The 62,106-nt window shown below is 34.9% G+C and overlaps 1 protein-coding gene across 8 annotated transcripts; it reads left to right on the top strand.

Annotated features, from left to right (window-relative positions):
* Positions 1-2,542: 2,542 nt before the first annotated feature.
* On the top strand, positions 2,543-45,787 carry LOC123535620 (recombining binding protein suppressor of hairless-like). 8 transcript variants are annotated; one of them, XM_045318342.2, is made up of 13 exons: positions 2,543-2,587; positions 20,362-20,740; positions 24,555-24,768; positions 28,770-28,796; positions 29,485-29,580; positions 30,635-30,800; positions 31,415-31,589; positions 32,332-32,469; positions 32,752-32,864; positions 33,373-33,513; positions 34,438-34,593; positions 39,869-40,054; positions 41,045-45,787. In XM_045318342.2, exons 2-13 carry the CDS (start codon positions 20,503-20,505, stop codon positions 41,246-41,248), a joined length of 1,854 nt encoding a protein of 617 aa, XP_045174277.1. In that variant the 5' UTR covers positions 2,543-2,587; positions 20,362-20,502; the 3' UTR covers positions 41,249-45,787. The 8 variants fall into 8 exon arrangements, with proteins under 8 accessions (XP_045174277.1, XP_045174276.1, XP_045174274.1 ...); XM_045318341.2 differs by lacking the exon at positions 2,543-2,587 and adding an exon at positions 2,764-2,919; XM_045318339.2 differs by lacking the exon at positions 2,543-2,587 and adding an exon at positions 13,175-13,431.
* The last annotated feature ends 16,319 nt before the right edge of the window (positions 45,788-62,106 follow it).

The raw sequence follows: 62,106 nt of genomic DNA on the forward strand, positions 1-62,106 counted from the left end.
GTCAGTACATAAACTAAATGTATTTTAGTTATATGTTTTAACTCCGTGTAAATTGCACATTGATGAGATGATAATAAATACAGATCTCCCTTAAATATTTATAAAACATGTATTTATTGGAAGTTTAATAATAACAAATATTCTTGCAATATACTTTTAAAGTTTATTGCTCATCGTTCTGTTAAAAGTACCTTATAATTGTTATTAACGAACGGACAGGTTATTCATATGTCACCTATCAATCAACAAGTTGAGTAAACACTGATTGCTACGTGTCAATCAAAATATTTAAAGAAGGTTAGATGTTTTTACGGCTTTTCGTTGACAAAATAATTTGCCATTGAGTAAATGATGCTTTATTCAATAATATAATATATAAACCATAGACTGATTTCAGAAACGCAACATTCGAATAATAATGCTATATTTGGTGACAGTTACGTTACACGCCTAGAAAAGCATACCAGTGGCAATATGCATTTCAAATGTGCCTTCTATGGTGTATCTGGAATGTCAACACGTAAAACATTCAGGCCAATGTATGATAGATTATTAAAGGACAAACCAAGGTAAGAAGTAAATTTCTATTTTTGCTAAATATTTATAATATTTTCTTTCGGTGAAAGAACAAGACATTATAAACTTTTGCTAATCTAAGTAATGGAAATAGTTACAATTTGTAAACCAAGTACTATCATAATCATATGTTAAGTGTAAACAAACATGTGCATGTTGGTGCACATGCCATGCACGTGCATAATATGCAACACTGTTACGCCTTATGTGTTACTACCGCGAGTTGCCAAAAACACATTATAATAATTAGCTTCAGTACCTATTCAAATGTTGGTATGTGAAATGACGTGTAGTGAATACATACATTATTAACAAAATAGTAATACAATATAAAATAAAAGCATCAATACGACGTTTAGAAATAACATTACAGATTGGATATACCAATTATTTTTTTTTATATCTACGAATACGTATTATTTTTATAAACGTATACGATAATGATTTTTAAATACATATGTTTTATATTTCAGGTATGTCTTCTTAAACATCGGAGGAAACAACATTGTCAACTACTGTTCGCCGGCTGATATATTTACGGCTTTATAAGCATTTCTTGTGCAAAAATAAAAATACTACCGAATGTACTTGTTTTTTTTTTTTCTTCAATTCTTCAATTTGCAGGAATAACGACAAGTATTAACATTAGATAAAAGCTTATCATATTAACTGCACTTACCTCACAGAATATACAGTTCGTCTTACACTGTTCCGTGCAAACGGTACACCCATGCATGCTAAGAATCAGGTGACTTTTTACCCAAAACATTTAGCGGCATTGTTTGAAGAAGCAATTAAAGTCAATAAAGGCTATTATCTGTCCAAAAGGCAAAGTGTATAAAAATATTGTTATAATATAAAGACATTATTTGTCACATGGCACTTGTGTGTGCTTACAAATATACTGATTAATTGATATAATCAATAGGTGTGATAATCCAATCAAACTCTATCAGGACTAATCAGAGGCACGTGTTTGTTACGCCGCATATATTCAAAGGCCGGTCCTTTCCGATCAGCGCGGTTTATGCACTGACATGTGTTTTGTGTATAGTTCATTTAAAAATCGATAATGATCTTTTTTCTTAATTAATTTTCTTTTGTTAAACGAAATACGAAATATGAAGAAACAATTAAATAATTTCAAATAATAAACATGTGACAGACCCTTTCCGATCATGTTAGGCCTTCTCGATCAGCGTAGTTTATGTCATAACCCATATTTTGTCTATAATTCATTTAAAATCATAAATAGCTATTTCATAATTCATAATTTATTTTCTTTTCTATTTCATAAATGAAATATGAATAAATAAATAAATAAGTTCCAATAATAAACAAACAGCAGGCCCTTTCCGATCATGTTAAGCCCTTTCCGATCAGCGCGGTTTATGTCATGACCCGTATTTTATCTATAATTCATTTAAAATTCGAGTATTACTAATTGTTTTATTTTAAATTATTTTCTTTTTCATTTGTTAAATGAAATATGAAGTAATAATTAAATAATTTCCAATAATAAACATGTGACAGGCCCTTTCCGATCATGTTAAGCCATTTCAAATCAGCGCGGTTTATGTCATGACTCGTATTTTGTCTATAATTCTTAAAAAAAAAATTGATAACTTTTTTTCGTAATTTATTTTCTTTTATTATGTAATAATGAAATATGAAGAAATAATTAAATAATTTCCAAGAATAAACATGTGACAGGCCCTTTTCGCAACATGTTAAGCCCTTTCCGATCAGCGCGGTTTATGTCATGACTCGTATTTTGTCTATAATTCATTTAAAAATAACAAATTGATAACTTTCTTTTTGTAATTTATTTTCTTTTATTATGTCATAATGAAATATGAAGAAATAATTAACTAAATTCCAGTAATAAACATATGGCAGGCCCTTTCCGATCATGTTAAGTCCTTTTTGCGGAAAGGGCCCTTTCCGGTATCTAGTCATAGCGAGGCTCCAGTAGGGAAATTCCCACAAATGACAGCTGACAGTTGCGAAGGTGAACACCTTAGAAATATGAATAAACAGCCTGTCATGATGTGACATCTAATGACAGCAAATGTGTTTAATTTATTATAACAAAACCTCACTATTCTATGAGTTCTTATCAAAGGTGTTTTCTTAAATAAATTAAAATATTCGTTTTAGTCTTTGGGTGCCCTTACCCAGGACATGCTCAATGAACCAGTTTTCACGGCCATCTTGGGCAACCTTTGAAAATAAAATATTAAAACCAAATGTCATAGATGTCAGTCCGTGTTTTCAGCATGTAAAAGCTTCTTTCAATTGATTGTTGATACTTCACAAATAGTAGAGTCAGGCGTCTTATTGGTAAGTGATCAATTATGCTGGAGTCTAGATCCAGTATAGGAGCTAGTAAAAACTTTGTAAGTTATTATTAGTGCTAAACCTCTATGTTTGATAGTCTTATGACAGGGTCAGTGGAATACTGTGCATTCTTTATCTGTTACTTCATTTTGATCTAGTAAGAAAATTGGCAAGATATAGAAAGCAATGTATAATTTTGATTACTGATAGCAGCGCTGATATGGCTTTATTTGATCTAGGTCACTAGTCTTCCAGCTAGGGCACACTCCTAGGCACTGGCATACATGCATACATACATACATACATTAATATATGTACAAGGAAACAGAGAGTTGCAAAAAAGATGAATAGATAGAATAACAAAAACTTTGTACGTTTTGTGGTATTGTGCCACCCTAGTCCAAATAATTTGTACTCAAGAGTTGAATATTGTTATATTTTTATGACTGGTCGATATCCCCCTTCTCTTTAGGACAAGACAACGTTAAATATATCAGAATGTAAAATTGGTCTTCCTGAGGTCTCATTATTTAGACTATGTGCCACCCCAAAGCCGTAGTCCAACTAATTGTACGCAAGTCGTGATATTGTGAAATTTTTGCACAGGTCAGTATCTCTTCTCCAGAGGGATTCTGCCCTATCATGAAAATATCTCCGAATCAGTTCTGACGTCAGATTATTTGGACTACTCAGACCTCTTGAATGTCACCATAACAAGATGTTCTGGTACGTACTGTTTCCATTCCACACTAGGTATCTGACGACATGACAGCTGGTCACTCCAGTGGTAAGCCTAAAAAAAAAAATTCTTTGTTTCCGGTAACATGCTGAAAAAAATTAGGGTAGGTAGGTCGGAATTTTTTTTTTTTTTTGGAAATTTTTTTTATTAAGGGGGACTTTTCAGAAATTATTTTTTTGTCAAAAAATGATTACAAATAAGGGGGTTATGCCTTTAGAGCATCAGTAAGTTGATTTCTAACATCACTGGCTATGTTTAAAGCATAAAAAGTGCAGTTTTGCATCTTTTTGTTAAAAAGTTGAAAAAAATATTCGCCAAGGCCATAAAAACATTTAGGGTCGGGCCAAAAATTTAAGGTAGGTCGGGATACCGGAAACAAACAATTTTTTTTTTTACGCCTAATATAAAGATATGGTGTCACAGGAAAATCAGTATTGCTGTATAGGATTCTGTAAATAAGGTCAGCTAAGCCAGCTTCTATCTATGTCTTGGAGTGTGACGACTGTGTCTGTCATCATGTTGAAAGTACTACTGGTTAAAGGATAGTGTCACGTTACAAAGGAAGAGGCCCTTCTTTGGACTACCACTAGTTACTGTATGTAAGCTGGTCTATATGAATCCCATACTGTAGAGACACACTTGGGCATTAATTTTGGCCTTGGCTTCCTGTGTTGACAGGTTCCTTCTAATGTAATGAATGCCAAGCTGTGGTTGGTTTTCTTGCCATTGAAGGTAAGAGCCACTTGCAGCCAGATTGCTAAAGGTTGTAAATTAACCTTTAGCTAGCTGGCGGTGAGTTATTTTGCCTTTGCGACCAATGCAGACCAAGATTAGCCTGCACATCCGTGCAGGCTAATCATGGTCTGCACTGTTCGCTATTCAGTCAATAAATTTTCAGTGAACACCCCTTCGAATAATAAATGGTATTGCCCAAATTGAATGATGGGCCAGCCCATTTTAGAAATTTAGCAGGCTAAGGGTTAATGTTCACTCTGAGCTCTGTTTTGAAGTACAGTGTCACACTTATATAATAAGGTTAGTAAATTGTCAGTGGAGGACAGGTACCTGTTTTCATAGCTACAGCCCTAACAGAAACATTTATCCTTTGTTACATGCATTGTGACTCGACTGAAATTATAATTTCTAAGGTCTTTTTCTTGTAAATCTTATACCAGCGGATGTAGCAGCTTAATCAGAAGAAGCAGAACCTACCCTTCAAACAAATTGACTAAAAAACCAGTATAAATGCACACAAGCTATTAGAGGACAGCAGCGATCAACTACTCAAAAGCATGAAACAAGTTAAAATAATGAAAAAATAGACATAAACAAGTATAAACGTGGCAACAGTTTTGAATTATGGAACTTTCTTCTCTTATGATGCCAAATGAGATGAAAGATTACACCAAAATAAATACTAAGTCGAAAAAGGGGCATAACTTTGTGAAAGAGCAATCAGAGTTGTGATACCAGTGTGCAGTGTATGTCTTATTATAATGTACAATGGTTTAAATCCTTTCCCAAAATTGGTACTAGCGTACATAGGAAAACATTGTGAAGTCTATAAAAGGGGGCATAACTTTGTAAAAAAGCAAAACAGAGTTATGGAACCTTCCCATTGCACAACAGATGATCACGGGAAAACAAGTGTATGAATCCATTCCCACATATGGCTACTGAGATACCATTACTTACATACAAAAACTTAACCAAAAATTGCTAAGTTGAAAAAGTGACATAACTTGGTTTAAAATATCCTTGAACAGACCTCTCTCAAATTTTATCCACCCCTTTTAGTGACTGCCAGATCTGAAAATAAAATAGAACAACCTTGAAAAAAAAAATTCTCATGAACCTATTGATGAATTTTCTCTAAACTTGGTCTGTAGCATCCTTGGATGGTCCCCAGTATCAAGTATGTTCAAATGGCTCTAAAATTGTTGACAGCTTGATGCAATGTCTTCTATGATGAAGCAACCGATGGATCTTCACCAAACTTGCTTTGTAGCATACTTGTATAGACCTGTGTGAGAGTTTGTTCAGCAAGTTCTGCTTGGCCCCATTTAGGGGCAGCCAAAGTGAAAAATAGAGAAAAAAAGGCTTTGCAGGTGATCAAACACGTTTCAGCAACATTTTATGATATTTTGCAGTTTAAAAATATTCTGTTTAATAGGTTTGTTTAAGGAACAAAAAGACTGCATCCCTGTTAGAAAAGTATGTTTTATTACTTTTGATAAAACTTTGTAATTGCCCCCTTTAATAAAGTGTTTAAAAAATGGAGACTATATTTCTTTTGATTAAAAATACATTATCTAGTTTTACACTTGCATTTGATAGATATTTGAATGTTTCAACAGTCTAAACTGAAACGCAAGTTTTATGTAGCTTCCTTAATTCATTTATTTCCAATCAACCAATGAAGGCAAAGGGAGGTAATAATAATTGTACAAAATGCAAATCCTTGATAAACATAATACAGTAGTTCTTGTATTTATATCATTCCACAGATAAGTATGTTTATTAGATTTATACTTACACAAAAATAATTCTGCCTTGGTTGGGCAACCACATTGCAGAAATATTGCAAGTAAAAATCAGGACTGGTGTTTTTTTAGCACTCAGTGAACATAAAAATATGTGAGTGCTCAGTTGCTGAAGTTACAAACAAATCCATTACTTTACCTAAATCAAAATTATCCACCTTTAAACAACTTCTCATGAACCAGTAGATGGATCTTCACCCAACTTGGTCTTTAGTTTCCTTGCTTCAGCCTTTCTCGAGTTTGATCAAAAGTTCTGCTTGACCCTTTTAAATGACTTCTCATGAACCAATTGATTTATCATTACCAAACTTGTAGCATCCTCAATTTTTTTTCAAGTGGTTCTGCTTGACTGCACTTAGTCACTTAGGGCCTATAATAGCCGTTTTACAACTTCTTGTCTTGAGCAGCTTCATGGATATTCAACAAACTTTTTTTGATAAAAGACATTGTGTCTGAAATCATTCGTCCTCCACCTCTGATAATTCATGTGGGGAAGTTGGCAGTTATTTGTGGAGAACAAGTATGTACTGGTACAGAATCCAGGAACACTGGTTAGGTTAACTGCCCGCCATTACATGACTGAAATACTGTTGAAAAACAGCGTTAAGCCCAAAACAAACAAAACAAACTTTTTTCAAAAGCATCCTCTAAGGTTTGTGCAAATGGTTTCGCATGACTTCCTTCTTCTTTTCAGGGTTCTTTGTCATATTTCAGAATAAATAATGTTTTTCACAAAAAAATGTTGCATTTAACGATACAGACTGTGTCATGGCACTTCTTAAACAAGCACTGTTTGTACAGGGGTCATCTACTTCACTAGCCCAATCATGCTATCAAGTTTGAAGATACTGGGTCAAGTGATTCTCAAGCAATTATGCGGAAACATTTTTAGCTCGACTATTCATAGAATGGTAGAGCTATTTGACTCACCCATGGGTCGGCGTCCGCGTCCGCGTCCTGATTTGGTTAAGTTTTTGTTACATGATGTAAGCTGGTATCTCAGCAACCACTTATGGGAATGGATTGAAACTTCACACACTTATTCACTGTGATAAACTGACTTACATTGCACAGGTTGCATAACTCTGTTTTGCTTTTTTACAAAATTATGCCCCTTTTTAACTCATCTGATTTTTTGAAAAAAAATGATGAGTTATTGTCATCACTTGAGCGGTTGTCGGCGTCGGCGTCTGCGTTGCCTGGTTAAGTTTTATGTTTAGGTCAACTTTTCTCCTAAACTATCAAAGCTATTGCTTTGAAACTTGGAATACTTGTTCACCATCATAAGCTGACCCTGAATAGCAAGAAACATAACTCCATCCTGCTTTTTGCAAGATTTATGGCCCCTTTTGGACTTAGAAAATATCAGATTTCTTGGTTAATTTTTATGTTTAGGTCAACTTTTCTCCTAAACTATCAAAGCTATTGCTTTGAAACTTGGAATACTTGTTCACCATCATAAGCAGACCCTGTACATCAAGAAACATAACTCCATCCTGCTTTTTGCAAGAATTATTGCCCCTTTTGGACTTAGAAAATCAGTTTTCTTGGTTAAGTTTTATGTTTAGGTCAGCTTTTCTCCTAAACTATCAAAGCTATTGCTTTAAAACTTGCAACAGTTTTTCACCATCATAAGCTGACCCTGTACAGCAAGAAACATAACTCCATCCTGCTTTTTGCAAGATTTATGGCCCCTTTTGGACTTAGAAAATATCAGATTTCTTGGTTAAGTTTTATGTTTAGGTCAATTTTTTCTCTTAAACTATCAAAGCTATTGCTTTGAAACTTGCAACACTTGTTCACCAACATAAGCTGACCCTGTACAGCAAGCAACATAACTCCATCCTGCTTTTTGCAATAATTATTGCCCTTTTTGGACTTAGAAAATCATTTTCTTGGTTGAGTATTATGTTTAAGTCAACTTTTCTCATAAACTATCAAAGCTATTGCTTTAAAACTTGCAACAGCTTTTCACCATCATAAGCTGACACTATAAATCAAGAAACATAACTCCATCCTGCTTTTTGCAAGAATGATGGACCTTTTTAGACTTAGAAAATCATGGGTAGGACAATATTTCTATTATACAAAAAAAATCAGATGAGCGTCAGCACCCGCAAGGCGGTGCTCTTGTTTGACTTAGAAATTTTTGGTTAAGGTTTTGTATGTAAGCTGGTATCTCAGTAACCACTTGTGGGAATGGATTGAAACTTCACACACTTATTTACTGTGATAAACTGACTTACAATGCACAGGTTGCATAACTCTATTTTGCTTTTTTACAAAATTATGCCCCTTTTTCGACTTAGAATTTTTTGGTTAAGGTTTTGTATGTAAGCTGGTATCTCAGTGCTCACTAATGGGAATGGATTGAAACTTCACACACTTGTTCACTGTCATGATCTGACATGCACAAAGCAGGTCCCATAACTTTATTTTGCTTTTTTACAAAATTATGCCCCTTTTTCAACATAGAAATTTTTGGTTAAGTTTTTGTATGTAAGCTGGTATCTCAGTATCCACGAATGGGAAAGGATTGAAACTTCACACACTTGTCCACTGTCATGATATGACATGCAGTGCAAAGGGTCAATAACTCAACTTCGCATTTTACAAAATTATGCCCCTTTTTCAGCTTAGGAGTTTTGGGTTAAATTCTTATATGTAAGCTGGTATCTCGACAGTACCCACTAATGGGAATGAATTGAAACTTCATACACTTATCCACTGTCATGAGCTGATAAGCACTATGTGGGTTCCATAACCCTATTTTACTTTTTTACTAAATTATGCCCCTTTTTCAACTTACGTATTCATTCAAGCGACAAGGCTGTTGAATAGTCGAGCGTTGCTGTCCTCTGACAGCTCTTGTTCAAAGTTCAGGCCCATGTGGCCTTGACTTTTTACCTATTTTTAAGGTTCAGGCCTGTATGACCTTAACCTTAAATTTACTAACCCCAAAAACAATTTGGGCCGTGTACTTCATAAGCCCAATCATGTTTGAAGTTTGAAGGTCCTGGGTCAAGGGGTTCTCAAGTTATTAGGCAGAAACTGTTTTCGAGGTTCAGGCCTTTGTGACCTTGACCTTTGACCTACTGACTCCAAAATCAAAAGGGTTCATTAATTTCATAAGGCGAATCATGTTACCAAGCTGGAAGGCTGTGGGTCAATCGGTTCTCAAGAAACTCTTTGCTCACATGGTAGATACTAGATGGGGACACCCAATGTGTAGCCTTGTTAAATAAAGTTGTTACTTACTGACTTACTACTTACTTACTGCTCTACCAATAGGCGGACTGATGACCAATGCCACTTACATGTGCAAAGCAGTATAACCCCGAAGCTTCAAAGGTGGGCTTAAAAAAGAAAAGATAAAGGTTAGGCAAGTGTTGGCCCTTTTGTTAAACTTAACAATATCACTAGTTGGCAGTTAATTCTATACATCAACAAGCTTATCTATGGCATGGCCAAATGTGCCCAACTTTTGAAAAATTCACTTTTGGGAGTAAGTCTAGTGGTTAAGGTTTCTGACCTCAGATCACCTGCCTCTCATCACTGCAGGTTCGAAACCTGGCTTGGGGTGTAGCATTCTTACATGTGAGGAAGGCATCCAGCTGGCTTTTTAGAATATGGGTAGCTCTACATAGGTGCCCAGACATGCCTGAAATAATGCCTGGAAGAATTTCTAGGGTCTTCCTCCACCACCAAAGCCTGGAAAGTCACCATATGACCTATAATTGTGTTGGTGTGTCAACTAAAGTTTGCTGATGAATGTTTTTGACTGAAACCATAATATGAGACGCGCCATGAGAAAACTAACATAGTGGGTTTGCGACCAGCATGGATCCAGACCAGCCTGCGCATCCGCGCAGTCTGGTCAGGATCCATGCTGTTCGCTTTTAAAGCCTATTGGAATTGGAGAAACTGTCAGCGAACAGCATGGATCCTGACCAGACTGCGCGGATGCGCAGGCTGGTCTGGATCCATGCTGGTCGCAAACCCACTATGTTGGTTTTCTCATGGCACGGCTCATATTTATAAATACTGAACACTGTTGGTTGAAATATTTTGTGAAGTAGACATAAGCATTGTCGTACTCTGTCACCAGGTTCTGACAAGTACATTGTCTTACTCTGTCACCAGGTTCATGAACATCATCGTACTCTGTCACCAGGTTCTGACAAGTACATTGTCTTACTCTGTCACCAGTTCATGAACATCATCGTACTCTGTCACCAGGTTCTGACATGTACATAGTCTTACTCTGTCACCAGGTTCATGTACATTGTTCTGACATGTACATTGTCTTACTCTGTCACCCAGTTCATGTCTGTCACCTGGTTCATGTACATTGTCTTACTCTGTCACCAGGTTCATGTACAAAATTACTTTGTATTAATTAAGGTTTAGTAGTGTATATATAATTATTAAAACCATAGAAATATTTTGTAAAAGCATAACATCATTAACCAATAATAGACCTGGCAAATACATGCTGTACAGTTATTGTCCCATGTGTCTTGATCCTTAAATTACTCTCCAAAAGTTGTCCCCCTTTAAAAAGAAAACCATTTGTAAAGAAAAAAAACCTAAGGATAGAAAGCTTTTAAGATAGCAAGTTTTTAAAGGTGTTGAACTGTCCAAAAGTGTGGCCCCTTTATAAGATGCCCTTTTCAATTTGTCGCAAATTATCAGTAAAATTACACACATTTTACAGATTAATACACTCATATGTTTTATATGCTGTTCAGTTTTGATGTAAAGTAACTATTTTTATGATTTGGTGTTGTTTGATTTTTTTCAGAACATGGACCTAAATGTTAATTTATATGATAGCAGCACATTACAAGCAACTATCAGATTTTTTTTAATAAAGTCATTGAGCAAGTGTTCATAAATCATAAAATTATTGTAAATGAAAACTGCCCTGAAATATCAAACTAAAGTTTACTGTTCATGCTATTTATGATATTATAGACAAAAAGTGTTCAACAATGATATTTCATTTAATTACATCTTTTGCCATTGGAACCATATTCACTTATGTTAACATTTTAGCCTGCTGGCAGCAAGTGATATTTTGCCTTTGTGACCAGTGCAGACCAAGATCAGCCTGCACATCCATGCAGGCTGATCACGATCTGCACTGTTTGCTATTCAGTTAGTAAATTTGCTGTGAACAACTCTTTGAATAATAAGTGGTCCTGCCCAAATAGAATGATGGACCAGTCCATTTTAGAAATTAAGCAGGGTAAATTTAAGGTAAAAGAATGTTCATATAATCAGTTATTCTTGAACTTCTGAGACAATTTGGTGGCCATAGGCCATGAATAGCCAGATCAGTTTACCTACACCTACTTTCAAAAGCAAACAAAACTATAATGTTTGATGCAGTTGTACTTTAATGTCATTTATAGATCTGTAATTAAGTTTTTTGCGGGATTAAAATACTAAGCAATACTTTTGCAAGTGGAATAATGTCTGGCCTGCACTCATCATAGAATTATGGCCCCTTTTGGACTTTTTGCAAGAATTGTGGCCCCTTTTGGACTTAGAAAATATCAGATTTCTTAGTTAAGTTTTGCGTTTTGGTCAAAATGTCTCCTTAACGGTCAAAGCTATTGCTTTAAAACTTGGAGCAGTTATTTGCCATTAAATGCTGACTGCACAGCAAGTACCATAACTCTACATTGTTTTTTGCAAGAATTATGGCCCCTTTTCAGTTTTGGACTTAGAAAATCATGGGTAGGACAATATTTCTATTGTACAGAGACAAAAAAATCAGATGAGCATCTGCACCCGCAAAGCGGTGCTCTTGTTTTAGATATAAAACTAGCAAATTCACTGGAGTTTTGGTTGGATGTGGGTTGATTATGCGCTCAGGCCCCCATCCACTTCACTTGATCTGTCGTTGATGAAACATTATCTAAATGTTTTCATATGGTTATGCCCTTTATATCCATTTGTTAACTATTTCAAATATTAAATATTATTTGAGTAGCATATTAGATCGAGCTAGATCCTTAGAACTTCTCATCATCAGCCTGGCTACCTACCAGGTAATCTTTTTTAATTTTTTTTTATCATTTCTCTTATATATTTTGACCAGTCTTTCTTGGCTGTTTGAGAAGAAAAGGGACATAATTAAAAAAAATTTGATAACCTGAGGAGTTATCTCCTGTGAACAAAACACAGGGTCTGAACACAGACTAGAGGTTGACAATGTGCATTCTTTTCACTTCATTGAAAAACCCTGCTTCACAGTTCTGTTTGATAAGCATTTGGTTTCATGATCTTGAGCTTTGTATAAAATTTCTTTTCTGCATCCAGTATAGACAAAAGGGGGATATTTATAAACTATGAATTTTTATTATAAATGCACATCTTTGTCTTTGATAAAATTATACATGTATACCTATTTATTCTGTTTTAATTTTTCTCAAGTTTTTATTTTGTTGGGCATGCAACCAGGTAATATACCCCCAATTAATTTCAATCAAGGACTCAGTGGATATTAATTCTTACAAAAAGTCATTCTTCTGAATAGAAGGATGTAGAAAAATATATATTTATTTGTAAAATTTCACTGTACAATAGTACTCGGTTATTTTAAGGGTGTTGACATAGATTTTTTAGCTCCTCGCTAGACGTCTGCACTTTGACCTAGTTATCCTCAGTGAATCCTGGTACCGTGGGAACACCTGCCAGCCAAATATGGAAATCACCAATCGTCTGTGTACATTATTGAGGGAGCACGTGTGCACAGCTCTTACATTTTCCTCCACAACAAATTAAATAATGAAGTCTGATTTGCACAACTGCTTAATGCTTTTACAGAAAGTATAAACAAATATAGTTTTAAAACCCTTTTCAATTAGTTTTCAAATGGGAAATCAATACACAGCTCGTCAGTAGATGCAATTCAGTAGCTAAAAAACGATCATGTAATTACCGTGGGAGTGTAACGGAATAGCCTTTGACCATTGTTCTCACGATGGGAGCCGCAACTGGATTTTTCCCACGGCGTAGCTTTACAAACAATGCGAGTTGAAATCGAAGTTTGGTGACATTTTGGAAAGTGATAGATTGTATTCTAAATGGATATGATTAAACTGTGTATCCCGGAGGATTAAGACGTAGTTTCGATATCGTTCAACTTTTATAACACCCTATTTTTAGAACCGACAAGTTTGTAGAACTTGCAAAATGAATGAACAAGTTTTCGTTACGCAGGTAAAGAACGTCTTTGTAACATCGCTACAGTATTTTCACATTGATTTCAAGTAATCTTCCAGACTCCTGTTATCTCGTAGAAATGGCAAATATTTACACGGAAGTTTTCCCGAGATATACTTTGTACATGTAGCTATCTTTCGCCGTCCTGGGAAACTAGGTTACCGTCAGTAATTCAGGGATTAACCGAGCGTGAAATATTTTCCCACGGAAGAATGTTTCAAAGGCGGCCTTGTTTCAAAGGTCAAAAGAGTGAGAAAATTGCTTATTTAGTTACAGCATGCCCGTCACTTTTCTCATGAAATGTTTAGATCCTGTCTTAGTACGAGATAATAAACTTAAAGTTTCAGAATTTTGATTTGCATTCCAACCTTTGGTTTATAAATAAAATTTAATTGGATGTTCGGATGCAGGATATGACCGTGTAGTTGCTTAATTGATTCATCACTTTAATTACAAGAAATCTGTGCAATTATCATTTTGGAGAAAATCATGCCTACTGTAGGAAAATGTTTTATTGTGACAGTAAGATATTTTGATTATTATCTTAATTGTTTAAGAAATAATATATCTCGTCCAGTGATTTGTTGTTTAATAAAATCATTGTTTGCAGTTCAGATGCGAAGGAATTATATCACAAGGGCGCAGCCCGAGTGATATAACAATACGCATCTAAAGACAAACAATGATTTTATTCAAGGGCAAATCACTAAAATGAGATATATTCTTTCGATTCTAACACATTACAAAAATGTACCAAGGATTTTTAAGTATATCCTTGACGATGTCCATCAAATATTTGCCTGTTTTTTGTTGGTTTCTTTTTCAACGCGCCGCTCTGCTGTTTGACGTAATAATTGTTACATCAGAACAGTGAGTTGTTGTAAAATAACCCACAACTTTCAGCCTTCTTTGTTTAATAGTAAAATAAAAGTCGTGTAAGAATAAATTATAATTTTGATTGGTTAAGTTTTTATAATTATATATGTATACAAAAGTGTTCTTTTATTTTTTGTGTAGATGGCACAGTCTTGAGACCTAGGAGTTTAATAATAGCAACAACAAAAAAATGCAGTTTGAAAGCCTGAAATGAGTGAAGGATCATAAAGTTTCAGATCCCTATATTCTCAAGACTATTATTCCATTAACATGTTTCTTGTTGGAAAATTATTCTTTCAATCATTTTCTGTAGGTACTATTTTTCTTCTTTTTTTCTGTGTTAAATTTTTTGTATACTGTAGAACTTTGAATTCATTTTATGTTTCTACTGCTGAAAACCAGCTTGTTTCGCTTGTAAAGATGGCATTATTTTATGGTAAATCAAAGGTATAAACCATATAGAAAGCTACCATGTTGGCAACCGAGTCTTGACTATAATAGACTGACTATGTATGTACATTGTTCAAGGGTCACACAAATTCAGGAAATCAGGAAAAAACGGTCACACTTTAAACCGGAATACACCGGAATACACTTTCTATAACCGGAATACACCTTAAAGGTATTTTTGAAGGGTTTTTGATATAATTCAATCATATATATCATGAATAATTAACATACGAAAGGAAAATAAAATACGTTTACGCAAAATGATTTTATAAGAGAATGAAGTTCGACGACCGCGCGGGAAATTTCCATAACCGAAATACACCCGTATTTTATTAATAAATGGTATTTTTATAGGGTTTATTGCAGAACTCATTCGAGTATAATATAAATAATAAGTTTACAAAAGGAAAATAAAATACTTTAACGCAAAACGATTTTATACGAGATTTGGATTTGGCGAGCGCACGGAAATTTCCATAACATAAATGCACTCGTCCTTTTTTAAAAAATAAATAGTACTCTCTTAAACACTTTTTATCATTTTTTGTAAGTTGTAGAACCATGTTCAATCAGATTAAATATGAATGAATATTTGAGAGAAGTTTATTAAAAGTTAATTCTGTATACGAGATTATAACTTTTTTAAATATAAAAACGTTACTGCGCTTATTTCCAAAGCACAATTAAGATCCTTTGAATATATGAAGCGTAACAAACACGTGCCTCTGATTAGTCCTGAGTTTGATTGGATTATCACACCTATTGATTATATCAATTAATCAGTATATTTGTAAGCACACATAATGCGACATGTGACAAATAATGTCTGACAAGGTAAGTGCAATTAAATATGATAAGCTGTTTAATTTCGTACTTGTCGTTATAATTGCGAATTGAAAAATTGAAGAAAATTAGGTACATTCAGTATAATTTTTTATTTTTCATGTACTTTAACGTATCAATACTAATTCAATGTTTTGCTAAAACAGCGATATATTGTAGATTTAAACATTTTGATTCCTCCTTCCTAAGTCTCGATCATAATGTCTCGGGTATCGTAGTCGTTTTCCTGTATCAACATAGTCTTCATTTAAATACTTTTTCAGTGTTTCATTTACAGAATTCCTTATTTTGTTAAAATCAGTTTTATTAATTCCAGTCCACTCCGGAAATTTAGGAAAAGTGTTTTTACGTCGTAACTTTACCAAAATTCAGAAATTACATCGTGAAAAACGTCAACAAACTTATTATTCGGATTGACTGGAATTTACCCGAGATCGTAAAGATACAAAACATCATGCCGGTAATTTTCTATTCCACGAGCACGTGCGACCTATCGTAATATCTAATTTACATCGCTCGACGTTACTTTTGTTAATCAACACATACAAAAAAAACGCGCGTAGTGTATTCATTTTTTAATATTATCGCTTCAAGTTTTCAACACCGCTTAAGAAGTAATACAGTTTGAATTTTATAACGATTTTAATAAGATATCGACAGTAATGTAGGGAAAATTCTATAAAAACGGTCGAATGTTCACATAATTATTTGTAAAACTTCAAACAGCGCGATCTTAATTACTTATTTCTTTCTAAAAGTAGGCCATAAAATTCAGACTTTTGACCAGGAAGTACAAAGAACAGAATAAAAAAAACTTAAATAATAAAAAAGCGACAGCAATTTAAATAAATGGAGTAAAACGATTTTTGGCAAACAGATTTCTGTTAGTGTACGTGACCTCGTGAACGTAAATAGAAATGTGGTTTTAAATAAAGCAATACGATGTCGTTGCGGATTTAAATGCATCTTTGTACATGTATATTTCTGTAAATTAATTATTTATTTTAGATATGATTGATTTCTATCATAAACCCTAAAAATACGATTTATTTAAGAAATACGGGTGTACATTAGAGAATTTTAGGGCATGGAAATTCATTTACGAATACGCAAATTTCCAGTGCCTTCGCCGATTTTCAATCATGTACAAAACGTAATGCGCAAAAGTATTTTAATTTCATTTTGAAAATTAATTATTTATGATATATATTTTTGAATTCAGTCATAAACCACTTCAAAAATAGCATTTGTTGAAGAAATACGCGTGTATTTCGGTCATGGTAATTTCCCGCACGGTCGCCGAATTTCAATCTCTTATAAAATCGTTTTGCGTGAATGTATTGTATTCTCCTTTGGTATGTTGATTATTTATGATATATATGATTGAATTATATCAAAAAACCTTTAAAAATACCTTTAATTAGAAAAATACAGGTGTATTCCGGTTATAGAAAGTGCATTCCGGTTTTTAGGTGGATTCCGGTTTAATGTGTGACCCTGAAAAACCTAGTAATTTGTTGTAAATTCTGTTCCTGGTTGTGAAAATTCTTTGTATTTAGTGAAAACAGAAGGAAATTGGACAGCAAAAATAAAAAAAAGGAAAAGTTTGAAGTGGTCTTGGTAAAAGTATTATTTTGGGAAAAAAAATAACAACTGAATCAGGTATGTGATTAATTCCTCATTTCAGCTGATTTCCTCTTTTTGAACAGAAAAATTTGAGAAAAAAGTTGTCAGATTTGGCAAGATATTAGTACAAAAATTGTAATATTGTTGAAAGGTGAAGGCCCGGGTATCCACTTATTGCCTCGTTTTTGGTCAATGGGCTATCACATCCCTGTGAATACTGTTTATTTTGCATATGCATCAACAGTTGTGACATCTTCATAAAAGTTTTTTAAGTTTTTAGTCAAATATTAATAACTGTTTTTCTCCCTAGGCAAGACCATATTTATTATTTTCTTTAATATTTTTGGTTGTTGTTTTTGTTGTTGTTGTTATTTTTCAGAGAAAAGGAGCAAGCAAACAAAACAATTTTTTTTGTGTGTGTGTTTTTTGGCAGTCACACGTATAACTGGAATACATCTGTATTTCTTTAATTAATGGTATTTTTGTAGGGTTTATGACTGTCAGAATTTAGTTATTATAACATATTAAATAATTAATTTACAAAAGGAAAATAATTTAAATAAAGTATGTTTGCGCAAAACAGTTTTAAATTTTGCGAGCGAGCGGAAAATTTCCATAACCAAAATGCACCCCATAGTATGGTGTATTCCGGTTTTTAGGTGGATTCCAGTAAAACATGTGACCCGTTTTTTGAGCTAGCAAAAACAATATAATTAGAAAATGTTCTATTCTGTTTAAATAAACAACAGCTGGAAAACACTGATTGTCATGGCATCAATAAGCTTGACTAGAGCCGATATCCCAGTATTAGAATGTACCTTCCTTTTATTCAAAATGTCAAAATTTTTCAAGTAAAATATTATAATAATTAATGCATACCAATAAGCTTCTAAACAAATGATTTATCCCAGTAAAATTATGTTACTATTAATTGTCATTAACTGAAAACTAAATAACACCAATTCATGTATCAGGGAATTAAAGTTTTTTTTTATTTTTAATATACATTTATAGCAATATCCATGTTTCAGAGAAAAAAGTTTGAACATCACCAAATCATACTATTCATAGAAAGAAAGTTCTAATTGTTTTACATGAAAATTAAACAGCATAAAATAAGACATTTATATTATTCTACAAAACCATTGTCAATTTACTCATATATATTATATATTAAAAAAATTATTGAATTAAAAAAGCTGTTACAATGTCTTCGCTTGATGCATTTGCAACAATGTACCAGTGTTTAAACTTTACATAACTAGGTTAGACATTGTATTTGAGAATTGTTTGCTTTTATTTCTTTACAAATATCTTTCTTTTTTAAAGGGGGGTAACTCCTTTAGAATATTTGAAGTATCCAATTCTATCATGGGACAGAACGTTAAACATGATAAAAAGTGTAGAAACTAGGGTCTTCTAAACCAAAGACACCGGTGGAAAAAATCATGATAATGTGTATTAATTCTTAAGGGAGAAAACAGAAAAGAAACTAATTCGGCCTGCTGATGCAACTTGGAACCCAGAATTTTCTGAATAGAGTGTTTTCTCAAATGCTTAAAGCAACTCTTAATAATTAGAATATATATTCTCATAAAATAATGATCTATCTGAATGATACAAACCAGGGGCTTTTTTCGGCCGTTTTTATAGCCGTTATTCGGCTATATTCCCAATGTCAAAAAGTTTTTTTTTCCCAAAATGAGTGCAAAAATTCCCAATCTACATTCTGAAAAAAAAATTCATCAAAATTGCACAAAATGGACAATTTTGTAATGGCAGTATGTTAAAGAGGTTGTACAATGTGAAGTAAGTGTATGAGAAAGTGCTTAAACGCATCCTCACTATATCCTATGGGACTAAATATTTCCCAGTTCGGAACATTTACGCATCAAAATTCCCAATACTGGGGGTATAGGCTATGTTCCCAAATCGGAAAGAAAAAACCCTGCAAACACTTGCTGAAAGTATGTTGAAAAGCATTTGAAAATATGTAAAATTAATACTGATATGTAAGTAACCATTAAAGCTAGAAAGTCGCCATATGACCTATCATGTGTCGGTGCGACGTTAAATCCAACCCCCCCAAAAAAAACGTGACTAGTTTATGATAATGTCGCTTTTAGAAATTATTAGCTTTAAGATATTAGAAAGACTGGCAAACTTTTATGCAAGCACCTCTTTTTTTCAAGTTGGGCATTGAAATGAACTTTTTTGTTTCCTGTCTGGAAGTTATTTCGGTAAGGAAATTCATTTATGTTTCTTTAGGAGTTGTCATTATTTTGTTTTGAAAGTAGTCTTATTTATAGAACTCCTTCAAAATGTCTCGCTGTTATTTTATCTAGGTGTACAGTGATTATAGGGACCTTGGTGATAAGCGAGTCTGATTTATGAAAAACCAGAAAAATGTTTAAATTCTCAAAAAAAAATATTTTTAAATGACTAGATGTAAAATTAAATTTTGGTTGTTTTCAAAAATTCCCAGTTCAGGTGGTAGACAGCATAGTTCCCAGTTGGCTTGGACCTGATAACTTTCCAAAAATTATGGGGGGAAATTGCTCTACAAGTTACTGGTTTTCTACTGATATGCCATTCCTGTGATGGCAAAAATCACTGTTTGCTAGTTGTTGTTTTTTTAACCCACTCCCCTGCCAAATTTCTATGATGAACTTGTCCATCTTTGATTTGGACAGTACCATTAACTGTTAGGACCTAACTGTTATAAGGGGTGCTTACCTAAAAGATACTGACTGAATGGCAAACAGTGCAGATCATGATCAGACTGTATGAATTCGCAGGCTGATCATGATCTACACTGGCTGCACAGGCAGAACTAGTCGTGTCCGGCATTATAAGGTTTAAGAAGTACAGGTTTTAGTTCAAAAAGTTAATTTCTTCCCAAGAATTACTCATTCCTAAAAAGTGACCATGTATGTTCTTGTCCATGGATCTGACCAGGCAATTAAGCAAGGATAAAATTTTACAAATTTTTCTTTTCAGGCAAACTGTGATTGTATTTTAATTTGTCTGATCAGACGAGCTTACTAATATCTCTCTTCAGGCAAGTGACTATTATATTCTAATCTGTCTGATCGAGCAAGCGAGAAATAATTTTACTAATTTCTCTTTCAGGCAAGTGGTTATGGTTACACAGTTGGAGCGAATCTTGACCGAAGCAATGAGCAACTTATTTACTCGCTTAGCAACAATCATGTAAACCAGTCCCATCCTTACGCAACAGACGATCAGTCACAGAATGTCGGCCATTACTTCATGTCAGGAAGTCAGCATGGGTCATATGAGCCTCAGCCTCGTACAGAACAGCTGATTGCCACCAGTTCACATCATACGATAAATGGGCACATGGCTCAGTCGAGTTACGATGATCCGGTTGACTTATCGAGCAGTAAGTTGGTGAATGGAATGATAAAAGAAGAAAGACAGCTGGAGCATCAGCAGCACATGTTTACTGGTCATAATGGAATCAGAGTCGGGATTCCTCAAGATCAAGGTGTGTACTTTCATGTTCTGAAGCTAGTAATATTTATTACAGAGACTCGTTTAAAAATTCGGTTAAGTTACAGTGGAAACAGAAACATCAATATATTTCTATATTCGATTCTCAGACCTCGTATCGTGTGTGATGTCATATGACATCAGAGCCATGTGTGTTGTCATGTTAAAAATTACAACAATTATTTTTAGTTTCACTTGTGCTGAAGAACACATAGCATAGTTAATAACATTATTAACCTAGATGCATATGTAATAAGGAGATCATTAGATTTACGTCCAGAATCGTCGAGAATTACTTTCTCGTTCTTTTGTGGAATAACTTCTGTTGCAAAACTTTAGCATTTATCTCGATACAAATTTAAAAACCTGCAAATATGTTTTTTAACCCTCTCTAGCTTATGTCATGGGTATGTTTCTTTTGCGTGTCTGGAGTCAAAGACTTTAGTGGGACACATTTGAACTCGTGTCACACTTTATATTTAACCCTTACTCTGCTAAATTTCTTGTCCCTCTTTCAATTTGGACAGTACCATTAACAGTTAAGAGGGGTGCTTACCAAACAGCTAGCGACTGAATGGCGAACAGTGCAGATCATGATCAGACTGCATGGATGTGCAGGCTGATCACAATCTACACTGGTCGCAAAGGCAGAATCAGTTGTGTCCAGCATGGTAAGGGTAGCAGTTTTAGCAGATTTTTCACATGACACATTTCCTTAGAAAGCATGCTTAAATCAAGCTTACCCTTCATTCAGATAGTGTAAAAAGACAATGTAAATAAAATAAATCCCAGAATTTAGCATATGCGCCATAATACGCTTTGAAAATTGCAATATATCAATATGTGAAGATTGAGATTTTGAACCTTTCCTGTAGAAGTGTTCTCAGTTTAGGTACAAACATAATACAATGACCATCAATAATGTCGGTTTAGCAAATAATATCATGGGAAAATGAGCTCCTTGTGACATATGGTCCTACTCATATCAATATTTCCTTTTACAATTGTAGTTTTCCGCTTGCAAGACAACTGTAAGGGGGGGACTAGAATGACTTTCAAAAAACACTTGTACCAATGGTGATGTTGGAAAATAACATAAGAGGCATTTGTTTGTATTTTATCACATTTGCACATAGTTTAGACTTCAGTTAACGGATAGTGAGTTTTTTTTCTTTGTGTGTTTTATAAAGACATTTTATATGGCACGTTCTGAAGGAGTTTTATTGTGGAAATTGATTTTCAACCTGAAACCTTTGTCTTAAGAATTGAGACCAAAAATAGCTTAGAACACGTTGAAAAGCTTTTAAATTCAAGAGCAAATGGTTTGAAACAAAGGAATTATTTTCTTATCAAGTGTTGTTCAATTTTGAAAGGATTACAATGAATTATCTTTTATCTGAAATTTAAGTGGATTTTCGTCACAGAATTTTCATTGTTACATAGCCAGAAGGTGTTGGTATCTATGGTAAAACCGTCTTTTGATAAGATAATCAAAAGTCTTTGTGGTTTCCGTAAAGTCCATAAATCTAAATGAAAATGTATTTTAATATAATCAATTATATCTGATCAATCGAACCTTGTGAATACAGCTGCACTAAAGAGATTGTGCACAACAGTTTGTTTAAGTAATTCGCTACTAAAACATGGATTTAGGAAGTAACTACCGAGTGGAGATGCTGTCATCTCAAGTGGATTTCCTTTTCGACGATTATTCCGGCTATATCATAGAAGGTATATGAAAAACTTCATATATTTAGTGCGGAAAAAAAGTCACAACACAATCTTATATTGTTATGAGTCATCACATTAATGCTTAGGTTTTGTTTTTAAGAATAGTGTTAAGTTTGATTTTTAAGAACTGAAAATTCAGAGAAGTTGTTGCGCAACATTTTATTTTTATAATAAAAGTTTTATGAATGTTGGTCTTATTAAACTCCATGAAGAAAGTTTAGGAGTGTGTATACTGGAGTCAACTTAGTCTGTCTGTCTGTCCATCCGTCTGTCCCTGCATTCACACACCTATGGTAAGGGAACTCTTGAAAGGCTGAGCAGATTGAGTTTATTTTTGGTAGACAGATATATAAATTACAAGATGCAGGTTGAGAGTGATTTTGGTTACTATTCACTAGATTTTGGGCTTTTGGCAGAGTTATGGCCCCTTGTAACTTAAAATTATGGTTGTCCATTCAGAGTTTTGCTGAGGCTGCGTTTTTGCGCCATTGGCGCGAAAAAAAATATGAATGGCGCACCAAATTTCATGTCGGTGGGCCTTTGGCGCGCCAGAAAATCTGAAACTCAAACCCGATAATGTTCGCTAGTTTGCCGGTCTTGCACGGTAGATAGACATACCTCCAGGGGAGATCACTGCGACAGATTTGAAAAGTAATGTGTCGTGATAATTGCACCCTGATTGTATCGAAATGGCGACCGCACCGAAAGGAAAAGCGATTATGCACGAATTTTTCAGTCCTCCTGCCCCTAGGAAAATGAACCAGACTTTATTTACATAGGGGAAAGATACAAATAAAAATGATACATTGAACAAAAACGACGATTCAAATATAGATAACGCTGAACATTAAACAAGAACCTCAGAATCACAGATTGATCCGACCCCCACCCAGTCAAGTAATTTGAGTAAAGCGAAAAGTAAGAGTAAAACGTCTGACAAACAGAGCTTTCAGAAGAACTTATTGGTTGAACATACATGGTTAAGATATAAGGAAAAGAGAATTAATGACATTGACATGTACTTTGTGTATAATTTTACATTTATTATTTAAAAAACTTTACACTTCTTAAAGCATAAGAAATGTAAAGTTTTTAAAATGTAAAATTTGATTCTTTTTGAACGGCCCAAAAAGTTTCAGAATGGCCCCATGTTTTCAAGGTAGATGGGCCATGGGCCCATCATGCTGAAATCCTCGGCAGAACTCTGTCCATTTAATAACTCTTTCACAGGTAAATAAATGGGATTCATTTTAAGTAAGTAGGTTTATGATAATAAAATAAAAAATCAAGTTCAATTTGAGTAACAGTCTACAATTATGAAAAAGTTGTTATCTGATAAATTTTGAAAAGATGAATGGGTTGAATTCATTTTTGGTACACAGTAATGTAATTATAATTATAAAAAAAAAAGAGCCTTAATCTGTATCAATTACAATTCATCAGTTTTTGGCGTGGGCCTTTTCCGACTTGAAATTTGGGGGAAAAGAGCTGTTTTCTGTTGATAATATTTGCAGTTATTTATATTTGATAATGGTAACTTTTGAAAGGATATATGGGTCAAATTCATTTTTTGTACACTGTTATATTGTATATCGGTTACAATCCACAAAGTTTTTGGCAGAGCTCTGGCCCCTTTTGGATGTAAAATTTGGTGGTCAGTTTCTCTAAATGAAGGAAGGAATTGATTGATTTTTGATACTCCATAATTTGATTGATTTTTAATACCCCACAATCATTTTACGCAGTCCTGTTGCTCTAAAACCAGCTTCTTTACATCAGTTTATAGACTATTATGGACAGGAAGGCTGTGTTATGGGATACTATGTAGCCTGCCAAAGGCATACAGTTCTAGTATTATGCCTGTATGTAAGGTAAATTTATGATAACTTATGATAGCTTATTAGGCTGTTTGCCACCTAAGAATGATGGTCACTTGAATGTATGATCGGTGTAATTATGTTGGCCAAGTAGTATGAACCATTGTAGTAAAACTAATTTAATCTATTACCTTTCGTCTGCAACGTGGAAAAACTTTGTTCCGTTTCTTTTTCTTCAAACCATTAATTTATATATTTTAGGTTTATTTACAGATGGAAGTGGTCAGCCTCTTATACCAGGGTCTTTAACTCCGCCGGACAAGATGAATGACAGCATGGTAACCATGACAGCACCAAACCATCTTGAACTCGGCTCCTTACCATCAACGATACAGACCCCACCAAGTCCGCTCCCAACTCCCTCGCCACCTATCATGAGAACACATACAGATATAAATGGTTACGAGTATAAAAGGTAAGGAGTTTTGTAAGGGTAAAAAAATGTGAATGATCTTGAAAACTTTTCTATGTTGAGCAACATTTTACTTGAATGAACTAGTCTTGAAGCTAGCAGAGTTATTTCTTTGTCAGAAAAGTACAAGACTACCCATGTATAGGTCCCAACACTATCCTCTGTTGAATCTAATTAATCTTAGGCTCTGAGAACAGAATCTATCTTTGTTTTACTGAAATAATAGTATCACAGTTTATCACCAATATCTGAAAAACAAAAACATTTTAGTTAGTTTTCTGTAAAAGATACATGCACTACAAAGTTTGTACAAATTCCGTTATCCTCAATTTTGACCCCTCAGGGGCTTGTTGAAATAAAAGTCAAACACAAACTACCAAAGTATGAAGCCCTAAACTCTCTGTCATCCACCAAGATATTTACCTGTGGTAATAACAATAGTCGACACATTGGGTGGGCACGATTTTACATGTTGTTTCACTCATTCATTTATAACAGTGAAATTTTTATTGATCAGAAAGATCAAAAGATTTTCTGCCGAATTAAGTCAAATTTTCTGCTCATCTGATTGAACAAGGTACAGTAATATAAAAATTTGCATTTAAAGGAATCTTGGTGAGTGCAGGGTTAATGTGTCGTAATTTGAACAAAAAACATCGTTTAATGAATACAGTACTAAGAGGTGCATAAGGAGGACTAGCGAAGAAGTTTTTTGTTAAAAGTACAAAATCATGGTTTTGCACTTCGCAACTTAGTAAAGAAAGGTGTCTTTGTAAATACCTGATAGATGCTCAAAGCTATGTAGTTTTATGTACTATTTTATAGCTGTAAAAGAATGAATTCAGCTAATGTTGTTGAAAAAAAAATTCAGATTGAAGATTTTATTTTATCTGTACAGTATTTTTTAAACTAAAAGTAACGGGAACAGAAACAGTTTGAGTTTAGAAAAATATTTACAATTTCTACATTGATCAGAGATTGCGAAACCTTTGCAAATATTGCATAACCTCTGTTTAACCCTGCTAAATTTCTATAATGGACTGGTCCATCATTCAATTTGGACAATACCATTTATTATTCGAAGGGGTGTTTACTGAAAATTTACTGACTGAATAGCGAACATTGCAGACCATGATCAAACACCGCTACAAAATTAGATTCTTACCTATTCATACTTTCTTACCCATTCAGACTCAAATTTTTAGATTTTTTAACATCTCCGGAGCATCACAAATCAACATTTTGCACAACTAACTCAATTTAGTCTTTTCGTTGGTGTTTTTATGCGCTTTTGGGGGCTCAACTGTAATGTCTTCCGTTATAAAGTTTGTTTAGTTTGTTGTTGAATCATCCAACATAACTCCTTATGAAAATTTTCAAAGAAACAATATCATTGTTAATTCCGTTATTATTAATTGAAGTGAACATTTAATTTCCTGCGTTTCGGTTGTTCAGGTTATGGACAGAGAACATATTTGCATAATTGGTGAGGAAATTAAAAAAACGACGTAGGGTATAAATGGCAACTCGTAGTTTTGAATTTGTAGTGTTATGGAATAACAAACCTCATATAAGATGTATCATAAGTAATACTTGGAATAAAATAAAGTGAAATTGGAGTTTTAGAAGACATGTTACGAATAATAGTGTCATGGCATGATCTGTCAAGAGATTTGAATAATTTTGTAGCAGCATTGAAATGGTGACACAAATGCAGGGCACTTCTTAATTTGAGGAACTTTCTTTTAGGTTAATAGTCATACATTTGATGGGAACTTGTTAGGATCAGGAAATTGTGGGCGTTATTTTAGGCTGTTATACAGTTGAGTGGAAGCTATTTTTCATATTTGAATTATAATTATTGAAAAAGAAAAGAAAACAGAAAACATTTATTGCTCTTAGTTCATTAACATTTGGTTTTAAATGACAAACTTTATAATGGAGGGGTGTGCAAGTTTAGATCAGGTCTCATACTATCAAGAATTCATTTCTGACTTTGAAATCGATATGTTCTCTGATTGTAACAACTATGAAACATGTGTTAGAAGAAATGAAAGTGGTTATGAAATGACAGGAGAAAACCACTTTCCTGTTATGGCGGAAAATAAAACTTTCAGCAGCTGCCGATACGCTGCATCAAATTTTCCTGGGTATGTTACACTGAAGTTTTTTGGATAAGAATATTTGAGCCGCACCATGAGAAAACCAATATAGTGCATTTGCGACCACCATGGATCCAGACCAGCCTGCACATCCACGCAGCCTGGTCAAGATCCATGCTGTTGCTAACAGTTTCTCTTATTGCAAAAGTCTTTGAAAGCGAACAGCATGGACCCAGACTGCGCAAATGTGCAGGCTGGTCTGGATCCATGCTGGTCGCAAATGCATTATGTTGGTTTTCTCATGATGCGGCTCATTTAGTTTTCTTGGTATATGTCACAGTAAGGATGACCAGGTCAACTTTACAGCTTCCGCTTTACATGTGCATTCACTGCCATTCAGTGAGAATATTTAACACTTACCATGCTGGACAAGATTTGTTTTGCCTTTGCAACCAGTGTAGATCATGATCAGCCTGCACATTCACGCAATCTGATCATGATCTGCACTGTTTGCTATTCAGCCAGTAGCCAGTATGTTTTTGATAAGCACCTCTTCTTATAATGAATGTTACTGTCCAAACTGAAAGATGGACAAGTTCATTGCAGAAATTTAGCAGGGTAAGGGTTAAAATAAAGGACTAAAATTAAAGGTAATTAATATCTTGGTGTTTTTAATTCTATAAACAGTTCTTTGAATGCATCGATCAGTAAAATCCTTACAAACATTGTCTGTGTTATTTTGGTCAAAACATGTTATTCTCAGATTTTACATTTGAAAAGGTGAACAGTTACTTCACATTATCTTCATTTATGTAAACACGAAATAAATCTTTTTGTGGATAAGCAATATTTTGTGTTGTGTATAAGGTTATACACTTATTAAATGTTTAACTATCTGCTCACAGTATGAATTTATACTACAACAAAACAAGTGGCAGTTATTTTGATATTAAAGTGACTGTATCTACAGTACCCTGCTAAATTTCTATAATGAACTTGTCCATCTTTCAATTTGGACAGTACCATTAACTGTTAAAAGGGGTGCATACCAAACATATACTGACTGAATGGCAAACAGTGCGGGTCATGATCAGACTGCACATTGTGCTTGTTGCAGAGCTAGAATCAATCATGTCCAGCATGATACCGGTTAATTTTTAATTCAGCCAGCTTTTATTTTCAGCCAAGTTAAGGTCATTTGATGGAGATTTTCTAAAAGTTAATATCTACTGATTAGATAACTTAGTGAAAGATGAGCTCAGTACATCTTTAAAACATTCAGAATAATAAAATATGTTATTACTTATTTGGACTACCTTTAATAATGAGTAACCAGAAAACTGGAGAAATATTTGCCCAAAAAAATCCTTGCTTGTTCATTTAGAAGTTTCAAATCAGTTTTAAATATTATGTTTACATTCACAACTCAAGTGCTATAAATCATTCATTTCATGGGCATAAAAGTTCTTTCTTTTTTTTTTGCCAAAAAGGCAGTTTCACAGTAATATAATTTCATAGATTATATCTTTTAAAGATAAAATAAATGAGATTTTAATTCCTTTTTAGGATTACATAAAATTGTGAATTGAATTAACTAGGAAATATATGGAAATTAATCCCTCAGAAATAGAAATTAAAACTCGCTGTTTGATATATCCATAACAAGGTTTATCCTTAAGTTCTGATGACACACAACACAATACCCTTCATGTTATACATGATTTTGGGCAGTGTTACATTCAAAACACCTTTGCTCATTAAGATGTTTTGCTGTTGTATTTTTGTATTATAATTTGTTGAAGACAAAAATTTATTAAGTAATAAGCCTGAAGGATTAAAAGATGTCTTAGACTTTGAATTATTTTATACTGAAAGCCTAATTTGTTTTTGTTTTATTTTCAGTCAGTACCATGACCAAAGGCTGACAAGGTAGGGTATTTAATGGTTTAATGATATGAGCTGCACCATGAGAAAACCAACATAGTGCATTTGCGGCCAGTATGGTTCTAGACCAGCCTTCACATCCGCGCAGTCTGGTCAGGATCCACCAGATTCACTTTCAAAGCCTATTGCAATTAGAGAAACCATTAGCGAACAGCATGGATCCTGACCAGACTGCACAGATGCGCAGCTGGTCTGGATATATGTTGGTGGCAAATGCACTTTGTTGGTTTTCTCATGGTGCGTCTCAATTATGTTGTTGGAGTGATTTTATAACTTTTCATTCATAGACAAAGTAAAAATAGTCTGTATTTTCAAATTTTTTATTTTCGACACTAACATGTTGAAAAAAGAAAACTTGTTATCTCATACAGGGTGCAGTAAAATACAGTTTGCTAGAAATCCGGAGGTCATAAGCAAAAAGACTTCGAGTATCAAGCAAATTGGCCAGAGACCACATGTATTGCTGAAGGCACTGCCCTGGAACTAGAGGGAGTGTTTTCACTGTATTTATACAAACCCTTTTAAAAACTTCAGTTTTCAGTCATATTTGAACTCAAAAATGTTGCAACACTTCAAAGTTTTCAAGAACAGATCATATGTCAGTAACAGTTTAGTTACGCAGTCTTTCATTTTGATTTACGTTGATAACAAATAAATCTAAATTACTTTTCAGAGAGGCAATGAGGAAATATCTAAAAGACCGAGGGGATCAAGTGCTTGTTATTTTACACGCTAAGGTTGCTCAGAAGTCATATGGTAATGAAAAAAGGTAAGTTCTGGATTCAATTCACAGTGTGAATGTGTTGGTGGCGAGTTACAAAAATTGGAAAAAAAAACAAAAAAAAAAACTTCAGGTTAAGAAACAGGTGTCCATTAAGTTTTTGCAAAATTTGCTTGAGTTTTGTGTTACTGACTCTTAAATTCCTAGCGCTCCAGGTTATTGCTTGACCTGGGGGTAGTTACCATTGATTTGGAAAGCATGGGGGTAAAATTGGAATTTCTGGAAAAGATATTTTAATAATCATGTGCTGATCAAGGGTAGACTTATTGTGCCTGTTGAGGGCAGGGTTTCATTTTAGTAACAGCATTTTCTTTGGACCATTCTGTTGTATCATTTGTTTGTCTTGTTTACATTTGAAATTTGAGAACAGAAGACATCCAACTTTTTTTGAACTGTTGTTTTTCATATCAAATGAGTCATTTTATTTCATAAAACATATCTATTTATATCCTGAAGTAAATTTTTACAGAAAAGTTTTCAGTCCTTCGTAGTTATTGAATTGAAGCAGTAATTATATGTACAGAAAATCATGTACAAAGGAAACAACACATCGGCTCTCACAAATGGCGCTTAAATATATCTCAGCGTCTGCGGTTGAGACTGTATCCGATGCTGGCTTATATTTTGTACACTTTTTACAAAAGTAACTGCATTGTTTTAAGTAGTATTTTAAGAGTTTCTGAAAGTGAAAATCACTTTCGTTCTTCATGTTTTGCATTGATTCTGAAGTACAGGAAAGAAAAATTTGCAAAGACACAACATAACATGAGCCCTGTATTACCCAGTTTTTCACAGATCGAAATGAAAAATTTTATTTAAGTTGGAAAACATATTTTTTTTCGTTTTACATTTCAAAATCAGAGATTGTTATTGAATATTCACAGTTTGACTGTTTAACCTTAGGAAAGAATACATTTTGAGGGTCCTAATTATGTCTCACAATATATGATATTGAGTTATGTAAAAAGAAATTTTGCTTCATGCTAGTGAAATAGAAAATACACATTGAATTTCAGACATTTGAACAATGATTACATTTCAGATTTTTTTGTCCTCCACCATGTATTTATTTATTTGGGAATGGCTGGAAACGGAAAAAAGAGGAAATGGAGAAGGGCGGGGCTACGGAACAGGAATCAACTGTTTGTGCTTTTATGGGGATTGGTAATTCAGACCAGGAAATGGTGCAACTAAATATGGAGGGAAGGGTAGGTGCATTGTTAATGAGTAAAGTTAGAAACTTGGAACGCCAGCTTTCTACAGGTTTTTGTTGAGCTTTATATACATTTCAGTACTTCATAATTATGTTCTTTGGAGCCAGATTTTATCCCCTTTCCTAAAAGTATGTTTTCTCAAATTTTTGACAAAATTCCCATTGAAATTTTTTTGGCATATTCCAACCGAAACTCAGTAGAGCTATATACTGTTTTACATCAAAAGAAAATGTACTTCCAAGTCTTTCTTGTCAAGGGAAATGTACTTCCATTCCAACACAATTTTTCCTCTATAAAACATATTCTGTCCTAATGAACCCTGCCACCATTCTACCAATAACAAAAACCACAGTTTCTGATGATATTTTTTGTCTACCTGTAATTTATGTGGGAATGTTGCCGGTAGCCTTTAGAAAACAACCAAGTTCTGTTCCAAAATTAAAGAACACTCTTCTTATTTACTAAAATGTACCATAAACAATTACGTAAGTGAAACACTGTTGAAACAGTGTTGTATGAAACTTTGTTGTAAAGTTTTGAAAAAATTAATTCTTGTACAAATTGTCGCATTGCGAAATGTTGACCTACATTTTATTGTTCTTTTTCAGAATTACTGTGCTGCAAAGACACTATATATATCAGATTCTGATAAAAGAAAACATTTTATGTTAAGTGTAAAAATGTTCTATGGAAGTGGGCAAGACATTGGTGTATTTCATAGTAAAAGGATTAAAGTAATTTCTAAACCGTCTAAGAAAAAACAGTCTTTGAAGAATGCTGATTGTAAGTATTCATTTTGTTACTGTAAAATCGTTCTTATTTGTAGGGCTATCATTAAAAAAAAACATAGTTTGCTGTAACACAACCTACCTGTGAAAACTGCTGCAACCCAGCCTTTTTTTTTCTGGCCAGTTAGATGGGGAAAAAAAAATTTTTCCCAGTATTATATGCAGAAAAAAATCCCTACCTACTTATCTACCCGCACAAAAAGCGTTGGGTCACGTTACTGCAAACAATTTTTTAATTTTACGGCCTAGATTTTTGTTGATTTCTTGGTTGAAACAATTAAATTTAGGGTAATTTTGAACACTCTAAAATATTAAGGTCTAAATCAGTTGAAGGCTGACACAAAATTTACAGATACACATGTATATATTTTTTGAAAGGTGCTGAATGGTACAAATGACAATAAAACACGATTTAAACTCAAAAGACATGGAAAAGGCCAAAAATGTTCAGAACGATAGCGTTAAAATCAGTTTATTGATTTAATGCCTTTCAACACGTAATCAACATACATGTACATACAGTTAAAACTCAATATCTCGAACCCACTTATCTCAAAATTCTGGTTATCTCGAAGACATTTTCAAGTCCCGACTCGAAAACACATGCGCATAATATCAATTTTTTAAGTCGAATTTTGGTTATCTCAAAGTAAAAGGCTCCATCTTTTTGCAGTGCGAGATACCGAGTTTCAGCTGTAATACAGTTCCAGGAAATTGAATTTGTTTTTTTATTTCAGTATGTATAGCATCGGGGACCAAAGTAGCTTTATTTAACAGATTACGGTCACAGACTGTGAGTACAAGATATCTACATGTGGAGGACGGCAACTTTCACGCTAGTTCTATACAATGGGGGGCTTTCACAATACACTTACGTAAGTTTGTTAATAAATATGTAAGGTAATGCATGACTAAGTAAAAGTTTAGTATTTGAAATTACTATAAGTTGTGTTGTACACTTTTATTATGCCCCCCTTGGAAGAAGTGGGGGTATATCGTTTTGCTTTGTGACAAGGGTCAGTTCAATTCATAAGATTTGTTTTACAATCAATGCTTATAGTTGTATCGAAGGAGATGCATCTAGACTGTATTTCTCAGATATGTACAAAGTTGTTCGTTGCAGTATATATAATACACTGTGTATTCTGTGTTTACAGTTGATGATAACGAATCAGAAAGTGAAGAGTTTACGGTTAGGGATGGTTATATACATTACGGGTCTACTGTGAAACTGGTGTGTTCTGTTACTGGCATGGCTCTACCTCGACTTGTAAGTTTTCTTTTCTGCGTTGTTTTACATTGTTATCTTCAGTTAGTAAAGACATGAAAGATTGAAAAATATAAGTAAGAAAAAAAGTATTTGTATTATTAGAATTTGATATGTAATTGGTTACTGTTGTGAAAATTGTCCAATTGCTTTATCATTTTGGCTAAAGCTATTTAGCACTTTCATGGTTATGTCAAGATTCTATTTATTGGAATATTGTTTTGCTAACATGCTAAAAAGTATTTGCATATGAAATATTGACCTTGAGAGTGTTGAAGAATGATCGGTTATTAGATTTGTATCGAGAAATATGCATGAGTTCTGCAGTGGAAATATTGCGCGAATTTAGGAGCGCAATATTATTCCGTGAAAGAACAAGTGCATAGTGCTCGGTGCAAATCTGATTGTATCTCCTAACAAGATTTAATAAATGTTATTGAATATTGAAAGAGAGACGATGGTATTGTGTAAATATCCTTGCCTTTAAATTAAAATGTTTCTATGATAACAGGTGATACGTAAAGTAGACAAGCAGACTGCAGTGCTTGATGCAGACGACCCAGTTTCTCAGCTCCATAAATGTGCCTTCTACCTGAAAGATACTGAAAGAATGTACCTCTGCCTTTCACAGGAAAGAATTATACAATTCCAGGTAGGATTTAGCGAAAGATACAACATTTTGTTAGCATTTGTAAATGGTGTCTGCATAATGAAAGTTATGCATGTATTGCAGATTTCTGTAAAACTATTTGACCAGATGCTTTCAAACTTATACATAGATTTAGTTTTTATTTTTAAAAAATCATGTCCCTTTTCAATTTAGAAATTTTGGTTAAAAGTTTTGCATGTTTTAACAATAACTACATGCTGTGAAATAAAATTGAAAGTAAACTACCAGGATATTGTATTTTCCTTCTGCATTTCAAAAATATCGAGCTTTCTTGCACATTAAGGGGAATAGACAAGAATTGTACAGTTTGTTTGTTGTACAGAGGCTGTTGCTCTGCAGAGGTTAAATATTGGAAAGTGGTCTGGTTGGTATGAATATAGCCATGTTGTTCTTCAAAAGGCATGATTTCAGCGTAAACTGTATAATATATAGCTATATATAATTCTAAGAAATGAAGGTGTACCGATTGTGAGCAGAAGACTTACATTAGTTGTTTTTGAAAAGCTTGTTCGTTATTCTTTGTGGTTGCGACAAAAATGAGGCTGTGAATTATCATTTTGCAAGAAAGTAGATAAGCTTTTACTGTGAAGTCATTAATATTCATGGGGGACTAATTTTTGTGGATTTTGTGGTTGAGTCAATCCACAAAATTTAATCCCAACAAACAAGTAAAGTTCCCATTCATTTTATGTTCTAAAGTTGAAATCCATGATGGGTCTTCCCAGTCAGAGAAGTGGGGTACCGGTTCCCCTCCAGGAGGCACCCGACCGTGGTTCCCGAGGCGACGGACAACGGGACAGGCGATTCCAGTTTAAAATTTCCCTTTTGACCAAAACCACGAAAATTTTATACCCATGAAATTAAATGATTTTACAGTATATTAGTATAAAATCCTCTCATTTACAGGCAACACCATGTCCAAAGGAGGCAAACAAAGAGATGATCAACGATGGTGCATCATGGACTATAATTAGCACAGATAAAGCAGAATATACATTTTTTGAAGGCATGGGGCCAGTCAAAGAACCTGTGACTCCAGTCCCTGTGGTAAATAGTTTACAGGTAAGTGGTTCACAGTCTTGAAGGCATGGGTCCAGTCAAAGAACCTGTGACTCCAGTCCCTGTGGTGTAAATAGTTTACAGGTAAGTGGTCAAAGAACCCTGTGACCCTAGTCCCTGTGGTAAATAGTTTACAGGTAAGTGGTCCAAGAACCTGTGACCCCACTCCCCGTGGTAAATAGTTTACAAGTAGTGGTTCACACTCTTGAAAGCATGGGTCCAGTCAAAGAACCCTGTGACCCCAGTCCCTGTGGTAAATAGTTTACAGGTAAGTGGTCCAAGAACCTGTGACCCCAGTCCCTGTGGTAAATAGTTTACAGGTAAGTGGTTCACACTCTTGAAAGCATGGGTCCAGTCAAAGAACCTGTGACCCCAGTCCGTGTGGTAAGTAGTTTACAGGTAAGTAGTTCACAGTCTTGGTGTATACATGATTTGGCTATAGTACACCAAAAGTTTAGTTAGATTTGCTGTTGCAAGAGAAATATCATCGAGTTGATTTTAACCTTTACCCTGCTAAATTTCTAAAATGGACTGGTCCATCATTCAGTTTGGGCAGTTCCACTTACTATTCAAAGGGGTTTTCACTGACAATTTAATGACTAAATAGTAAACAGTGCAGACACCGTGATCGGGATGTGTAGGCTGATCTTGGTCTGCTCTGTTTGCAAAGGCAGAATCACTTGCTACCAGAAGGTTAAAGGTTAAGCTCGTCCTTTTACCTGATGTGCTGCACACAAAGTGATGAGGACAGAAAACAATAACAGAGAGTAGTGATGTTAATTTTCTGAAGTGTGTCTTTAAATTTTGATTTCTTGCATCTTTTATTAGCTCACCTGTCACAAAGTGACAAGGTGAGCTTTTGTGATCGCGCGGCGTCCGTCGTCCGTCCGTCCGTGCGTCCGTAAACTTTTGCTTGTGACCACTCTAGAGGTCACATTTTTCATGGGATCTTTCTGAAAGTTGGTCAGAATGTTCACCTTGATGATATCTAGGTCAAGTTCGAAACTGGGTCACGTGCCATCAAAAACTAGGTCAGTAGGTCTAAAAATAGAAAAACCTTGTGACCTCTCTAGAGGCCATATATTTCACAAGATCTTCATGAAAATTGGTCAGAATGTTCATCTTGATGATATCTAGGTCAAGTTCGAAACTGGGTCACGTGGGGTCAAAAACTAGGTCAGTAGGTCTAAAAATAGAAAAACCTTGTGACCTCTCTAGAGGCCATATTTTTTTATGAATCTTCATGAATATTGGTCAGAATGTTCACCTTGATGATATCTAGGTCAAGTTCGAAACTGGGTCACGTGCCGTCAAAAACTAGGTCATTAGGTCTAAAAATAGAAAAACCTTGTGACCTCTCTAGAGGCCATATTTCTCAATGGATCTTCATGAAAATTGGTCAGAATGTTCAGCTTGATGATATCTAGGTCAAGTTCGAAACTGGGTCACGTGCGGTCAAAAACTAGGTCAGTTGTGACCTCTTTAAGGGCCATATTTCTCAATGGATCTTCATGAAAATTGGTCAGAATGTTCAGCTTGATGATATCTAGGTCAAGTTTGAAACTGGGTCATGTGCGGTCAAAAACTAGGTCAGTAGGTCTAAAAATAGAAAAACCTTGTGACCTCTCTAGAGGCCATATTTTTCAATGGATCTTCAGGAAAATTGGTCAGAATGTTTTCCTTGATGATATCTAGATCAGGTTCGAAACTGGGTCACATTGGGTTAAGAAATAGGTCAGTAGATTTAAAATTGAAAAACCTTGTGACCTCTCTAGAGGCCATATTTTTCATGAGATCTTCATGAATATTGGTCAGAATGTTCACCTTGATGATATCTAGGTCAGGTTCGAAACTGGGTCACGTGGGGTCAAAAACTAGGTCAGTAGGTCTGAAAATAGAAAAACCTTGTGACCTCTCTAGAAGCCATATTTCTCAATGGATCTTCATGAAAACTGGTGAGAATGTTCAGCTTGATGATATCTAGGTCAGGTTCGTAACTGGGTCATGTGCGGTCAAAAACTAGGTCAGTAGGTCGAAAAATAGAAAAACCTTGTGACCTCTCTAGAGGCCATATTTTTCACGAGATCTTAATGAAAATTGGTGAGAATGTTCACCTTGATGATATCTAGGTCAAATTTAAAAGTGGGTCACGTGCCTCCAAAAACTAGGTCATTAGGTCAAATAATAGAAAAACCTTGTAACCTCTCTAGAGGCCATATTTTTCAATGGATCTTCATGAAAATTGGTCAGAATTTTTAGCTCGACTATTCATAGAATAGTGAGCTATTGCACTCGCCCATGCGTCCGCGTCCGCGTCCCGATTTTGGTTAAGGTTTTGTATGTAAGCTGGTATCTCAGTAACCACTTGTGGGAATGGATTGAAACTTCACACACTTATTCACTGTGACAAACTGACTTACATTGCACAGGTTCCATAACTCTATTTTGCTTTTTTACAAAATTATGCCCCTTTTTCGACTTAGAAATTTTTGGTTAAGGTTTTGTATGTAAGCTGGTAACTCAGTAACCACTTGTGGGAATGGATTGAAACTTCACACACTTATTCACTGTGATGAACTGATCTACATTGCACAGGTTCCATAACTCTATTTGCTTTTTTACAAAATTATGCCCCTTTTTCGACTTAGAAATTTTTGGTGAAGGTTTTGTATGTAAGCTGGTATCTCAGTACTTACTAATGGGAATGGATTGAAACTTCACATACTTGTTCACTATCATGATCTGACATGCACTAAGCAAGTCCCATAACTCTACTCTCTTTTTTTCAAAATTATGCCCCTTTTTTCGACTTAGCAGTTTTTGGTTAAATTTTTGTATGTAATCTGATATCTCAGTATCCACTAATTGGAATGGATTGAAACTTCACACACTTGTTCACTGTCATGATCTAACATGCACTGTGAAGGTCCCATAACTCTACTTGGCATTTTTACAAAATTATGCCCCTTTGACTTAGCACTTTTTTGTTAAGTTTTTGTATGTAAGCTGGTATCTCAGTATCCACAAATTGGAAAGGATTGAAACTTCACACACTTGTTCACTGTCATGATATGACATGCAGTACAGAGGTTCAATACCTGTACTTTGCATTTTACAAAATTATGCCCCTTTTTAGCCCACCATCAGATGGTGGGCTATTCAAATCACTCTGCGTCCGTTGTCCGTCGTCCTTCCGTCCGTCCGTCCTTCCGTCCGTTAACAATTTCTCGTTATCGCATCTCCTCAGAAACTACCTGGGGGATTTTGACCAAACTTTGTCAGAATGATGTATTGGTACTCTAGTTGTGTCCCCCTGAAAATCAGACTGGTTCAACAATTGTTTAGTAAGTTATGGCCCTTTGTTTATTTCTATAATTTACATAGATTTATATAGGGAAAAACTTTGAAAATCTTCTTGTCCAAAACCACAGAGCCTAGGGCTTTGATATTTGGTATGAAGCATCATCTAGTGGTCCTTTACCAAGATGATTCAAAATATTTCCTTGGGGTCTAATATGGCCTCGCCCCGGGGGTCACATGGTTTATATAGACTTATATAGGGAAAAACTTTGAAAAACCTCTTGTTCAAAACCACAGGCCAAGGCTTTGATATTTTTGTATATGACATCATCTAGTGGTCTTCTACTAAGATTGTTCAAATTATCCCCCTAGGGTCAAATATGGCTCCGCCCCGGGGTCACATGGTTAACATAGATTTACATAGGGAAAAACGTTGAAAAAACTTCTTGTCCAAACCACAAAGCCTAGGGGTTCGGCATTTGTAATGTAGCATCCCTCTAGTGGTTTTCTACCAAGTTTGTTCAAATTATCCCCCTAGGTCAAATATGGCCCCGCCCTGGGGGTCACATGGTTCATATAGACTTATATAGGGAAAACATTTTTAAAATCTTCTTGTCAATAACCTACAACATTCAAATTTGGACCACATGTATGGTTTTTAGTGGCAAGATGAACCTTGACATGAGTTGACCTTGATTTTGACCTAGTGACCTACTTTCACATTTCTGTAGCTACAGCCCTTTAAATTTGGACCACTTGAATAGTTTGTGCACTGAAAAAAACTTTGACCTTGACTTTGACCTAGTGACCTACTTTCACATTTTTGAAGGTACAGGCTTCAAATTTGGACCACATGCATAGTTTTGTGTTCTGAATTGGAATTCGACCTTAATTTTGACCTACTGACCTACTTTCACATTTCTCAAACTACAGCCTTCAAATTTGGACCACATGCATAGTTTTGTGTACGGAAACAAACTTTGACCTTTACATTGACCTAGTGACCTACTTTCACACTTTTGAAGGTACAGGCTTCAAATTTGGAACACATGCATAGTTCTGTGTTCCGAAATAAAATTTGACCTTGATTTTGACCTAGTGACCTACTTTCACATTTCTCAAGCTACAGCCTTCAAATTTGGACCACATGCATAGTTTTGTGTACCGAAATGAACTTTGACCCTAAGATTTACGTAGTGACCTACTTTCACATTTCTGTAGCTACAGGCTTCAAATTTAGACCACATGCATAGGATTGTGTACCGAAACAAACTTTGACCTTGATTTTGACCTAGTGACCTACTTCCACATTTTTGAAGGTACAGGCTTTAAATTTGGACCACATGCATAAATTTGTGTTCTGAAGTGTAATTTGACCTTGATTTTGACCTAGTGACCTACTTTCACATTTCGTCCTTGAAATTGATCTAGTGACCTACTTTCACATTTCTCAAGCTACAGCTTTCGAATTTGGACCACATGCAAAGTGTTGTGTACGGAAATGAAATTTGACCTTGAGCTAGTCAGTAAGTCTTGAAATTTGGAACACTCAAAAATGGCACATTGGTGGGCGCCAAGATCACTCTGTGATCTCTTGTTCAACTTTTGTATTCATTCAATTGACAAGGCTGTTGAATAGTCGAGCGTTGCTGTCCTCCGACAGCTCTTGTTTATCTTGATGATATCTAGGTCACTTGTGCTCAAAAACTAGGTCACTATGTCAAATAATAGAAATAACGACGTCATACTCAGTTCAACACTGGGTCATGTGGGGATAGGTGAGCGATTCAGGACCATCATGGTCCTCTTGTTTATGTGTAATTACTTGTTGACTGATAAATGACAAATGTTTGTACAAAATACAGTAGATTACACAATTCTGTCCACGATTTTATAAATGTGTAATATTTTAAACAAAATATTCTAGAATGAGTTGTGTATTTGTGTTGCTGGTAATTAAAAATGTTCAATATTTCAGTTGAATGGGGGTGGAGATGTGGCCATGTTAGATTTAGTAGGTGAAAATTTTACTCCAATGTTACGGGTGTGGTTTGGTGATGTAGAGGCAGAGACTATGTACAGGTGTGAGGACGGCATGCTGTGTGTCGTACCCGACATCAGCGCCTTCAGAGCCAGCTGGAGATTTGTTAAACAACCACTACAGGTAAATTTCATTTTATCTTTTATGTTTTCTTGTGTTAAACATCAGGCAGTAAAGGATGGGTGTTTCTGCATCTTAGAAATATTTACATATAGATAATGCTGGCAAAGGATATAGTGATAGCACTGATCTTTGTTATGTCAATTATAGGCCTTTGTTATGTTCATTTTTAGCTCGATTTTTTGAAGAAAAAGAAGAGCTATTGCGCTCGCCCTAGCGTCTGTGTAGACATCGCTGTTGGTTAAAGTTTTTTATATAGTCAAATATCTCTGTTACTATCAAAGCTATTGACTTGAAGCTTAAAATAGTTATTTACTTTCAAAGTCTATACCAGGAGAAACAATTCCCATAACTCTGTTTGAATTTGAGAGAGTTATGCCCCTTTTAACTTAGAATTTTTAGTTAAAGTTTTTGATAAAGTAAATATCTCTGTTACTATCAAAGCTATTGACTTGAAACTTAAAATACTTATTTACTATCAAAGTCTACACCAGGAGAAACAATCCCCATACAGTTGTTTGAATTTTGACAGAATTATGCCCCTTTTTAACTTAGATTTTTTGGGTTAAAGTTTTTGATAAAGTCAAATATCTCTGTTACTATCAGAGCTATTGACTTGAAACTTAAAATAGTTATTTACTATCAAAGTCTACACCAGGAGAAACAAAACCCATAACTCTGATTTAAATTTTGACAGAATTATGCCCCTTTTTAACTAAGAATTTTTTGTTAAAATTTTTGATAAAAGTCAAATATCTCTGTTACTATTAATGCTTTTGACTTGAAACTTAAAATAGTTATTTACTATCAAAGTCTACACCAGAAGAAACAATCCCCATTACTCTGTTTGTGCCCCTTTTTAACTTTGAATTTTTTTGTACTGGCAAAGCTCTAATTAGGGTCAAGCACTAAGAAAAGTCGAGCACGCTGTCTTACAGACAGCTCTTGTCAGGTATATATTTCCCTTACAGTTTTCATTATATTCCATTTCAGGTACCTGTTTTGTTAGTGAGAAATGATGGGGTGATATACTCTACTGGACTAACATTCACTTATACACCAGAGCCCGGTCCCCGGCAACGATGTCGGGAGGTCGATGGACTCCTTGGCAACAGCCATGTTAACCAATCAGACTCCTCAGCTAATAATAGTAACAATGGTCAGAACGGACTGTTAAGTCATGTTGACCCAGTGTAGCCATTGACTTGGTTGTGATATAACCTAAAATGTGCATTAGAATAAATTATTTTGTGATACTGTTATGTTCAAATTTAGTGCTAGTGTGAGAGTTCAGTGCAGTTTTTCTGGATAGTCTGTGAAAATTGTGAATGGAATATAATCAACATCAGCATGCGGATAGAATTCAAGACTTCAGTCACTACTGGACTTGTTTTCAAACGATTTTCCATCAAAATATACTATTTACTGACACATGAAATTTTGCATTTCTCATTTAATTTTCATTGAATTTATTTCAACTTTACAACAAAAGATAAACAGCATTAAAAAAAACTTGACAGAGTCAAATTTGTAATACTATAATTATGAAATCATGTTCCTCTGTAACAAATATCATGAACTTTTGAATATCAAGTATATCATGGAATCAGCTGTCCTTAAAACATTTTTGACATAAAATCTAAGTAAAAGATGTCAGTTTTGCAGAATAGAATATAACATTGGCTAATGTAATGAAGATATTTTTTTTATCACTGAGTAGATTACTTGTTATTTATGAGTTTTGATATTCCAAACTGTTCATGAAATTAGTGAATTTTTTGTGTGTAGAAGGCAGCTATTTAAACTTGTGTATTTTTTTTTGCAATGACCAACATTGAAAAACAGCGATACACGGTGAAAGACAGAGTCTTCCTTTTCAGTAGCAGAGATGGGTTGACGGTATAGGATCATGCATTTTGTGGTTTTCATTCGTTAACTGGAATATAATATCGTTTAGTAAATGATAATAAACTCTCTGCAACAAAGTCAGTATTTTAAAACTGTGCTTAAGTCTTTGATATACTTAAAATTATGCCAAATCTTGTGAAAATGAAAAGTAAACCGATTAATTTCATAAAACTACTTTTTTTCCAACATAAACAATGCTGTATGTTAAGATTTACAAGTAAAATGAAATAAAAATAGCCTCAATGAATACCAGTACAACAGAGTCATTCATGCATACATGTACTATTCAACTATTAGTAAATATATTCAATGTGTGAATGGAATTAGTATTTGACTTAGTATTTTGAAACACTTGAGATGATATGTCGTATTGTTGAATACTGTAAAATCATTTAATTTCGTAGGCATGAAATTTCGTGGTATTGGTAAAAAGGGCAATTTCGTGGGGATATAAATTCGTGGATTTCATCGTTTGAATATAAAATGAATGGGAATTTTACTTGTTCATTAGGATTAAATTTCGTTGATTGACTCAACCACGAAATCCACGAAAATTAATCCCCCACGAATATTAATGATTTCACAGTATACTATCAGAATTAACCTTTGCAAAATAAACAAAGTACTATGTAATTTTTCCATTTCCAAGGGCAGAAAAAAATTACAGTTTTAGCCAATACAGCTGTTTTAGTTGAGACATAAATTTGTGAATTTAATCTAATTTTTGTTGATATGAAATGCAAATTTGTATCTAATTTTTTGGATAAATGCAATCGGTGAATTGTGATTATAGGTAACTATCTCCGCAGCTCTGCCAACCCCAAAATCCTCGAAAAATTAAGTCGGCCACAAATGACAATGATTTCATACTACAGTAATGTTATTGTTGCAGTTTTATACCATGCATTTTATTACTGATATATTTATATGCAAAACAAACTTTTGTTAATGTAAATGGCAATGAAATACACATATCAATACATGAAATTAATCCACTTCAACTGTTTCGTGCAAATTTATGTTAACCAGCCAGCATTGGCTTTATGAGAGTTTTTAGGGCTTTTTCCAAGGGTTCTCATGGGTCGCCAGTGTTCTCTCGGGCCACCAGTGAACAGTAGCTGAATCATCATAACTTAAGGCTATTGCCTGTTTGTTTACCATAGTTGAAATTTTGGTGTAGTGAAAATAAATTTCACCAGGGGCCCTTTTTTTCACAAATACCCTTGAAAAAGCCCTGATTTTATATGCAGTCTAAATATCTATATATATTCATAACATTTCATTAATGTCTATTTTCTCTGCACATGTAGGGGTCTGCATGTGCAGTTTGTCAAGGTTGCTGGTTTCAAACCAAACCACTTTCCTGCCATACTGCAGGTTTGAAATGTCGCCTGTGATTTAAATTCCTTCATATGAAAAAAACATTAGAAAGGCTTCTGTTTGGGTCTTTGCTCATGTGTGCCTGAGTTAATGTCCATCCAGTATTCAGAAAAGTTGTAAAATCACCATATGACCCTAGTGCTGTTGGATACATGCACTAGATTTACTTTATTTAAAACTTACGACATTGTTCATAATTTTTGATATAAATTATATAAAACCTAAATTTCTCTTTTGTTCCAGAAAAATCTAAACGTTAATTGTCCTATGCTTCAAAAAGAAACAAAAACCTTCCTTAGAGTAGACATTGCAAGTCATTACAGATCTGTTTGCCATTCCAAAGATACAATGCAGCACCAAAATTGAACCAAGCCATGAGAAAACCAACATAGTGCGTTTGCGACCAGCATAGATCCAGTCCAGCCTGTGCATCCGCGCAGTCTGGTCACGATCCATGCTGTTTGCTTTCAAAGCCTATTTCAGTTAGAGAAACTGTAAGCAAACAGCATGGATCCTGACCAGACTGTGCGGATGCTCAGGCTGGCCTGGATCCATGCTGGTTGCAAATGCACTATGTTGGTTTTCTCATGGCATGGCTCAAATATTTGTTACACCAAACTACATCATTCAAAATTTTCATTATTTCTCATTGTTGCATGCACAAACCTAAAATGTTGTTATTATGTTGTTTTTAGTGCCAGTATATTTTTTGTCATGTATATTTTGAACTTGTTATCATTGTATTTAAAACTATAAATGCATGTATAAACTATTGATGCGTGTTTTATCTATTGATGCATGTATATACAGATAGGTAAATGTTTTTTTTTTTATACAGATAATAGATTAAAGTTTTAAGTTTACTGTAAATGCACATGTTTTCGCTGGGTCAGAATTTCCCGAGTTTGAAATTTTGTGTATGTTCATGAGGTTTAATATTCGCGGAATTGTAAAAATTGTATCCTACTTGAATTTGAATTATACTAATGGTGAATATTTATGAGAGGATGAATTTTGGCGTGATGTAAGGCCTTGTGAATATAGCGAAAATTAAATCCTCGCAAAAATTTCTGCTTTTACAGTTTATGAGTGGTGATGTAGGGCAAAACCTCTCATCTGAGCTGTTGGATCCATTAAGCATGCAACTAGGGTTTGCTCATATTATTTTTTTTTTTAAAGTACACAAGCTGAGTATAAGTTTTAAAAGAATCCAGCAACAAAATTGAGTCAAAGTTGCAATTCTGTGACTAATAGACAAAAAATGATAGATAATATCAAAATTCTTGATGATAAATGGCTGAGTGATTAAGTCTGTTGACTTCAAATCACTTGCCCTCTTTTTGCGAAAAGTTTATGGAGGAACTAATACTACATTGTACAAGGCATTCCCATAAAAATCATATGCATGACCTCCATGAATTGTAGATGCACCTAAATATCCGTTTAAAGTCTGTATGAGGAATTGAACAAGGATTGCTATCTGTTCTACTTTACAAGTTGCAGTTTCAAAATTATGAAATTTATTATCTATGCACATAATGAAATAACACTGCAATTATCAAATAATAATAACTGACTTGATCCTTATCATGCTGAACATGACTGATTCTGCCTTTGCAACCAAAGTAGATCATGATCAGCCTGCACATCCGTGCAGTCTGATCATGATCTGCACTGTTCGCTTTTCAGAAAATATACTTTTGATTAGCACCCCTTTTAACAGTTAATGGTACAGTCCAAATAGAAAAATGGACAAATTCATTATAGAAATGTGACTGGGTAAGGGTTAAAATTGGTATGTGTTACATAGACCTTAATTGCAATACATAGTTTATGTATTTATTTATAAAAACCTGTTGTCTGGATATCTAGTGCCATTTTTACAATTGACTTGTTAAGAAAACTATTGTTTTAAAACATATTTTAAAATGCATGTCATTATATCAGGTAAAGAACTTTCAGCAGTGATAAATATTATGAGCTGTTCATATTTATGGAACACAATCTTGTTTTAGTTGTGTTATCACCAGGGCCCAAAGTTATAAAACCTGAGTTTGGAGACCAGTCTCAAAATTCCAGCACCTGATTGGCTGTTTCTTAGCTCATTTTTGAAATTGACCAATGACAAAGCAGCATTCTTGGACTGGTCCTCAGTCTCAGTTTTATAACCTTGGATCCAGTTCTTTTAAAATTAATCTGATCAAATATGTTTTTAAATTGTATATATTATCTCAAGTTAGGGCAAATATTGAAATGCCTGGAATGCAATGCTATATAAATGCATTATTGTTGTACAGTACGATTTTGTAAAATATTTTTGTGTAAATATTTTATATTCACATGTTAATACATACACTCACAGTCATAAATGCCAGTTGTTTTTTGTTTCCAATTCATTTTAGGTCTTTTCTTATAAAACAGTTAAATAATAAATACATTGCAAAATAACTGTGTTTTGTTATTGATTGTACTTCTTGCTGTCTGTCTACAGTGCAGTACAGTAAAATTTGCAATTCAAGTAAAAAGATTAGAGAGCTGTATTGGAATCACTTTGTCCCATGGGTCAGGAAGCTTTTTATGCCCTCGCATGTATGTGGCACAGTGGGGGACAGAGTGTTTCTGCTGTCTGTAGGTCTGTCCCAAAATCTTGTGTCCAACTCCTCCCACACTATTAGCCTGAGTTGCTCCAAACTTTCACAGATGAACAACAAGCTTGAATGGCAGATGACCATGAAGGAAGGAACTTATGCTATGACTTTTTTACCACAGTTATGGCCCTTGGAAAGTCGCTATATAGAACATAAAGAAAAATCTTGAGTGTGCAACTTCTTCAACATTTTAGAAATGATATGCTTGAAAGTTTCACAGATGAAGGACATTCATGTGAAGATGATCAGAAATAAATTAATAGACTTTTGTATGGCTACTTTTCTAGAATTACGGCCCTTTCCTAATTTCACAAATAGGCCATAGTGAAGAAATTTGGTGTGTTCAACTCTGTACACTTTGTACGCCCGTCTCTGAAAGAGCGGGGTATATTATGTGAACACCAGTGGTGGCGTGCAGAGCATGTCCACTCTTTAAGGTGAACAGCTTTCATCGGATCTTCACCAAACTTGCTGACCGTTTGTGGGCATAATATCTCGGGGCCAAGTTGGATAACCAGCCAAATCGTCCCAGGCACTCTTGGATTATGGCTCTTGAATTACTTGAAAAACTGAATTTAGCCTTGTCCGCTCTCTTAAGTCCAACAGTTTTCATCCAATCTTCACCAAACTTGCTGACAATGTTTGTGGGCTTAATATCTCGGCCAAGTTCGATAACAAGCTAAATTACCCCAAACATTCTTGGATTATGGCCCTTGAATTACTCGAAAAACTGAATTTTTCCTTGTCCGCACTCTTAAGTTGAAAAGATTTCATGCAACCTTCACCAAACTTGCTGACAGTGTTTGTGGGCTTAATATCTTGGCCAAGTTTGAAAAACAGCCAAATCGCCGTCGGTACTCGTGGATTATGGCCCTTGAATTACTCAAAAACTGCAAATTTAGCTTGTCCGCTCTCTGAGTCCAACAGTTTTCATCCGATCTTCATCAAACTTGCTGACAATGTTTGTTGGCTTAATATCTCGGTCAAGTTCGATAACCAGCCAAATAGCCCCAGGTATTCTTGGATTATGCCCCTTGAATTACTCGAAAAAATTGTGAATTTAGCCTTTTCCATACTCTTAAGTCGAAAAGTTTCCATGCGACCTTCACCAAACTTGCTGACAATGTTTGTGGGCTTAATATCTCGGCCGAGTTCGATAACTAGCCAAATCGACCCCGGCACTCATGGATTATGGCCATTGAAATACTCAAAACACAGCGAATTTAGCTTGTCCGCTCTCTAACAGTTTTCATCTGATCTTCACCAAACTTGCTGACAATGTTTGTGGGCTTAATATCTCGACCAAGTTCGATAACCAGCCAAATCGCCCAAGGCACTCTCGGATTATGCCCCTTGAATTTGTTCAAATTCGATGACGGGCGTATTTTGTGACAGTCTGGCACTCTTGTTGAAGAAATGGGTTCAAAGTTAGTCAGATGCACATCCTTATTTGTTTCAAACTTTCAGCCGAACTTCCTTCATATGAAGATGGCATGTACTAAACACTTTGTTATTTAGAGTATGGCGCAGTATGTGTGTGTGTGTGTGTGGGGGGGGGGGGGGGGGGGGGGGGGGGGCGTGCAAATTAATTCAGTTCCGCAGAAGGGAACTGTGTTTCCCCATACCATATTTGGGGAGATAGATTGATTTTGTCCTGTCCAGACTGTTCCTGTGAAACTATTACTGTAGTAGTATTTTAACCAAACTTTGAAGGAAGGTGTTTTACCAAAGCTAGCTTTGTATATTATTTGCATTTTTCTTGTTGACTGATCAGTGATTAATTGGTGCCGAAATTCAGCCTCATTCCCCTGTCAAAAAAGTGAGTTGTTTTCCCCTATTTCTGAAAAAAAATTCCCTTCCAAAAAAACTTTTTTTACATATCCCAACCAACAAAATCCTGTCTAGATGTACATCATAATGTAAACTGTACCCTCATTTAAAACAAGAGACAATGTAGTTTGAATTAATTTTCTTTTCCCATGTAACATATTTATGAAAAAATATTGCTTTTATCACGACGCATTTTTCCTCCTATTTTAGTGGTTACGGTGTAATTTTCCCCTCCTTACGGACTCTGCCACCATTGCCTCAAAACTTAAAAAAAACCACTGTGACTGATTATGGGAGGGGGGCACTCACATGTTTGCCGTTGTCTATTTGAATTTATTAACTTCTTATCTCATTAAGTATTTGACCTAATGCCATTAAATATGATAGGATTGTTACTCAGCATGTGAAGTTTTGCACCTGGAATTTTGTTTGGGATTTCTCTCAACAGACAATTGTCATGGCTTTTGACTTAGTCGTAAATGTATATGAAGGACAAGAAAGCTTGTCACATGTACCTTAAATTTTGTTTAACCTAGAAGCATGAAATACTATAGGATATGTATTCAGCACGTGAAGTTGTTCTCCTTGTTTGGGAGTTCACTGACCCAGACCAGAGTTATATCCATTGACTTCGTCAACTTAAAGATTTGTGTTGCACATAAAACAAAAAGTATTATTTTTAGAGCATAAAACTTGATGTACTAATAAACTTCGATAATGTGACAGTTGACCTCAATACGATCGACACTTTATTTTTCAGTAGATGTAAATTCAATAATTGCTTTACAATAGATCTTTGACGGATCATCTTTGAACACCCTTGAACGTATTGGACTCAACTCACGGTGTATACCCATATCGGATCCCTCTCTGTGGAAAATGAGAAAACGGATCCCTCTCTGTTCGCGCACAGGACACTCTCTGTGCTTAAAAATGAACTCCAACGTCAGTCAGCTCGGAAAATCAAATTTTTCGTCCTAAACACATTTTTGTGCATAAAAACATGTGGCCCACGGAATGACGTAGCTGTATACCATTGCTTTTTTATCGTTACATTTGTTTTATCAGTTCACACAAGTCCAAACGAAGATGTAATGTAGACGGAGGGTACTGGCTTGGATGAACATCGTGCGATGTTTATGAAACTTAAGTACGATTTTCTTAAATATAGCAAATATCTGGTACCTTAGATGTGAAGTCGTTGATCCCATCTTACTTGTAAACACACTTTATGTGGATATTTCATCATGTTTCCTTAAAAACGCCCTACTTTCAATTTCGTTGATGCACGGGATCCCTCTCAGTCGGTGCAATTTTGCCTCACAGGATCCCTCTTGATTCTCCGCACAAGCACGGGAACCCTCTTCGACAAAAATTTTCTATTGGCACCGGCACCCTCAACTTCAGTGTTAGAATTTTGAGATGGTATTCTTATTGAAAACAACATCTGTTTCTAAGGGTATAGATCATGGTGTTTTAACTTCCCTTAATATGCTTTTAAATTGAAAACAGCAATTTCACATAACATTCATATTTAAATTTTATTATCAAATTTACTGATACCTACGGAAGAGCATTAGTTCCAGGTGTATGTTATATATTAACTCAAAATTTCTAGTTACTAACTCGAAAATTATCTCGAAATTTCGAGTTATTAAGTCGAAATTTCGAGTTACTATGTTGAGATTTCGAGTTACTAAGTTAAAATTTTGAGTTACTATCTCGAAATTTCGAGTCACTAACTACAATTGTTTACGTTGATGTATAGGTCCTGGCCAAGATTAGGTACCTGGTGTAGTCATTTGGTAGCCCTACAGGGTCATATGGCAGCGTTTGCTGATAGAAAATATCTCTATTTAAACAATGTTTCTTTATTTATTGATTTTGTTGGGTGTAACGTCGCACCGACTTCTCAGCTTTTATGTTGGAGGAAGACCTCAGGTGCCTAAACCATGCTTAAGTCTGGAAGGTTTCCGACCTAGTTTGAGCTCATATGTCAATGAAATATAGACATACCTAAATCAAAGTGTAATTATGAGTCCAACCAAGATTGGGTACCTTGACAGACCTTAATTTTGAGGAGAGGTCATAGAAGGTGACCGGGAAGTATTCAAACTTAGAAGATTTCACTATCTTGACCATGTCTGGAAGGTTTTCGACCTAGTTCGAGCCCCTAACACATGAATATATTATACATGTAAATGAGGGTATATATCCTGGATACAGTTTGAAATCTGGAGTAGCTTTAGATGCTATAGTAGGCCATACATTGATGTATTATAGTATATGTTCAAGTCCCTACATGTTCGGTACAATATATGGATGTGTATATAGATGAGTCAAAAGTCGTCCATTACATTTTTGGCCTTTGACTGACGGACGGACGTTTTGCTGATAAAAGAGCTAGATAGTAACTTTAAATTTCAAGTTAATAAATAAAAACGCACCTGGCACTAATACTCTTCCGTAGATATCTTAGTGATACACAAATATCTTTTATCCTACCCTCATACCCTCATACAAGATATAGCATAAAATCGGCCTGCCAAACAAACTTTGCTTTATCTAGTCAGTGTCAAGATATCACTTTTGCGGGAATTTTTGAAATCACATATTTTATCAAAATTTTGCATTGAAACCGTCACCATTGTATTGGAAATTAATTGTCAAATTATAGGTTTTTATCCAGAAACAAAAATGTTATTGCTATTTTTCACTTTTACAGTACAGCACTTCAGCCGGAAATTTTGAAAACACCTTTTTCCCGAATTTTTCATAGAAACCGTTATCATTGTATTGGAAATGTTCTAACTAAGAAAATAAGTGGTAATATCAAAAGTTTTTATCCAGAAACAAAAAAGTTATTGCATTTTTTCAATTGTATCCACAAATAGAATTGCACTTGCAAACGTCGTATTATGACGTCAAGTCTGCACGCTGTTGCTCTTTCCAACGACTTTTCCCCCTATTTTTTGAACAGGTAGGATAAATAGAATATTAGATTACTGTCTGAAAAATTTAAATTTATTAGGCTCGTCTACGAAAAAAATATAAGGCTCGGCACAGCCTCGCCTAATATATTTTCTTCCACTCGCCTAATAAAATTAAAATTATCAGACAGTAACCTAATATTCTCTATTTAAACGCGAATTTGTATAATTTGATTTGATACAAAGAGGGGCCATTCATGCACAGCTAGTCTGAAAAGGTTCAGCGACACATCTGTACTTATCATAAAAAACCCCGTCCGCCCGGGCACACAAGTCCGAAAACATCGGGCGATATATGACCATTTTGTGTCGATTCGCCGTAAAACCCAACTCACTCACTCACTCACATACATTGACGCCTGACTTTCATATCGGATGCGTGGCATTAACTATTTTTTGTCAATCTTATTCAGACTATTGAAAAAAAATATAGTGCAGTTACATTACATTGTATGCGTATGTAGTAAAAAGGTTATCATCTTTGCATCGGTAAATATGCACTCGATCGTTCTTTAGCGGAAGAATATTGCGCTCCTATAGTCGTAGGCTACTATCTATTTCCGCTGCAAAACTTGTGCATAGCTATTAAATAACCTATAATTATTGTTTTGCTTTTAAATACGAACACCATTTCATAACTCTAACATTGAAGTTAAATTGAGAGGGCACCTCTGCCGATAGAAAAATAATTGTATCCGAGAGAGTGTCCGTGCCGTGTGTAGAGAGTCAAGAGGGATCCTGTGAGGCAAAACTGAGCCGACTGAGAGAGATCCCGTGCATTAACGAAATCGAAAGTAGACCGTTTTTAAGGAAATATGATGAAAATATCCACATATTGTGTATTTACAAATAAGATAGGATCAACGGCTTCACATCTAAGGTACCAGATATTTGCTATATTCAACGAAAGTCGTATATAAGTTTCATAAACACCGCACGATGTTCATCCAAGCCAGTACCTCCGGCTATATTCCATCTTCGTTTGGACTTGTGTCAACTGATAAAACAAATGTAACAATAAAAAAGCAATGGTATATAGCTACGCCATTCCGTGGGCCATATGTTTTTATGCACAAAAATGTGTTTAGGACGAAAAATTTGATTTTCCGAGCTGACTGACGTTAGAGTTCATTGTTTAGCACAGAGAGTGTCCTGTGCGCGCACAGAGAGGGGTCCGTTTTCTCATTTTCTACAGAGAGGGATCCGATATGGGTATACACCGTGCAACTGCCACATTATCAAATCTTATTAGTAGGAACATTTATTATGTTTGTTTGTTTGTTTTGGGTTTACCACCGTTTTTAACAGTATTTCAGTCATGTAACGGTGGACAGTTAACCTAACCAGTGTTCCTTGATTCTCTACCAGTACAAACCTGTTCTCCGCAAGTAGCTGTCAACTTACCCACATGAACTATCAGAGGTGGAGGACGAATGATTTCAGAAACAATGTCCTTTATCAAATCGCCACGGAGAACATACGCTCCGCCCGGGGATCGAACTCGCGACCCCGCGATCCGTAGACCAACGCTCTCCCTACTGAGCTAAGCGGGCGGGCTGCAGGAACATTTATTAAGAATGTTGCATTGTGGGCCTATGGTTTTGTTTGAGATTTCACTATACAAGTCCAGAGTTATGGCCCTTGAGTAAGTCAAACTATGTAAAAAGATCTTAAAAGTTTGTGTAATACACATCTGCAGAAGTGTCATAAAACACATAAGAATGTTTTTTAGTATGTAGAGTTGTAGGCTAAGGCTGTTCTTTGGACTTTCACTTGGCAAAACCAAAGTTAAAGGTGTTGACTTAGAAAATATATATATCGAAAGCCCAAAAGTTTGTGTTGCACATAACTCAAACTGGAGTCTTGAATTTTAATAGAAATGTTGTCCAGCATATGAAGTGAAGCTACTAGGATGCACTTGGGTTTTTATTTTAGATTTTACTCTCTCCTACCTGTTCCACCAACCCCTTCAAAGAAAAGAGAAAAAAAAACATTCACTCACCTGAATTAATGGTTCAAGGTGAATTATTGTGATACCCGTGTCCATCTTCCGTCGTGGCTAATTTTTACTGTTAAAACTTAGAGGTCACCGATTTAACCAGTCTTAATGAAACTTCTTCATGTGTGTTCATTACTAGGTAATCTGGGATCAGAAACTAGGTAACTAGTTAATAGGAAAACTTTGTTAACATTCTATACGTCAAATTTTCTGTCTCATTTTCATGAAACTTTGTCAGAATATTCTAATGTTGAAACTGAGTCGTTTAAAGTCAAAAATTAGGTCAGGTCATAGAAAACATTGTTTACACTCTACAGGCCAAGTGGTCTACATCACCTCCATATAACATCATTTACTAGAGGCCACATTTACTTCCTCGTCTTCATAAAACTTTGTCAAAGTATTTATCTGTAAATCAGAACTTGATTAGATATCAAAAATTAGGTCACTAGGTCAAATCTGGGAAAAAATTTTTGTTAATACTATAAAAAGGGCCCCTTTTTCTGTTTGTCTTTGTAAATTTTCAGGGAATTTTTTTTCTATATATGAAATATAGGGGGGTTTTCCCGGGGTTTTAAACTATATTGGGGTCACTAGTAAATCATAAAAAACCTTGTTATTGTATGGTCATTTTTTTCTCGGGTGTTCAAAAAACCTTTGTCAGAATTTTTTGTCTCTAAAAAAATATAGGTCATTCGGGGTAATTTATTACTTAGGGTTTTTTATGTAGGTGCGGGGAAAAAATCATTAAAACCTTTTTTAAAAACCCTAGAAGTTATTTTTTTTTTTCTTAAACATCTTTAATATTTGTCATTATTTTGCCCCAAATGAAATTTTAAAGCCAAATTAAAAAATGGGAAAGCGGGGGTCAAAAAACTATGTCAAAAAATTCATATAATACCTTTAAAAAAAGGCCCCCTACATTGCCTGGCTATTTGAGATTTGTTTATTTTTGGGCTGCTTAAAATCTGGGATAAATTTGAAAGGGGGTCTTTTATGTTTTCTTTGGGGGAGGGAATTGGGTTTGTGGGTTTAGGGATTTTTACATGTTACTATAAAAACCTTAGTTGTTTTTTATCTAAATTTTTTTTTTAATTTTTACAATAAGCCCTAAAATTTCTTTTTATTTAAATTTTTTTTAAAACCCTCAGAAAGCTAGATCCAAATATCTGAAGTTTAAAAAAATGTTTAACTTTTGATGGACATTTGGAAGACTTTTTATAAAACTAAAATTACTTTGTAAATCTTTTTTAAATAAAGTTCCTTTTGGAAAAACTTTATTTTAGAAATCCCTTTAAATCTTTTTCAATTTAGTTTTTTAGTTTGATTTTTGACGTTTAGATGATTTTTCAATTTGTTAAAGAAAAATTTTGAGATTTAACGCGGAATTTTTCATTTCCGGTTGTCTGAAAATGCAAATTTTTTTCCAGAAATTTTTTACATTATCTACAAAAAATCTAAAAGTAATCATTATTTAAAGGTTTTTAAGAAAGGTTTTTACCACCCATTCTGTCAATTTAACTTTTACGGGAACCTTATGTATAGGTTTTTTTTCAGTTTCGTTTTCCTGTTTAAAAATTTGATTTGGAGCGCCTATTTTGAAATGTCTTTCGCTCATTTTAAATTCTTTAAAGACTATTTTTTGGGCCCTCTCCCTTAAAAAAGCGTTCTACCAAACCTTTTCCCCTTAAACTTCAGGGGAAATTTTCCTTATTTCCAAAAGCATCCATTTGTTTAATGATAGTTTATTTAAACCTGGTTACATTTATGTATTTTATAACAAAAAGTATTTCAACGGGCGAGATGTCTTTAAAAGGATGGCGGAAATTCTGATAGTTTTGGCCGAGATGCTGGCTGAAACGGCTTTTTCTTTGGCCCCGAAAATTTTGACCGGGGTTTTTTTAATTGGTGTTGGACTTTTTTTTGGCCCGTTTTTCCCCTAAAAAAATATAAAGGGGTTCACTGGAAAACCTTTAAAACCTTAAAGGGCCTACGAAAAAAGATATATTGAAATAGACTCTCTTTTTTAACTGCTACGCGATAGTAAATTTAATTTTGGTAATGAACATCGGGAATTATAGATTTTTTAAAGCTGTTTACAAAAAAAAAATTACCAATTTGTGATGTTTTTGGCAAAGGGACTACTGAATCATTTTAATAAGTTAGAAAAAAATTTCTAACAATTATATTGCTCTTTAAAAAACCCATAAATTTAAAAAATGTTTTGATTTTAATTTCTTCCCCCCTTTGCCTTTACTGACTTAGCCCTAGGGGTGTTCAAGGGGTGTCATACCATGGGTCCCCTTTTATAGGAACCCACGGAAATAAAAAATTTATCGCGTACTACTTAAAAACGAGTGCCCAAACTTTTTAGAAGAATGTAAAAAAGTATCAAAGACTTAAAGTAAAAGAAAACAATAAAAAAAAAAAAAGAAAAAAAAACAGTATCACAGTATGACTTTTTCACGGGGGCCTAAAAATAACAATCAAAAATTTTAACAACAAAAAATAATCAATAAATAGTAGATATATAAATAATAAAAAAAATAAAAAAATAGTATTGTTACTAAATTTAAGATTAAAAAAATTATAGAAAAAAATTTAGAAAATCTAAAAGAAAAAAAACAAACCCTGTTATTTTTCCCTTTATTTGTTTGATAAGTATGGCTGATTCAGCCCTGAAGAAAATTTAAATTAAAAAAATTTAAAAATGGGGAAGAAGAAAGGGGGCACTGCTCATTCTCCAAAACCACAAAACAACCCCCATCTCCAGTTTTTCATGTTAATGCAGGGGAAAATTGACAAAGATATGATTTGCCACACCCTTTTAAAATTTAAAAGAAACAACCTCGAAAAAGGGACCCCTAGAGAGAACAACCAGCGGTCCCCTCGGGAACAGAAATAAACTAAAAACAGTAAAATTCAGGTTTTTTTGGGGGTTTTCCCGGGTAAAAAAAAACCAGGTCACTATGGGGCCCAACAGCCAAAAAATTTGGCCATTTAACAATAAAACCCTCAGTGCTTCATTGGTGAGGAAGACGGGGAAAAAATTTAAATTGCGTCATTTGAAGTATGGCTAAAATTGGCCAGTGGCAGATCGTGAGCGAGCTTAGAATTCTCCCCACCTGAGGGGGTGAAGCTCAAATTTTTTCCTTGAAAATTTTCATAGCGCTTAGAGGGGGGGAGGTACTCGGGCCCGGTGTCCCACCTTTACCAAAAGGGTTTTGGGAAAAAGGCCGACAAAAAACCCAATTTGATGAAAAATTTTTCGAACCCGATTTAAAAGGTCCCAAATTTAAACCTTTGCTAGTTGGCGATTATCTTCGTCGTTTAGCTCAGGGGCCCTTTACCTATCCATGCCCATGAGGGCCCGAAATGTTTTGGCGTTTAAAACCAACTGTACAAGTCTGTTCCTGCGGGAAAAAAAAAATTTAAATGTTTTACAAAACAATGTCCCCAGTGTTGAACACATTTGGTATCATAGAAAGTTTGAAGGCGTCTTTTTTCCCAACGGGAAACCATGTCACAATTTTCCCAACAGCTAAAATGGTGAGAAAGTAAATGGCCCGGGAGTGGTAAAAAACCCCCTGGGGAAAGGCCCTGAAAACTTTTCCACAGCACCCAATGAGGGCACAGACTCTCCAAAAACTCCAAAAAAACTTTTTAAAGAATTTTCAGAAGCACAAAAATGGGGCTCAGAAGAAAACAAAGGAAAACGTACTTTTAAACCCCTGTTTAAATGTCAGTCCCCGGACACCATCTCTTTAAAAAATTTCCCTTTTACAAACGGGACAGGGGTTCCGTCGGAAAACCCCAAAACCAACAAAGACGATGGTAGGAACCTCCCAACAAAAACCAAGTCCCCCAAAACCCAACTTTTCAAACCAAGGTAAAAAAACGAAAACCAAAAGAAAAAACCAAAAAAAACCGGGGCCTTCGACCAGTAGGCCCAAAAGTCGATGGCGAGAAAGGGGCCCTGAAACCCGGGGAAAATAAAAAAAAAACCCAATTTTATTTTAGGTAAAACATTTTAAAAACACTAAAAAAATGGGACAAGGGAAATTTTATAAAGTGTTACATTTCAAATGTTAATGTAATTTGGGCAATAACATTTGTTTTTCAAAACCCTTTTTGGGCAAATAGGATATTTGAAAAAATTAAAAGCGGGGGGTTCCCCCAAAATTTTGAAAAAAAAGGAAACCTATTCGTAGGAAAAGATTTTATGGTTCTGAAAAAAATGTTTACGCAAACTTTTCCCTTTTAAAAAGGGGGAAAAAACTGAGTATACACATACAGAAACTGTTTGTGACTAGCACCTGCGGGAAATTTCTTGGTCAAGACTTTGTTAAAAATTTTTTAAAAGGGGGTTTGTTTTTTTAGAATATTCTTTAAACAAACAAAACCCTTGGGGCCCAAATTTTCCCAGGGTTGGTTAGGTGGGAAAGACCCCCTTAGGGTTTGTGATTACTTGTAAAAAGAAAAAAACTAAAATTTCCCAGGAAACTTTAGTGCAGGGGTAACTGGGGAAAATTTTTCCCAGCAAAGAACAACTTGACCCAAAGGGCTTAATTAAACCCTGTTAAGCAAAAAAGGGCAATTAAACTTTTTGCCAGGAAATTGTAAATAATTAAAATAGCCCCTTAAACAAATTTTGAAAAGGTTGAAGAAGACCCCGATTTTTTTTCCCAAAAGGGGGTTTTTGGAAAATTGCCAGTTTTTTAACATGTCTGTTAAAAAAACGGAAAAACTGTGCCAGGGACTTCTGAAAAAAAAACTGAAGCATAAGTAAAAATTTTGACAATGAATGGAATTCCCGGATTCCGGTGTGACTTGTAAAAATCGCAGCCCCAAAAAGGCCTCCTTGAATCTAAAAAAAATATCCTTAAAAACTTTTACTTTTTAAAATTTATCAGGAAAATATTTGCAAGTTTCTAATTTTTTTAGGGTTAACGGGACAAAAATTAAAAAAACAAAATTGAGGTTATCCCCGGTACTAAACCTATTAAACAAAAAATGAAAAAGGGTTTACCATTTATAAAAAACGTGAAACTGAAAGAATGAAATTCAAAAAAATGCTGGAAAAAAGGGCCGTCTTTGAGGCCCCAAAAAATCCCGGGTGCAGCAATCTGGTAAAAAGTGACTAGAAAGATAAACTTCCGAATATGTTTTTAAACTATCCCCCGGGTCAATGAAACCCTTAAAAAGACTTTTACCCCCTACCAAGAATGGAAATCCCTAGATGCCCTTGGGGGAATTTTTACGGGCAGTAGAAAAGGGGCCCTTATTTCGGGTACTGGAAAATGGTTTATAGCCCCCGAAAAATCGTGAAAAAAACCCTTTGAAACCTTAGGGGGGTTTGTTCCAGTTTTTGCGAAAATTCCTTTTTCCCGGTATGGCTTTTTGGCCCCCCCAAACTTTTTCCCGACTAATGGGGGGTTTGGGTAAAGCGTGCTCCCCAAAGGGTAAAAATGGTATTTGTATAGGGACATAAATTTGGTTCCCTTTTGTAAAGGGGCAGTCCCGAAAACATTTAAAACGCTTAAAAATTGGTTTTTAAAGAGTTTAAAAAGATGCAAAACTGAAGTTTAAACCACCCAAAAAAGGTTTATTTCTGCAAACATGGGGTAAATTTTCTCGGTCATCAAAATATCTGAAAAGGTTTAAGTAAGATTCTGAAAAAGTCAAGGACATTTTTAAATTGGGCCAATCCCTAGGTCACCCAAACAATTTCCGCTCTTTTTGCGGGTTGATTGCGTACTAAAAAACGTTTCATGAAAATCCCCGGTAAAAATTGCAAAACCCCTATAAAAATTTTGGGGAAAAATAAAGGAAAATTATCTGGACAGACAAAATCCCAAAAAAAGCCTTTAAAAATTGGGGAAAAAAAATTGCCCCACCCCCCCGTCCTTACACCCCCCAAAAATTTGGCAAACCCCAATATATAACAGGGGACAGTTTTTTTATCATTCTGTGGGGGCCCCTTTTTTGTCACAGAACAAAAAAGGACTAAACGGGTGTTTCCCTACATGAGTAAAAAATGTCAAAACACGAGTTTCAGTTATTTAAATTCCCAAAAAAAACGGTTGGCTTGTGAAGGCTCTAAAACCCCTTTAAATCCTTACTTGGGTTGGGACACCATGAAACCATTTTGCCTGAAAATGCCGCTGTGAGTTTGTTTCCGAAACCTAAAAACCCCCCGGGAAAAATTTTCTAGAGGGTTTTGGAACAAGTATCAAATTATATCTTAAAAGTGGTACCCCGGCCCCGGGTGGATTAAAAACCCAAAACTCAACCTTTAAATCCAAATTCCATGCAAACCCATTTTTTCAAGACGGGGAAAAATTTGAACGGGAAACTCCAAAAAAACCCTGAGAGCAAGAACATGATGTATCAAAAAACCTGATCCCCCCCCCCAGCAGAAAATCTACTGAAAAACAAACAAGGATATTTCGAAATCCCCAAGAAGTAAACACAGGCGCTAAAATTGGACATGAATCCACACCCTTTACTTCTGGAGGGCTGGGAACCAAGTACTGTACGCAAAAAACTTAAAAGATAGGAATTGGACTTCTGTATTTTGGGCTCTTAAAGGTGGGGGGGAACGTCCGGACGGGAACAATATTGCAAAAAAACTAAACATTCGAAAAAACTCTGTGGGTAAATGGGACCGGCAAAAATGAAAAATAAATCCCCTACAGAAAAGGGTTTTGACCAAAAGGGGTTTTAGTACCCAACTTTTTTTCCTACCAAACTGCGTTCAGTTCCTGTACAATTCCATAACTTCCTTCCCCTGGTCATTTTGGGTGCGGAGAAATGTTAGCAAGAATCCACCCAACGTTCTTTTGGCCCAAGCAAGGGAAAGATTTGGCGTAAAAAGATTTACTGCAAACAATGCACATTTCCCAGGTTAGAAAGAAGGCAAACCTCCCCACGCCCATTTTGGTCGGGACCCGGGTATTTTCACTAGGGAAAAATTTTTTTCCATAGATTTAATGGCCCAATCCCAACAACAAAAATGGAAATAGTCCCTTTTCTAGTGAAAAACTGTGGGTTTCACAAAATGGACGAAGCGTTTTTTAAACTAATATGGAGCATCCATGAAAGGGTTTTCATAAGAAAACTTTGTAGTTTCAAATTTGGTGTCCCTCTTGTTGCCCTCACTGATAAAGGTTAAAATTTTTCGAGCCCGGGAACTATTTAAAAAAGGGTGCCGTTACTAGGAAAACCAAAGCCCGAACCTCTGCAGGAAAAACGCAAGAAAATTTTCATTCTTTTAACGTTTAAAAACCCTTTACCATTAAAAAATCAGGTTCCCATCGTTCTGCACAAACCCAAAAAAATTTTGGGGATCAGTATTTTTTCCCAGTTGTTAATGGCTTATGGGCGCATCCCCCACTGCGAGCAAGGGATACCCCCAAAAGAATGGTTTTCAGCCCATGGGGTCTGTTCCCAAATGGCGAAATAAATTGGTTCTTCCTGATAACCCAAAAAACCTTTAAAGGTGGTCCCTCCCTTACGATTTTAAAAAAAAAAAAAAGGGAGCTATGAAAATTGCTAGAAAAACCTCCGGGACATTGAAAATTCACCCTTTAAGCGCTATTGGGGACTTTAAAATCAAAAGCTAAATTTTGAACCGGGAAACAAGCTGTATGGCTCAAATTATTTTTAGGACTAAACGGGGTTTTTTGCTCAAAATTAGTACCAAAATGGAAGGGCCCAAAATTTCAAAAACCGCCGATGATTTGACTATCTATTAAACCCAAAAAAACCCAAAAAAACTTCCCAAATGTAAGGATCCCACTTTGGGACCGGTTACTGAAGTACCATGGATTTCCAAAGGGGGTTTTAAAATCTCCCAAAATTTGTAGACAAAAGGTACAAGAACGGGAAAAGGAAAAAGGGGGACAGTGTTTTAAAACTGTTACTTTTACAAAATTTTAATTTTTGTTCTTTTTTTAAGAAAAAAAAAAGGGGGGTGTTGGGGGGGGGGGGGGGGGGGGGGAAAAAAATGGAAATTAAAAAATGAACAATTAAAATTTTAACCCAAAAACCCATAGAAAGAAAAAAAAATTTCTAATATCCCCCAAAATTTATTTGGTATCCCCAAACAAAAATTTGGTTATTCTATTTGACAAACAAAATCTTTTAAAAATATATAGCTTTTTTATATGTACTACCATTTGTGAAAAAAAGGTCAGGGTCGGGAAATTTAAAAATTTTAAAGCAAAAAGGGTATGCTTTAAAAATTTGATTTGGAATGTAAAGTAAAAAAAAAAAAATTAAAAAAAAAATAACGAACTTTTAGGGGTTAAAACAGAGTAGGGGGGGCCCCCGCCGACTGATTTCGTTAACCGGGGTTTGGGTACCCCATTCACTTAGCGGGGCTTTTGGGGTCAAAAGGGAAAACTGGGCCCCGTAAAAAATTAGAAAGTTGCGGGAAAAAAGCTTTTTTTAAAATTTTAAATCCGTTTTTGACTATGTAAAGCGCTTTTTGGGAACAGTTTTTTAAAATTTTCAAAAAAAAAAATTCCAACCCAAATTAAAAAAGAGGAATGCGTGCAAATTTAAAAACCCCTTTTTTGATGGGCAAAACTACTCATTTTTTTTTTTGCCGAATACGATAAAAATGATAAATTTGAGTGAATAAGAAAATTTATGCCCCTTAAGAGAACCCCACCCCCAAAAAAAAAAAAATAAAAAAGAAAAATTTTGGAATTGTTTTTTTTTCCCTTTTTTTTTTTCTTTTCTGAAAAGTAAATTTTTGTGAAAAAAAAAAAAACAAAAAACAAAAAAAAAAAAAAGCCTGAAACAAATTAAGGGCAAGCCCGTTTTAAAGTTTTTGGCATACAGAGGATCTTGTTTTAAGAAAAGCTCTTCTTAAATTTAATTATCTTCCAGGATTTGGCTATGCAGTGTGGGCTCTGTCCCGGCATTTTTGCCTCTAGAAAAAACCGAAAAAACCCTGTGGGGTGGGGGGGGGAGCAGTTCACCAAAGCTTTAAAAATCTCTGCCCATGTGCATAGAAGTTTAAAAAAGTTTAGTAACATAATGGGAGCTTGAAGAAACATAATTCAAAAAAATCAAAGGGTGGTGAAAACTTTTGTCAAACACCTTCTTTTCAGAAACTTTATGTTTTTAATCTGTCCTTATATCCTGACGTTACGCAAAAACCCTTTTAAAAAAAACTGCTTAAAAAATTTCCCCAAAAAGGCCCAGCAATAAAAAAAACGTTTAAACTCTGGCCACAATGGTTTAAAAATCCTAGTAAGGACTTTAACAAAAAAGGGGGCGGATGGGGGA

The sequence above is a fragment of the Mercenaria mercenaria genome, chromosome 17 (assembly GCF_021730395.1).
Source record: "Mercenaria mercenaria strain notata chromosome 17, MADL_Memer_1, whole genome shotgun sequence".
Taxonomy (NCBI): Eukaryota; Metazoa; Mollusca; class Bivalvia; order Venerida; family Veneridae; genus Mercenaria; species Mercenaria mercenaria.

Bases quoted from the DNA above. Each gene is read 5' to 3' on its own strand.
- LOC123535620 (XM_045318337.2), top strand. From the start codon at position 14,581: ATGTTTCTTGTTGGAAAATTATTCTTTCAATCATTTTCT. The intron at 30,801-31,414 runs GTAGGTGCATTG...GTTCTTTTTCAG, and splicing joins AACTAAATATGGAGGGAAGG to AATTACTGTGCTGCAAAGAC. The intron at 31,590-32,331 runs GTAAGTATTCAT...TTTTTATTTCAG, and splicing joins GTCTTTGAAGAATGCTGATT to TATGTATAGCATCGGGGACC.